Here is a 71,195-nt window from a genome sequence, read left to right on the forward strand (position 1 = left end):
TCAGCAGTCCCAGCCTGCAGGACTCTTAGAGGTTGCTAAGATATCCTTGCAGTAACATGGTTCTATCTTCTTGCCCTCTCCAAGTCCAGATGTTATTCTACTGGTTGATCCTCTTCACAGTGTGGTATGGTGGGTAATACCATTTGGTGGTGGGAGCTCTAATCGCAGTCAGATGTTGCTTTGGAGAGGGGGCTTAGGCAAGATCTCTCCCTCTAGGCTATGTTTCTGATGCATCTTCAATGTTGGGCTAGCCCTACCTGAACCCTTAAGCTTCTGAAGGATTGTGCCGCAGCAGGGCAATTTCCAGTGGGCAAGTTCCATGCTGAAGTAGTATACCAGTGGATCAAGAGCACTGTTGATGCTGGCAAGGGCCATGGTAGCCCGTTGGGCTGAACAGGTGAACTGCAGAAGCCCTGGAGAAGACAGGACACCAATCCGGCCAAGTGTGTGTAGCGTGTAGATGACATGGAATGGTAGAAAGCAGAGTGTGAGCAGGACCGTCACCATCAGGAGGGTGCGGAGAGAGTGCCTCCGCAGTGAAGAAGCCTGAGCTGAGCCCTGGCTCAGATGAATGAGGCGCTGGGCAATCACTACGGAACAGATGACTATGGTGAGGAAAGGCACAAAGAAGCCCAGTGCAGAAGAGGCTAGAACCATGCCCCCCAGGCGTCCACTCCATACATGAGCTGGGAAATTCTCCATGCAGGCAGTATTCCCATTTGGGAACTGACTGGTCACAGAGCTCTTGGTGAAGAGTGTCAGTAGTCCAATCCCAATCAGCACCCAGATAGCCAAGGACAGAAACACACGGCTGAGGGGCCACCTCAGGCTCAGGTAGTGGACAGGGTGAATGACAGCGAGGTAACGCTCCAGGCAGATGCAGGCCAGGAAAAGGGTGCAGCTGAACATGTTGGCCAGGAAGAGTGCGTTGGTGGCTTTACACAGATTCTCGCCAAAAGGCCAGTCATTGTTCCTCACATGATACACAGCCTGTAATGGCAGCGAGAGCGCAAACAGCAGGTCAATGACAATGAGGTTGTAGATGAAGGTCATGACAGGTGGGGCCCGGGCCCGGTTGGCCCAGCAGCTCCACAAGGCCACACCATTGGAGGCCAAGCTCAGCATGCAAACCACACTGTAGGTAATTGGAAGAAGCAGGTGCTGGAACTCTGCTTCAGCCACACACTGTAAAGGTGCTGAATAGCTATCGTGGGGACTTGGGGTCTTCGTTGAAGGAGGGGTCTCCCATGAAGTATGGGTGCCATTTTGCCACATCTGCCAAGCAAAAACAAGAACTTAATAGGGACTTTTCTTTAACCTTTCAGGAAACACCAAGTATAGAAATACTCTAGAAGAAAGTGGATGTGGTTGATTTATTTCATTTAAAAATATGTATCTTGCCTTATCTCCTTGGACTCAAAGTGACTAACAAAGTTAGAACGAGTTGCCAATGCATCAGATACAACAGAGCAATCCATGAGCAAGATAAAACAATTCAGCCAGATCTGCAAAACAATTCCCCCCCATCACCACCAAATGCCCTTTGAACTGCCTTCCTGAATGCAGACAGTGAAGGTTCCCTCCTCAGCCATCCTGGTAGGCCACTCCGATGGACCAGTCCTGCTACAGAAAATGCCCACAATCTGACTGTCGCCAAATGGCCTATCCAGAGAGATTGTCCTGAGAGAAAAAGAGAAGGCTATCTGAACAGTACGTCTGACACATAAATGTGTAACAGGAGGTACAGTTCAGTAGGTATGTGGGTCCTAGGCTGTGAAGGGCTTTAAAGGTATAGCCGGCTCTTTGAATTGGGCCTAGAAGCAAATAGGTAACCAACACAACTGATATAGCACTGTAGTGCTAGTTCAAGTGTCTGATGACAGAGCTCTTGTTCCACATTTTGTACCAACTGAGATGTCCCCAAAGGCAGCCCATGTACAGAGCAGTAGTCCAGCCTGGAGGTTATGGCACTGTGGATCAATGTGGCTAGGTCAGCAGAGTTTAAACAAGGGGCACATAATTTCTCTTGTGTGAGCCACTTACTAACAAGACTCCTAGAAAACTGCCCATCCCAAAGGATCCAAAATGATATAGATAAGTTTTATTGAGGGAGTCCTGCTGACAGAGGAAAATGAAAAAGTATCAGTCCATTTCGCCATGGTGTCCAATGTCAAATTATACCAAAAAGGAGACACCTCTATGCTAACAAGCCAATGCCAAATAGAAACTCAACATAGACATGTGGTGATTAGCTTTTTATGGTATATGAAGGGGATTCTTAGAGTGTGGAACTGCAAATTGCAAGCTGCTTCTTTGAACTGTTTCCTTATTCTGTAAGCTGAGGGTTAGGACCTCAGCCGTCAAAGCTTCGGCGTTGTGTGGAGCTGCGGCTTCCCCTTCCATGTATTTGTTGGTCTTTATAACCTGTGGATTCTTGTATTTAGTGTTGATTAAACACAGTTGTTATGTATGTTGGATACATTGTAACTAGACAAGTAGTACATTAGATCTGTAAATCACATTATATCACATTTTTGGTAATTTGAGTACTTGGATTTTGTCAGCTCGTCTATGTTGAGTTTCTATTTGACAGGAAGACAGCAAGTTCTGGAATTACACAAAGCTCCTTTTCAAGTTAAACCCATTAAAACAGATTATCTGATCCATTTTGGCTCCCGTCCATCCTTTTAAGGTTACCTTCCTTTCCCTCAAGCTAGTAAAAGGCCAGCAGTGCAGTCCTCCGCATGGGTTATACCCTTCTAAGCCCATAACGCTGCCGAGCATTGCCCTGTGAGTAAACTCAGAAGAACGGGATCCCCTTTCTGGTAGGGCTTTGCAGTGTTCAGCATCCTTTGCCTTTGCTGACAGGTGCCTTTGCTTCCATGCTGCCCAGCAGCCTCAGCATTTGTCTGCAGGGCAACTACCAGAAACCCCAAATGTTGCTGACCCCAGAAATCAGTTGCAACATACCTTGTACGTCTCAGTCATCCAGAGAAGCTCCTTAGCAGGTACTGTGGGAGTGTGGAAGCACACAGTGGTGGGTATGAATTACTCAGCAGAGGCGAAATAGATTCCCCTATCAGACTGTTTCAGTTTCCTGTTTTGTCTCAGTCTTCTGCCGTTTAGAACAGAATCATGTTTTTTTTATGATTGGCATTCTCTTGAGGAATGAACTGTGAGGTTAGAGAAGTTAACAGTTCTCCTGATTATTGTTCCCATAAACCTGAATTCTTTCACAGGTATCAAGAAGGGGGCATGGATCAATGGTAGAGCATCTGCTTTGCAAGCAGAAGGTTCCTGGCATCTCCAGTTAAAAGGATCAGGTAGTAGTTGATGTGAAGGACCTCAGCCTGAGACTGGAGATCTGCTGCCAATATCCAGCTAGTACCTGGAGGTCGGCAACCATATGTAAAACAGATGCTGCACCACTAGGGTTGCTAACTCTGGCTTGGGAAATTCCTGGAGGTTTGGGGATGGGGCTTGGGGGAGGTGGGGTTTGTGGAAAGGAGGGCATTCAGTGAGGATGTGATGCCATAGAGGCCACCTTCTGAAGCGGCCATTTTCTCCAGGGGAACTGATCTTTGGAGATAAATTGTAATTCTGGGAGAACTCCAGGCCCCACCTGGAGGCTGGCAACCCTCCTTTTTTGTGTTGGTCCAGCCAAAAGCAAAAGCCATTCTAATACCTTTTGTGATCTAAAATAATATAAAACACCATGCAAGCTTTTGAGTTCTACATGACTTCTTCATATGGCTAAATGTTAAAAAAAATGTGTGTGTTGGGGGGAGATATCTTAAAAGGGCCCATCTCTGCATCCTGTGTAGAATGCCAAGAAGTTTGAAAGGATACTACCAGCTAACATCCATCACCTAGCCATTTAAACCTACCTGGCATTGTATACAGGATGCAGACAGAGGACCTTACGATCAGGGCATGAAATGTTTTCTTCCCCTCCCCATCCCCTTTTTAATATCCAGCCTCATGAAGAATTCCAAAGAACTCAAAAGCTTACATACTGTTGTATGCTGTTTTGATTTGTATCACACAGCCCACTGGAATGTATAGTCACAGCCATGCAATTAACCTTGTTTTAATTGCAAAAGCTAGAGGTGGGAGCAAGATATTGCAACTACCATGTGCTTTTATTGAGCTTAGCCTGGCCTTCCCTGTTTCCCTTTCCCTGTTGGAATGACAGTTATATGACCCAGCTTGGCCATATTTTCTATTATTATCACAACCACCCTCACCACTTATCATCTTCTTCCCCCTTGCCAGCACCTCTGGGAAACAGTCATTTCTCTAAAAAGAACCCCTTGTCTAAAACAGGAACACTTCCTGCTCTTGGCCTTCTAGGAAGTGTTTGATAGGACAACAAATAATGCTGAGCTCATTGTAGTAGACAACTAACTGCTCTAATATATGGGAACTAAGCATGGAGCCGGCAACAGGGGTTGGAAGCAGTTTAAGTTAATTGAAGCTTTTTCTTTCTTTTTTTCCTTGCTTTCCTACAGCGCCCCCTGCTGTTCAGCTGTGCCAGAGCATAAAACAAACACTTTATTATTTTGGTTTCATTGCAGTCCTTGGCAAGTTTCATGCTGAAATTCTTTTTTTTATATATATATAAATTTTATTGGATTTTATACTAAAAATTTTCCATTGCATTATACAACATCTTTGACAATATAAAATTTCAATTCTAACCTAAAGTTGTTATAGTTCCATAACATATAATAAAGAAAAAAAAGGAAAAAAAAGAAATGGAAAATTTTGACTTCCCCTTCACCTCTATCTTCCTCTTAATAAAAAGTTCATCTCGTCGTAGTTAATCTAATCTTAATAAACTATCAATATCCTGTATAAAAAAACCATAATCTGTTAGTAAATATAATTATGCTTATTCATTATAAAAAAAACCAAAAATAATCCTCTGGATCAGATTAGAAAATATTCTTCCATTCTTCCCAATTTTAACTCATATTCACAATAATGCATCCACGCCTCCCATTCCCCCAGAAACCGAACGTCATTTTCTTCATTTAGAATAGCTGTGAGTTTTGCCATTTCTGCCACTTCAAACATTTTAACAATCCAGTCTTTTTTCTCAAGAATTTCTAGCCCTTTATTCCCAAAATGATGTCTTAATCTTAATTCCACTACATCATTAATAGCCATGCCACCCGTCCACACTATCAAAGCCTTTGGATCCAGCAATCATGTTTAAATCAATCCTTTAACCATGGTCTAATACTTCCTTCTGTAACTGAAATAGGCCAGTCAGGTATGGGAACAGGATTTCTTTGTTCTCTCTCATTTCCTCAGACAGGATACGTATCCAAAAATAACTCTTTCTGGGCTTCATCTCCATCGTGGCTTCAATCTGTATTCCTTGACCTGCTCTCTTCTTCCTTGTATCCACACGTCGTTCCATGACTTTTTTAAATGAAAAGTCTATTTCTTGTATGTCTGATCTCTTTATCGCCGGCTGGTTGCTTTCTTGAACTTCTGTCTTCTTCTTTGTATCCTTGTATTCTTCCATGACTTTTTGGGCAGAAGAGTCCATTGCTTGTATGTCTGTATTTGTGGTCATCGTTTGAATTTTCAAGACTTTTATGTCTTCTATAACCAGATCCAACTTCTGATTGCCTACCTGTGATGATTGGTCAAGAGTCGTCATCATTGAAATCAGTTGAGCCATCTGTGTTGAGATCTGTTTTAATTGTTTAATTGTCGCCTCAGAATGTTTAGCAAGCATGTCCTGTATTTTTTTTCCATGTTTGAATTCTGTAAAATTCCCTTTGATTTCATAGGAGCAGGGCTATGTATTAAGCCAAAAGAGGCTGGTAAAATACATGTGCACAGACAGGGCCTTTAAAGTTCTAATTAAAAGATAATAATTCAAACATCAGCCTTATAATTTTTTCGGGTTGAAAAGAGTCAAAATTGGCTCTAGAATTGCGTTTTAAAGTTTTGAAATACCAGTGAGTTTTTTTCGGTCGCTCTAGGTCGGGCTGATCAGGAAGTATACAGGAAGTTGCTAGTGCCGTGGACCTTCTACCGCCTCTTCTCGATGGTTGTTCCTTCAGGAATGATTTCCAAGTAACTCGAGTGCGACGCGTAATCAGTCCTACAACTACTTCCTGTTATTTTAGTTCCGATGATAGATAGGTTGTTATAGAGGGTCTTCCGTTCCAGGCGCTCCCTTACTGCAAACGTGGCAGGATATTCTTCGCCGGAAAATCAGGAAGAAAAATCACCCTCCCCTTCCCTTGGACCCATTGGTGATAGTTCTTGTCAATCAAAAGGTATCCTTCCGACTCTTTATTATGGTTTAGGCTGATCGGATTGATAAGGCTCCTGTCGCTAATCCCGATGGCTAACTCAGATCAAACTTTTTCAGTTCGGATTAAGGAGGAATGGGGGTCCCAGAAATATTCTTATCAGCCCCCCGTCTGTTCAAGTTTCCAGTAAGTAGACGAAGAGTTCTTTTGTACTCACTTGGGTGTCAAGAGGTGAGGTTCTTTTCTTTATGTAGTCCTTATGTTGGTATTAAGGTGGTGGAGGGTGGAGCTTGATGCCTAAGTTGCGTTTTGGCGATGTCCTTCCCTAGTGCCCTCGCAGGACCGGCGTCCAGGACTCCGAGGGGCTTAAAAAGCCCCCTCAGAGTACCTAGGAGGTCAAACCGCGTTTGCGGGCTGCAGGGAATTCCTGCTTTCCAACCCACTTGCAAGGGTCGGATTGGGGTATCTATGTACCCCAGAAATAACGCAAACTTGGATTTCTCCCAGGACAGCCTGGGGAAATGGAGTGCTCTCCCCAGCAGCACCACCGGAAGTCAGTTTCATGCTGAAATTCTTGACACTATTTCAGACCAGCTCATTCATTTTAAGACAAAGAAATCTCGACAGGAGGTCCCTTTTCTTGAATTTTTACATGAAAAGTGGTATATCTCAATAAAAGAGAAAAAGTGGTATATAAATAAAATCATGATGGTGATAATGTCACTAACTAAAATTCTATCCCAGACTACCCATAGTTCACAGCAGGGTTCATTTTACCATGCAGAAAGGCTTTGTGTAGCTGCTTTTATGTGATAAGAGAAGTTTAGAAGTCAACACTGGCTATTGCAAGCAAAATGCTACATGCACATCATGAACAGTGATGGAGTGGCGCAGTCTTCTGAAGCAGAACCTCTGGGCCATGCACAGGAGAGCAAACTAGTTGTGAGCCTGTATATGATTATGGTTGCGGATGCAAATGTATAGCTACTCGGCACAGAACACCCTCAGCAAAATAATTTCCCATGTATGGCCTGCTAACAGCAGCCATACGTACACGTGCCGTCAAGTCTAGGTTTGCCAACCTCCAAGTGATGGTTAGAGATCTCCTAGAATTTCAACTGATCTCCAGGCAACAGAGACTAGTTCACATGGAGAAAATGGCTGCTTTGGAGGGTGGACTCTATGGCATTGTATCTTGCTGAGGTCCCTCCCCTCCCCAGGCTCCACCCCACAAATCTCCAGATGTTTTCCAACTCAGAGCTGGCAACCCTAGTCAAGTGGCAACTGACTTAAGGCAACCCCCGCAAGTGACTTTCAAGGCAGGTAAGAAGCAGAGGTAGTTTGCCTTCCTCTGCAAAGTCTCCCATCCAAATACTAGAACTTGGATAGCTTCCAAGATCTGACAAGATTGGACTATACTGTGCCACTTTCCCTCCAACATCAGCCATGCCCCTTATTTTTTATATCTGAAGAACTCTGCTGCTAATAAGTCTATCTTGCTACTTGGACACAGAAGTGAAGCTCAGTCCTTCATTTCACTAGTAACACTTTTGCTGATAGTTTGTAATAAAAGAAAGCCCTGCTGCTTGCTCAGATCAGAGGAAAGGATGTCCAATAGCAGATCTGCACATTAGGCTCGAACAAGAGCTCCAACTGAAAGGGAACACCACATGCCATTTGACACTAAATCCAATTCCTTAATTTTCTCTGCTTTTAAACATCCTTTGTGGGGAAAGCTGTTAAGTGTACCCCTGTTCACATGTTAACAATAAACATGCGTACATCCTACCTGTATGTGCGTACATCTGTTTGTAGTAAGAAAGACCCAATGTATTTTCACTTTATTAATTAAACTAGGGACCATTACTTGGATAAGTGTGTGGTTTAATCTTCAGCTATATATGTGTTGACTGTAACATGAGAATTACCCAGTGTACATACGAAGAACCATCACGTGTACCTGGATTGTATGAGAGTTCAATGTAACTTAAGAAACAGGCCTTGTGAGATGGTGGTGAATCACTGCTCTATTCTGGAGCTCATAACAGTAATCTCTTACCCTCCTGAAACCTCCACGCAGGGTTCAAAGGGGAGAGGTACAAAAGTAGTGAGCCTGTTTATGCAGGTTGCCCTCAGGGTTGATCCACAGCTACTATTTTAAACAAGGTGGCACTGCTGGGCACACTTAGGAATAGATCCCTTTGAAATCAGCAAGGCTCTAGGTTAACATGCTTGCAATCAGATGTTCCGGTACCTGTGTATAAGCCCCATAGCTCTTGCAGCCTTCCACTCCCCATTGCTTGCAAGTAAGTCTCCTGGTGCCGAGATGGCATCAGAAAGGATTATTGCCGGTGTTCTGTGAACAGGAATATTTGGAGGCGGGCACTATTTTAGTTCTCGTTGTCCCAGGATGTGGGCAGAGCACTTGGAGATGTCTGGGCCACCATCAGTATTCCTAACCCTTGCCTCTCACAGCTCATATCCAGCCAAGGGAGACTGGTTGTACTTATTAGGAGAGAATACTTCCCTGTAATACATGATCTGAACCCCTAGAAGACCCATTATGAAAGGCCCTTGCTTGACTCATTAATGATCTGGGAAGCTATAAGCCATTCTTCAATATACTATTCAATATACAAGATCAATATACTATTTGGGGGCAAGGTGGCTGAGCAGCTCAAGGTACTTCTAGATGAAGCTGCTCATCAAGATCCAGCTCAACCTGTGTTCTGGCCTTTGGGGGGATGGAAACAATTTTGGCTGCCTTGGCATTAGTCTTGCACCGAGAGAAACGCTGGGGGAACCTAACTATGCTAACTCTTCTGAGCCTTTCAGCAGCTTTCAGTACCATCAACCAGGTTATTCTCCAGAAGCATGTGTGGACAGGAAATAAAAGGCACTTCCTGCCTCACAGAAGGTACCTACCAGTGGTGCTACAAGATTCATCCACATGCAAACGACCTTCTAGATCACATAACATTTATAAGAAACCATGGGATATTATCTAGAGCTCTGGGGCGAGATGTCTTCAATATGCTGTTCATACCCAGCTTTGTTTTTCCTTCTCCTCATATCTAGGTATGGTAATCAATTCCATGGACAGGTGCCTGGATTAGGACTAACAAACATGTGGCCCAATCAAATGCATCCCACTGAGTTAAACTGGATTTACTTCTAATTAACTATGCATAGGACTTCAGCCTTAAATTCAACCTGGATTAGACAGTGAAGTTGGTGGTCAGAGATCTAGTTGACCTTGGAATAGATCTATCCATTTCGAATGGAATCACAGTTCCCCTTACACAGTTTATGGATGTTTCTGGACCTAGAATTACTTCTGGATACCCCAGTGCAATCCCATCTCCTTACTTGAATACCCACTCTATGATATCAGTAGTGATTAACTTGCTTGTTGTGCATGTATATGTTAAAATAAGAATGGATGAAACCAAGAGCCGATGTACTATAGTGGCTAGACAGAGTACCAGACTAGGACCCTGGGAGACCAGGGCTTGAATCTGCACTTATACCTTGGAAGCTGGTTAGGTGACCTTGGACCCCTTATTAGGGTTGCCAACCTCCAAGTGGTGCTATTACAACTGATCTCCCAGCAACATAGATCAGTTCACCTGGAGCAAACGGTCGCTTTGGAAGGTGGAGTCTATGACATTATACACCATTGAAGTCCCTTCCCTCTCTAAACCCCTCCCTCCTCAGGCTCCACCCCCAAAATCTCCAGATATTTCCCAAGCCAGAACTGGCAATCTACCCCTCACTCTCAGCCTGACCTACCTCACAGAGCTGTTGTTGTGAGAAAATTTACAAGAGGAGAATGTTCTAAGGTGCTTTGAATCCCAATTGGGGAGAAAAATGGCTATAAATAAATAAATGCAAACAGCCCATAGACTTACACATAACTCCAAGATCATCAGGGTCCCAGAACTCTTTATGCTACTGGATCATCTCTGATGCCTTCTGGCATGGGTTGCAATTTCCTGGCTGATTGAACCAAGGGATTTTTGAAGGATGAACACTCTTCCAACTAACAGACCAATCCTGAGGGCTCCCATGGGGAGGAATGAACCACCAGCCTCTGGAAGAGCAGTAATCCCTAGTTTGACCCCGGTTATTGGGGTTAAGAACAACCCTTCACATGCCACTCCCCCTCTTCCCATGCCCGGCCCCATGCTGCACCCAGGGCACAAAGTGGGGGTCTCCATTTGCGAAGAGTGCTTCCTTTGTACACGCACCCCAATCAATGTCTCCCCTGTTTGGCTTCCACACAGCCTGGCCGCAGCCACCTGGTCAAGGTCTTTGGGGGCAGGGGGAGCCATGAGCCATGGCATAGACCCCTGCAGCTGTATTCTAGTGTGCAGGCGTATGTCACCCTGAGCCTTGCAAGCCAGATGAACAGAGGGGATGTGGCCATTGGGACCATAGGAGGCGGAGAGAGGGTATTTTCAAGGCTCCCTCCAGAGTGTCGAGTTCTGCCTTTTAACAACCCTCAGAGACACAGACACAGTTGTGGCCAATGAGGACACTTTATGGGAGGGCCATAGGGGCAACGGAGCGGACAGAACCAAACTCCACCTCAGCAGCAGCATCTCCGGGGAAATGGGTGCCACTCTCCCAGCGCCGCATTCAAATGGGGTGGAGAACCAAGAGGGGCATTCAGCTGTGTACGATTGACACCTTCCAAGGGCAGGCTTGTTCTCATTGTGGCACAGGTGGTTGGTGGCGGAGCTCTCCCTGTTGGATCTCTACCTGCAGAACAGAAAAACATAGACACGTGCGTCCGCAACAAGGGGGCAAGCATTCCTTTGTGGGCTCTGACAGGTCCTTCCAAAGAGCCCACTCAGCAGCCCTTGAGGCAGGACTCTTCCGCAAGCACTCTCCCCTCCCCCCCGCAAAAGGCTTGCGCCATCCAAAACACCCTCACTTGTATGGTGCTCATGTCTACACTGCATATGAGGGATCCTCCTTGGCATCTGTAGTTACCCACTCCATTCAGCATGGTGGGGCTCCACTTCCCCCTTGCACCCTGTCCAAGGAAGAGCCCAACACCTGCCTGAGCTGCCAGTCAGTGCAGAGCCAACAGCTTGGGGCCCCTCCCCTGGCACTTGTTCTGGCCCAGTCCCCATGCAACACAACCCATTGTGTGCAGGGGTGATGGTGGTGTTGGTGGAGCTCTGGGGCTCCTGCCAGCCCCACTGGGTGCCAGGTTTGGGTGCAGGAGGTGGCGTTGCCAGGGCAGCTCCTGGCCACGAGGGAAGGCAAGGGGGGAAGGAGGTTTGGAGGGAAGTCCCCTGCTTACCTGTAAGTGCAGTCATCCCTTTGGGTCCTGGCTGTGAGGCAGGAAGAGATGGGGTACATGTAAGGGTTCTGAAATGGAAGAGGTCAGCCACAGAGTGCGTGGACTTTGTTCTTCCTGTTGGGTGTTCGTGCAAAGTGCTCATCTAGTAGTGCTAAGTGCCCTCTCTGTGCTTTCCCCGGCACCAAGGTGCCTCGCTGCTCGCTCTAAGTCCACATGGCATGGCCTTTAATATACATATATTTAGTAACATATACTAAAGAAGCCCATTGTAAAATAGACTTTTATTTTCTCATACAATATTAAAAAATTTTCTCTTTCCATTACATCCCATTCTCTCCCATTAAAGGTAAAGGTAGTCTCCTGTGCAAGCACCAGGTCATTACTGACCCATGTGGTGATGTCACATCACAACATTTACTAGGCAGACTATTTTTATGGGGTGATTTGCCATACCGAACAATCAATTATTCTTTTTTTTTTTTAAATTTTTTATTGATTTTTTCAATACAAAAAAAAAGAAAAAAGAAAAAAAAAAGAAAAGAGAGAAAAAAAAAGAAACAAACATACAATCAAACAAAATACATATATATAAATCTAAATGGGTATTCACATAACATATTGAATACATTTCATTTTTTAATACACTCATCAAAGAAATACCCTATTCCCCCCACCCACCAAAAGTGACCCATCACCATGACTTCCGTAGAAGTATCCGGTAGCTTTGTTTATTAATTATCTAAATTCTAATATTGCTTAAAAAATAATTTTCTATAACTCACTAAATAACAGAGTAAAATCCATTTTTGCCAACTTATCCCAATATGAGGTGGCCTTAGACCATGTTAACTTAAATTCTTTCAAATCATTTCCGTGCAAAATTTCCGTTAATCTGGCCATCCTCATATATAACCACAATTTCTCTCTCCATTCTATAATTGAGGGTTTACTTGTTTGTTTCCAAACTCTAGCTATCACAATCCTTGCAGCAGCAAAACTATATTGACAAATAATCCTATCCCGATTATGAATATCATTTGTGGGTATTCCCAATAGACAAAATAGTGGTTTTCTTTTCACTTTACTATTAAACAAATTATTTGTTTCTTTCACTATTTTTTTCCAAAAATTTTTAATTTTTTTACAAGTCCACCAGACATGCATATAAGATCCTCTTTCTTTTCCACATTTCCAACAAATACCTTTATCTTGATTATTCATTTTAGATATCATAATTGGCGTTATATGCCATCTATAGAACATTTTATAGAGATTTTCTCTAATTTCATTAGTTATTGTGAATTTAAACTCTCTTTTCCATAAATTTTCCCATTTATCCAAATCTATATTGAATCCTAAATCCTGCATCCATTTAATCATGACTGGTTTAATTCTTTCTTGTTCTAAATTAATTGTCATCAATAATTTATACATCCTACCAATCAATCCTTTATTTCCTTTATCTAATATTTTTTCTAACTCGGATTTATTTTTACTAAATCCAAGTTGACTATCTTTATTGAAAATATCTTGTAATTTATAATATAAAAACCAGTCTTTTATATTTAATTCTTCCCTACTTTTTAAGACCCATTTACTCTCCTTCCATTCAATAATACCCCTATACATCTCTATATCTAAATTTAACTGTGTTCCCCTCTTCATATAAGCTTCTATTGGGTTAATCCACCCCGGAGTTGTTTTTTCTAAAATCTTCTTATATTTTATCCATATTTGGAATAACCCAGCTCTAATAATATGGATTTTAAAATCCCTATTTATTTTTTCCTTTTCATACCACAAATATGCATGCCAACCATATCGAAGGTTATACCCTTCTAACTCTAATAATCGATAATTTTCTAATTTAATCCAAGTTCTTAACCAGAGAAAACAAGAAGCCTCATAATATTGTTGCAAATCAGGCAAACCTAGTCCTCCTGTTTCTCTTAATTGAATCAAATTTTTATATGCTATTCTATGTTTTCCTTTTCCCCACAGAAATTTTTGGATATCCTTCTTCCAAATTTTAAAAACTTTGAACCCCTTAATAATCGGTAAATTTTGAAATAAGAAAAGCATCCTGGGTAATATCATCATTTTAATTACCGATATTCTACCCCACAATGATAAATGTATTTTTTCCCAATTTGTCAGATCGATATTTATTTGTTGCCATGTTTTTTCGTAATTATTTTTAAATAGGTTAAAATTATTAGAAGTTAACCATATTCCCAAATATTTTATTTTATGTTCTATACCAAACCCTGTTGCTCTCACTAGTTCTTGCTGCTGCAAGGGTGTGAGATTTTTAACCAATATTTTAGTTTTATTTTTATTTATTTTAAAGCCTGCAAGTTTTCCGTAAACCTCAATCATTTTGCTCCATTCGACTATCTGAGTAATAGGATCAGTTAAAAAACACACTAAATCATCTGCATATGCCTTAACTTTATAATGATTTCTCCCTATTTTATAACCTACAATCTCTACATTCATTCTAATTTTTCTCATCAATACCTCTAATATTATAATAAACAACAATGGTGAAAGAGGGCACCCTTGTCTGGTGCCCTTTTGTATTTCGAATTGTGATGATAATTCTCCATTAATTACTAGCTTAGCAGTTTGACAAGTGTAAATATTTCTAATAACCTTTTGAAAATTATCACCAAAACCCATATATTCTAACACTTTCCTCATAAAATTCCAATTTACATTGTCAAACGCTTTTTCTGCATCTAAGAATATCATTGCAAAAGGTGTATTATCAAATTCTGCATATTCTAATAAATCTAACACAACTCTTACATTTTGGTTAATTAACCTCCCCGGAAGGAATCCTGCTTGGTCTTCATGTATAATAGCATTAAGAATTTTCTTCAGTCTGGTCGCTAAAATCATTACAAACATTTTATAATCATTATTTAATAATGATATTGGCCTGTAATTTTTAACTTCTAGTAAATCAGCATTTGGTTTAGGTATTAAAACTATATTTGCTTTCTTCCAGGTATTTGGAATGGGTCCTCCCTGTATACAGTTATTCATCACTCTCAATAAATTTGGTGAAAGTTGATCCATAAAAGTTTTGTAATAAAGATTTGTAAAACCATCTTCTCCTGGTGCTTTATTTAATTTACTTTTCTTTATTACTGAATTTAACTCCTCTAATGTTATTTCAGCATCTAACAATTCTTTATGTTCCTGTGAAATTTTATCCCATACAAATTGTGTTAGGTATTTTTCTATCTCTTTTTCTGAAACTATTCCCTGTGTGTAAAGATTGGAATAATAATCTATAAAAGTTTCTGTAATTTTTTGTTTATCTAATAAAATTTTTCCATCCTTCCTTATTTTCAATATTGGCTTTCTCCTCTCTTTATATTTAAGTTGCCATGCTAACATTTGGCCTGGTTTATTTGAATGTTCAAAAAATCTTTGCCTATTATATAGTATTTTTCTTTCTATATCAGTAGTTAATAAAATCTCATATTGTTGTTGCAAAGTTTTTATTTTATCAACCTGTTCTTGTTTTAATAATTTAGTTTGTGCTTTTCTTAATTGTATTTCTGCCTGTTTAATTTCCTCCAATATTTTTTTCTTTTTTGACTCTCTTTCTCTATACCACCTCGAGTTTTGTTGTATAAAAAAACCTCTTATCACTGCTTTTCCCGCATCCCAAACAACATCTTCAGATGTGCCTTTATTTATATTATCTTGAAAATAATGTTGTATTTCTGATTTTATTTTATCTGTAATTTTCTTATTTTTTAATAAATATTCATTAATATGCCAAGATTTATTTTTCTTAATTCCCACATTCATTTGGAACAACACTGCGTTATGATCTGAAAGAACCTTCGGTAAAATTTCAAGATCATCTAATTTACATATAATATCTTTAGACAGCCATATCATATCTATTCTAGAGTGAGAATTATGTCTTGAAGAGTAAAAGGTATATCCCTTTTTGTTACCTTTTTTCATTCTCCACGCATCAAACATTTCCCATTGTTCTGTTAGATGATCAAAGATACCAGGTATTTTACCTTCAGATTTCCCCCGTTTTTTTTTTGCTGATCTATCTAAACGAGGATCTGTTACTCCATTAAAATCACCCATCCATACCATATTTTCCGTGGCATATTCAGCCAATATTGGTATTAAATCCATATAAAATAATTTTTGGTTGTCATTAGGTGCATATATACCAACTAATACTATTTTTTGGTAACCACATAGAACCTCTACCATCAAGATCCTTCCTTCCCTGTCTTTATACAACATCCTTGGTTCAAATATTGAAGGAATATACATAGCTATTCCATTGACCTTTTTCTTATCATTACATGAGGTAAACAGTTTACCTAATTTGTTTTGTTCTAACCTTAAAACCTCCTTTGTTAAAATATGTGTCTCCTGTAGACAAAAAATGTTAGCTTTTGATTTCTGTAGATGATAAAATATTTTTCTCCTCTTATTTGGAGAATTTAAACCGTTAACATTCCATGATAATATTTTCATTTTTTAATTAGTAACTCAGTTTCCCCCAAATATAATACCCCTCCTCCTCTCCTCCCCCAATGATGACCCCATCTCCTTCTCATAAATCCTCCGACCCAATTCAGTCTGTATCCTCTTCTTCCGTCAATGATTTTCCTCCTGATGCTTCTGCAGCCTTCTCATTCTCTGTAAGATTCTTTTCAACCAGTTCTTTAATTGGTTGTTGTGGTGGTTTACTTAATTCTCCTTCATATCTCCGAAAGAACTGATCAACTTTAGCCATGTCTGTAAGTTTGAACCTCTTTGATTTGAATATAAATGAGACACCTTGAGGGTATTCCCATCTATGTTGTATTCCGTTGTATCTCAGCCTTGCCACCAACTCTGCAAAATCCTTTCTTTTTCTCAGTAGTCTCCCTGGGATCTCCTTCATTAGTCTCACTGGTTGACCATCTATTGTTAGAGGATTATTGTAGTGTTTGTTTAGTATCAGGTCCCGGTGAGATCTAGAAAAAAGCTGTACCAAACAATCCCTTGGGACTTTGTTTCTGGCTGCATAAGCAGAATTGACTCTATAAGCTGTAATTATCATCCCTTCCACTATTGCTTCTTCTTCTTGCAAAAAGTCAGTCAAGAGCACTTTCAGATATTCTTTCAGATCAGAGCCTTCAGTCCGTTCTTTAAAACCGCGTATACGAATCCAGCTCTCCTTTATCCTCATTTCTAACATCGCCACATTATCTTCTTGCCGTTCTTCACGTTCCTGGCGAGCCTCCATTGTTAGTTCCATGGTGTCAACCTTTTTTCTGGTTTCTTTATTTTCTTTTGATTGCTTCTGTTGTTTTGCCTCCAGCTTATCTTGCTTCACAGTTAAAGCTGAAATAGAGTCCTGCAATGTTGAAATAGCTGCAGTGTTCTGATTAAGGCCTTGCTTCACATAATCCATATCCTGCTTCATTGACACAACTTCAGATTTTACTTCTGTCACTTCTTTTTTAACTTCAACTAATTCTGTTTTTACTGATGTCACTTCCTGAAGTGTTTTTGTTAACAGCTCTTGCAAGGAATTCAACGTGGCATCAGCTTTCTTAGTCATTTTTGCCAAGGAGGTTGATCCAGTAATTGGAGAAGAGTCTGGAGAGATAGCTGGACTAGTAACAGATGGCCTTCTTTTTGGTTGTATAGATAGTTGAGTCTGAAGGGTCTTGGGGTCTTTAAAAAGTACTTTAGGATGCTTTTCTGAGTCCTTTTTATTTTTTTCTTCTTTATCTCCCATTGAAATGCTCAAAAAAGCAACATTTGTAATCCAAAAGAGAGGGGGGGGGGAGAAATAACAGTCTCACAACATCAGTTCAAAGAATCTCAGTAATGGAGCATATCACTGATAAAATCAATCCTGAAGAGCAGTTGGCTCCTATAAGATGTTACCCATCAGTGTTTCATTGCCAGCTCAGTGTTCACAAGTCTGCTGGGTGTCTCTTGAAGCTGTCAGAGTCAGCAAAGCAAAAATTCAACTGCGCCACAGTCTGGCAAAAAGCCAAGTTTCTTTTTGTATTTGTTAGAGAGTATAGAAAGAGAAACCAGCTTGCTTCCCTTTAACCGTTGTACTACCAGACACCCCCGTGACTCTCTAGTTATACATCAAAAAGAGAAAAAAAAAACCTGTTTATTTCTTCCGTGCCTTTAAACCGCCGTCCCGATCAGCCTGAGAACAATGGCGCCGGCTTCTCCGCTGGCTCGCCCGAACGCCCCCCGCCGCTTCCAAGGCAGGGAGCGCATCAAGGGCAAGCCGCGAGCCGGCCGCTTACTCGGCTTCCCCTCTACTTCAAGGGGAGCCGCGGCGATCGTTCGGAGAGGGGGGATTTCCCTCCCCCCTTTGCCGCTTTGATCGGGGCGCGAGGATCGCGCTGCCGCGGTAGTCGGCGGCGGAAGCGGAAGTCAACAATCAATTATTCCATGTACAAACTTCAAACTCTATTCAGTGTGTCCTTCCATACCCTCCCCCTCCCAAATTTCTAGTACATCAGGGGGGAAACTTGGTTAGAACTTTTCTCCTGATAGTTTTCTACATAGAAGGGTTTTTTTTAGTATGAAGGAGGATTCAGTCATGTTGTGTGCCATGACCGGCAGCCAAAAATGGTACCTATTTGTATAAAATTTTGTCTCCCACACTTTGGCAAGAAATGGCTTACAATATAAAATAACAATAACACAACACTCACTTACAATGACATCATCATAAGCAACCTATATTTAAAAATTGTCCCCAGGTATAATTCTAAAGAAGAAGATTTGTTTATTATTTACATCATTTATAGATCACCTTTCTCTCTGGGGCTCAAGGTGGATTACACAGAATAAGTCAATACAATGAACAGGATGAGACATCCAATTAACAGTGCAATAAGATTTGACTTGTAGAAATCTGAAACCAGCCAGAAATCTGAAACAGAAGCAAAGTGAAGCATAAGTATTATCATAATGCATTAAACGATGCAAAAATTGCATAGCAGGAACCTACTTACAGCAACAGATAGTACAAACTATACAAAGTAGTACAGTCCACATTCCTTTACCCCAAGCTTCTTTCTGAGCTGCCGCTGTCGGGGGGGGGGGGGGGAGACCCGAATTGGGGGGCGGGGAGAAAGGAGCCGCTGCTGCTCCTCCTTTATTTATCCCTGTCCCCATGCGTTCAATTTTTTGAACACGAGATTCAAAGGCGTGGGATAGGACAGTGACAAACAAATGCGAAGGCAGCCATGCATTAATGGCCTTTGTTACAGTACAGCTCTATTTCAGGTGTTAAAAGCCCTATTGAATAATTCTGTTTTGCGTAGTTTGGGAAATGGCAAGGTGGGGGGGGGAGCCTTCCTGACCTCATCAGGCAGGCCATTGCATAAGGCAGGGCTACATCAGAGAATGCATAGGTAGGGGAATTGATTATTTTGCCCATTTGCAGGGTGGCACACTCAGAAGGCCTGGGAAACTAGACAGTTTAACTACAAAACTAGACAGTTTAACTACAAAAACTGCACAGAAATCTAAAATGAAGCCCTCTGTTGCTCGAGGTCTGCTGAAATACAGCCCAGACACAGTTTACAACCGCAGAAATAGACCAGAGTGGAACTTGGAAAGGATGAGTGAGCAAAGGCACTCTCATCCGTGGTGGAGATGCGAAAGATGACCCTATGAAACAGGATGAAGCGGCTGATGCGCCAAATATCGCTCCTTTCCAAGAGCAGCAGGACGATCTACTCTGTTAAGATGCTATAATACAGGCTAGTTTGGAGAGGAAGAAACGGTTTTAGAACGCTTCCCCTGAAAGTTTGTCAAATTCAGGCGTCATTTTTAATTTGTCCTCCTGAATGACACTTTTAAATCCGCGTAACCCTGCCCTGAAGAACAACCTCCACGCCCTTTCTCCGGCCCCGCCGTCCCACACAACCCCTAAAAACGCTCGCTAGACCAGTCACGCGCGCGAATCTTATTCCACGCCCTCCAAAACCGCCAATCGCTTCTCCGATCATCCCCAACTAACAACTTCTTGTCCAATCGCCTTCTAGTGCAAAGGCGGGGCGCGGAGGGGGGCGGGGGCGTCGCCGCTCGGAGCTAACCAATCCTTTATCACCGGTGACGCGATTGGTCGGCGCTCTCTCGGCGATCCGCCCCTCTCCCCCAGAGGCGAGTCCCGGCCAATCAGCAGCCGCGAGCGGTTTTCCGTATTCACTACGGGCCCGTTCCCGCTCCCCCCGCTTTCCCTTGCGACGGCCAATGAGAAAAGAAGGGCCAGAAGGAGGCGGGGGGGGGTTCGGCGGGCCAATGGGCGGCCGGTAGGGCGGTGCGCGCGCGGGGATTGGCGGAGGCGCCCAGGCGGCGGGGGTGCCTGGGGGGTGCCGGAGCTGGCCAGGCGGAGGTGGGCTGGAGGGAGCGCGGGGGAAGCAGCTGCGAGCGGCGGAGCGGCGGCCCGGGCGGGCCCATGGAGCTCGAGAATATCGTGGCCAACACGGTGCTTCTCAAGGCGCGCGAGGGTGAGGGCATGCCCCCCCCCGGGTTGCTGCGGCGGAGGAACCAGGCCGGGCGTGCGAGAGCAAGGGAGGGAGCCAGCCAAGCGCTGGCCGGCCCAGCAGCGCATCCCTTTGCATTGCATTGCATTGCATTGCAAGGCGCTGCGAGGAGGGAGGGAGGGAGGAGAAGCAGCCGGAGCGGTGCCTAGCGCGGGGTGGGCTGCGGGCTCTGGATCGCAGCAGGGGAGTGTGGCCTGGCGGGTGAGAGGCACAGGTCTCGCCCTCCTGGAGCTCCAGTTGCCAGAACAGGAGTGGGAGACAGGGGGCCGTTCGGATCTGGGCCACGAGCTGCCCTGGCTGGTTTCCTGGGGTGACAACGGGAAAGGGCCTGAGTCACTGATGGAGCTGTCCATCAAGAGGTGGAAGCCAGCCTGGGAACATCTGACAGACATCACCAAACAGTGGCTTCTGGCTGAACGGTGTTTGTGGGAGTGCCGTGACTATTTCTTGAAAATGCCTTTTAGCCGCTCTTGGCCTCTACTGTGGATTTAGGGATCTGCGGAAGGTGGTATTGTTGCAAAACAAACAGAATCTTTAAACCGGACGTAGGGGTGTGATCTCACCTCTCCAGAACAAAACCGCAATAAGATTGTGATTGTTTTCCTCTTCAAAGGATTTTGCGTACTGGTGACATGAGAGGGGTTGTGGTTCAATGCTAGAGCATCTGCTTTGCATGCAAGAAGTCTCAGTCCCTGGCATTTTCATTGTAAGGATCACAAGTAGCAGGTGTTTATCTAGAGGCTAGTCAGGGCACTGAAGCGAGATTGACCAGCAGACTGATACCTTCGTGTGAGATCATACTGTGTACATCAGACCATGTAACTACTGTAGGTGGAACATCAGAGGTGAATTACGTTTTATGGATTGTCCCATAAGATCAATATTTGCTTGCTGTTCTATGGCCTTGGCCTGCTCCCAAAACCAATCTAAAGGGTTTATGGAACTGGCTTTTTCACACAAGGCCTCTGTGCATGGTTTTGTATTTGGTTGATGCATTAAAGCTCGGTGCTGAAAGGTTTTGCAGCCCTTTTTCCATCCCTCTTCATCTGACAGGGCTCTGGATTGGGTGGTGTGTGAAAGAGCATGGTCTGGCATTGAGACATTATCATTTTTGCACATGCATCAGTTCCTCCATTTCAGTGGGATCACTGGTGAAGTGAAATGAGCCTCTTTTGGGGGGGGTCTGCAGAGAGAAGAAAATGAATGAAGGGCAAAACAATGCTTATAATTGCTGAATGTTATTGTTTTGGGTGCCATCCTAGAGATGGGAAACAGCATAGCTACTGTCTGTTTCGTCTGGTCTTTCTTTAAGTGCTTAAGAAGAGCTCAGAAAGTTGACAGCCTTCTGTCTGACACTGTCACAAAAAGCCTTTATTGCAAACCTACCTATCTCGTAAGTGCACTGTGTGACCTTTGAAATTTATTGGGAAGAATTTCAGTCCTCCGCAGTGGGTTTTTGTTAGGGCTGCACACATCTTTTTTTTTTAAATCAAACTATTTGCTAAGAAAAACCAAATTTTAAATACGCAACATGGATCAAATAAATATGTGAAGATTTGCTTGTTTGGCTTGACTTATTGTCCTTTCAAGAGTCATGAAAAAGGCAAGGGGATATAGAATGCTGAAGCTCTCCCTCCCCCAATCTCTTGACTCCTAGAAGTCCTGTCCCCTTTGGCTCCATCCAGGTATTTCACCAGCAGTTCTTGTTTGTCATTGAAAACTAGGATGCTCAGCCTGCTGGATTCTACATCTAGTACCAAACTGCATGCAGCAAGACAGCTGTGTGCACTCTGCCTTGGCTTTAGATTTACTTCTGCTAGGGTAATGACTTTGCATTAAAGGATGTGTGCAAAGTATTATTTCCTTTCTGAGACTATTGCTGGTTGGAAAGAAGATGCCCTTTGGATGTCCTAGCATAACCGTATAAGAGTATATGTTGCTTGTCACTCTTGTTAACTTAGCCGTACAGGCCATCCTCCTAAAAGTCTTTTCCTTTTTTTCTCCAGTCTAAATGCATGGCTTAATGTGGAATGAAAACAGCTTTCCAAACTTAAGTTTGTTTTTTAATTTAGAAACTGTATGTAGAGGAAATGGCCTAAGAGTGGAAGTGATAATTTAGTGCTAACCAAAGGAGAGTTTTTAAGGGCATTGCACACTCTGACTCTGGTAAGATACTTGTGTTTCTTTTAGCCAGAGGAACGGGTAGTTCTTGATCATTCAGTAGCTTTCTGGGTAGACAAAAGCTGTATCAGTTAAGTCAGGATTTCCTCTAATTTTTCTTGCTCAACACCTTGGATGGAATTGCCACAACTACATACTCAAAAACTTAATTCACAAGGGTGAGCGTTCTTATTTAAGACAAAGCTTAAATAATCTTGACCAAAGAATAACTTTGCACTGTGAGTGAATTAACTGATGAAAGGGCGGGGGAGAATTGAGTATTTATGATGGGCCCCATAGTGTTTGATATTTCCAACAATCAAGTTGGAATGGAACGGACTCTTAACCATGGGACATCAGGTTTTTTGATGGGAGATGGAATTCATCATTGATAAACAAGGCTGTTACAAAGAAGTAAGGGCATCTGTTAAATTATCTTAAATGGTGGCCTAGGAGTTCCCTGTATAAATTATAAACCTTTTTAAGGAAGAGCAGGCAACCAGTGCTTTAGGTCAGAGAAGTTTTCTGGCAGTAATTCAGAATTCCTCTTATTCATAACTGTCCAGATGGAACTGAGCGCAATTTAAATATTGTCCATTAAATATTCTTCAATAGTATTGCCAACATGCTTAGGGACCACCAGACATATATTGCACTTGAGCTCAAACAACCTGGAAATACTGGCTTTAACTTTTTTAAGTTTCTGCTGCTTCTGAAAATGTGACAGCCATGAACCTTCAAGGCTCAAACAGTAATTCTGTATAGATCTTACAGTTTCAGATATAATTGTTTCAAAGCTTGTATCATAATCTATGATCCTAACTCTTAATTTTGAAAATGCAGTCAAGCACACTGATCAAATCTTAGCTGATGAGAAATCTTCTAACCCCCCCCCCCAACTGCCAGAAATTGTTTTCTAGATATAAATATTTTTGGATAGCAGCAATGAAATCTCAGTGTAGTAAGAGAATTCAATGTCACTTGAGTCAAAGTGAGCATGTTACATTAATGTACCGTTTACAGGTCATTTTGCTGTGTTGTGTATGGATGCATAACTATTACTTTGACAGCCCGAAAATTACCAAAATAGCATTATACTGGGATAACTTGAGTGACGATAGACATCCTGGTCACTTAACTCCAAAGACTTGTATCCCTTTTGTTGGATCACAGTGGTTAGTGCCAGACTTGCTAAAAGTAAAAAAATGTGGGGATCCAATCTCTAATGTTCTGACCTTGTGAAAACTCCATTGACATTGGCTGCCAGTCTATTTCTGGGTTCAATTCAAAGTGCTGGTAGTAACCTTCTATAGACCTCCATGGTCTGGAACTCACATACCTAAAGGACTCTCTCTCCCTGTATGTCCCCATGTACCAACAATGGTTTACAGTTTGTCACCTTCTGGGTGTTTCCTAAAGGTAGACCACCTGGCATTACCTAGGGTCTTTGGGTGCACCCAATTTATGGAATGATCCCACTGATTAAGTGAGGCAGTGGTGCTATCTTTAGAAACTTTCAGGAGGCTCTGTAAAGCTATTTTATTCACCAGAACTTTTAATGGAGTGTAAGTTGCAGCCATTTTATGGGGTTGGGGGGAACTGGGGCTTTAATGTTATTTGGGTGTTTTTAATTATGAATTGTGAGCTGTGTTGACTCATGGGGAAAGGCAGGGTATAAATAATAGAGGAAGTCTTTATGTCCAGTTGCCACTGAAATCTGCTCCTTCCATGCATCTTTTATGCACAGTATTGCAGTTGGGTTTAAGTATCTGCACAAACTAGGTGGATCCTTTGAGCCGAGGAAGCATATCTGAATAGGAACAAATATGCATGCATTACGCGCAAGTACTAGAAGGCTGTATTTTGCATTGAAATAGGCGTGCACACTTGTTACACAAATTTTACCTGTCGTTACCATGCAATTTCTTATATGAGCTTTTTATCTAGGTATGAAATATCCTACACCTGAAGCAGCTCTAAATGCTGAGTAAGCTGCCCATCCCTTCTCTACACAGGGTTGTTTGTTTGTATGATTCCAGGTAAAAGAAATAACATTTCATGAGACAGGCTCTTCCTTCTCCGGGTCTTTTTAGCCCAGGCCTATCCTGCAGCTGAAGGGTATTCTGTCATTAAAGCCACCATACTTTATTAATCAGACTGAGCCAGTATGAGGCTGTGTCTGCCAAACACATTTTTTCTCGTCTTGGATTACAGCAGCAGAACTATAAGGGGATGAGGATATGGCTCTCTTAAAATTATGCAGGTCACAATAACGGGAAACTGAATGCAGGGCTGTTTGTCCTGTGCCCTTAGAAGTCTATACCAAGGCAACCAAAATCCGTGTGAACAAGTTCTGTAATTTCTTCCAATTAAGCAATTTATGCATGTTTGTTACTTTATAAAATTCTGCTTCTGCTAGTTGAAGAAGATGTTGGGTCCTGAGAAACTCGCCTGTTTGAATAGTTTCAATAGTTTGAAGCCCTTCAGGCTTAAAATACCTGGTGAAATCTCAGATGGCATCCTTCACAGCCAAGGGTTAATGAAACTTCAAGCTACATGTATAGAAGGATGTGGTCAGCTTTGACTTGGTGCAGGGAAAGGTAAAGGAGGGCATGTTATCTCCTTAAGTGCTTCTGCTTAGTGGCCACGTTCAGCAGAGATAAGGTATTTTAGTGTGGTGGCTGAGCTGTCTTTCTTCTTCTTCCCCCTTAGTTGGATTTCTTTTAGGGTGAGGTGAAACTGAATCATTGGCTCTGGCCTTAATGAGTGGCCAGTTTGGGAGGCTACATCACTGAAACCTCTTTAAATTGTGGGCTTGTCTTCTTTTCATCAATTGCTTCCTCCCTTTGTAAAGCTGCAGTTTTAGGGTAATGAGCAAGTATTGTGCAGCTGGCTGCTCAGTGCCTTGATTCACTTCCTTCCTATGTTTTTACAGTCAGTCGTATGGCACAAGTATTGGCCGGTTTTGGGCAGTGCTGTTTAAGGGAAAAATAGGCAAGAGCTTATATATTATGCTAATATATTCTCTCTGCCCCTTGCCCATTCACCCACCCTCACTCAAGGTGCCAATGTAAAACCAGTAACACTTGTCATGATCATGCTTTGCCTTCAGTCTTAAGTCATTCACCTAGCCTCAGTTCCCTGTTTTAGCCAAATAATAGCTTCTCTGAAGCTTGAACCCCTTATTTTCTTGGGGTACTGCCCATCTCCCATTGTAAAGACTAGGGAATTCTTATTATTATGGAACTGCATTGTAACCCAGGTGTGCAGAGAACTGGTTTTGTTTGCCAAAACCTTTAAAACATTGGACTAATTGCCATACTATTATTGTTGGCCCACAAAAGACCATCCTAAACTGGAGGTTCTTCATACTGATCAGTACCTAGTAGGCTGGATAAATCATGTCCTTTTGTGTGCTGTGCATCTGGTTATTTCCTCCTGCTCCCCTCCTGATTTGCATATAAAGGGCTTCTGGTGGCCACAGGAAATAAGCCTGGCAGGGTATATTTTAACCACATTGACTGTTTGCTAAGGTTCTTTCGTTAAAAAGATGTGTTGGATCTTTTTCTTAATGTGTGTTAAGTACCATCAAGTCACTTCAGACTCATGGCGACCCTGTGAATCAGTGTTCTCCAAAATGTCCTATCCTTAACAGCCTGGCTCTGATCTTGCAAACTGAGGGCCATGGCTTTCTTTATACAGTGACCAAAGTACAACAGCTTCAGTTTAGTCATTTTTGCTTCTAGGGTCAGTTCAGGCTTGATTTTATTTATAACCTACTGATTAATTTTTTTGGCAGTTCACGGTATCCATAACACTCTCCAACACCACATTTCAAAGGAATCTACTTTCTTCCTATCAGTTTTCTTCATTGTCCAGCTTTCACACCCATACATAGTAATAGGGAATACAATGGCATGAATTAACCTAATCTTGGTGGCCAGTGACACATCCTTACACTTCAGAATCTTTTCTAGCTCCTTCATGGCTGCCCTTCCCAGTCTCAATCTCTCTTGTGCACACACACACCCGCACAGCGCCTCGGGGATCTCTCTCATGCACACGGGGCTCTCTCACACACACACCCGAACTCACTGGCGCGATTGGGGCAAGCCTTCCTGGGTTCCCACACACTCACGTGCGAGTGTGGCCCTTCAGCGGCAATGGCGGCGGCTTCCGCGGGAGAGTCCGCGGGCCGCAGCAAATGGCTCCGCGGGCCTTAAACAGCCCGCGGGCTGGAGGTTCCCCACCCCCGATCTAAATCTAATCCAGCTTTCCTAATGATATGTTCTGCATACAGATTGAAGAGATGGGAAGATAAAATACATCCTTGTCTAACACCTTTGCCAATTGGAAACCATTCTGTTTCTCCATATTCTGTCCTAACCGTGGCCTCTTGTCCAGAGTACAGGTTGCACATCAAAACAATCAGATGTGGCGCACCCATTTCCTTTAAAACCAGCCGTAGCTTTTTGTGATCCACACAGTCAAAAGCTTTGCTGTAATCTATGAAACACAAGCTGATTTTTTTCTGAAATTCTCTTGTATGCTCCAGTAACCAACGTAAGTTTGCAATATGATCTCTAGTGCCTCTTCCTTTTCTGAATTCATCAGGTATTTCTCATTCCATATATGGTAACAGTCTTTGTTGTAAGATTTTGAGCATCACTTTACTTGCGTGAGAACTCAATGCGATGGTCTGATAGTTACTGCAATCTTTGACATCTCCTTTCTTGGGGGTTGGGATGTAAATTGATTGTTTCCAGTCTGTAGGCCATTGTTTTGTTTTCCATATCTGTTGGCATATTCTTGTCAAGATTTTGATTAACTCCATTTCTGGCTTGGGATAGCTCTATTGATATCCCATCTGCAACTGGTGATTTGTTTCTCCCATTTGCTCTCAGTGCAGCTTTCATTTCACTTTCTAAAGCTGTAGGTTCTTCAAAAGATTCTTCTTGGAAAGAATCTGTCATCCTTTCATCTCTTCTGTATAGTTTTTCAGTGTATTGTTCCTACCTTTTCTTTATTTTGTCCTGTTCAGCTAATGTATTTCCATGTTGATCATTCAGCATGCCTAACCGTGCTTTAAATTTCCATTTGATTTCTTGGATCTTGTGGATCAGATCTCTTGTTCTTCCCTTTTTTTGTTGTTCTCTTCTATGTCTTTATTCTGGTTATTATAATAGTTCTCTTTGACTCTATGTGCGAGTCACTGGAACGCTGCACTTAGACTTTTGATTCTGTTTCTATCACTTTTTTACTTTTGCTTCTTATCTATCTTTAGCAATTTTAAGAGTTTCCTCAGTCATCCATCGAGCTTTTCATTTATTTTGGCTACAGCAGTAGTCTTTGCACATTCTTTCTTGATAATATCGCTAGTTTCCACCCATAGTTCTTCTGGTTTACATTCACTTGAACTTAGTAATGCAAATCTGCTCTTTGCATGGTCTTTAAACTCTTCAGGAATGTTGCTTAGGTTGTATTTTGGCGCTATGAATTTTCTGGTGTTTTTCTTCAGCTTTATCTTGATTTTTGATATTAACAATTCATGATCTGTACTGCAGTCGGCTCCTGGTCTTGTTTTACCAGAGAGAATAGAGCTTCTTCTGCTTCCAATTATGTAATATATTTGATTTCTATACTGGTCATTTGGTGATGTCCATGTATACAATTGTCTATTTGGTTGCCTGAAATATGTGTTCACAATGAACAAATTATTGTCTTCACAGAATTCTATGAGTTGTTCTCCTGCTTCATTCCATGCTTCTAGCCCAAATCTGCCAACAACATTTGATTCTGCTTTGTTTCCTACTTTTGCACCTATGATTATCAGCACATCTTGTTTAGGCGTGTGATCAATTTCTTCCTGAACACTTGCATAAAAACTTTCAGTTTCTTCCTCATCAGCATCTGTAGTTGGGGCATAAACTTGAATGATGCTTATGTCGATAGGCTTTCCCTGAAGCCTGATTGATATTATTCGGTCAGACTTTGCATTATAGCTCCTGTCTGCCTTTGCTACATCTTGCCTCACTATTAATCCAACTCTGTTTCTTCTGTTTTTGTCATTCCCGAGAAAAACACTTTGTAATTTCTGATTGAAAATGTCCTAATCCAGTCCACTTTAATTCACTTACTGCCAGGATTGAAATGTTTAAATGTTCCATTTCTTGTATTACAATTTCAAGCTTACCTCGATTCATTCTTCTCACGTTCCATGTTCCTATTATATGCATCAAACAGCTTTGGATTTTCCTTTTGCATCCATTCATGCCAACTCTGAATGTTCTTTCGGCTTTAGTCCAGTTGCGTCCTTAAGAACAGTGCTACTCATGATTGTCCTCCACTGTTCCCCAGTAGTTGATTGAGTGCCATCCGACCTGGGGGTCTCATCTTCCGGCACTATATCTTTTTCATTTTGGATTGTCTCATCATAGGGTTTACAAGGTAAGGGTTGGTCAGAAGTGGTTTACCATTGCCTTCTTCTGCGCAGTACTAACCCGGGTTAGCTGTAGTGGCACTGCTGTTGTCTACAAAAGATCCTCTGCCAGTGTCACCTTCCACTAGTGCTGCTGCCCAGCAGCTAATCTTCAAGGATTCCTCTGCTCCCATCACCACTGGAACTGCCGGTTCTGTTCTGCGGATGTAGCCATCGATCCCTGAGGTGGTTTGACTCATCTTCGTCTGGTGTCTCAGCTGTGACCATTCTGTCTTGAGTGACTCTGCTAGGAGTTCAGTCTCTTGACGGAGTCTAGACCCCGTACTGTATTGCTCCCAGCTTCACTGACACACACAACCCCCCTCACCACGTTAAGGTGTGCATCCAAAAGGGGTTTTTCTTAATAGACAGATCAATTTGTCTCCAGTCCATGAGCGAGTGTGTGACTAGAAAGCCTGATTGTTAGCTTTGGATATGGGAAACCCGTTCAAATCCCTTCTCAGTCATGAAACTCAATAGGTGGTCTGAGATGTGCTTCTATCTCAGACAAGTCTCTTTGCTGAGAGTATAAAATGAGATAACACTAACTGCCCTAATCCCTGTAGTAAGGACATTTAATTTTTTTTTAAGGATATGAATAGGCAGGTGGAGTTCAGAAGGCTTTATTTGGGGCAGTAAAATGCCCCATATTTGTGATTTGGGTGGGAAGGAAGTGGCTGCTGTGAAGGTTCATTTTGGTGTCTTCCAACATCATTTGAGGAGTAGGTGGTGCATGTAGCTCTAGCAGCATGCTTAATCTTTTCTTTCCATTAATAAAAGTGCCCGAGGGCAGGCCAGAAGGACTGGGCAATTAACCCTAATACCTCTTATTAGCATTGTGGAATCGGTAATGCCACTTAGCTCCTACTTTCTGAATGCTAATTAACTCTTGTTCCATTCCTTGGAGAGGAGAAGTAGAGCAAAATCTCTTATTTAGTGCCTCAAAGTCAAGTGACTAACTTACGGCTACTCTATGAATCAGTTTCAGGACTGAGTAGGTGCTTAGAGACGGCAGCCTACCCAGGATACATTTATTCTTTCAGAGGAGGTTCCCTTTCTTAGCATACAAAGACTTGGCATTGAACCACTAGACAGCAATGTGCGCTGTAATGGTGATATGCAAGAGAATCTTGGAGATTGTGTTTCAGTGCATTGTGTATTCAGCCTAGTGAAGGTTAGTTACAGGGACAAACTCCATGACCTGAAACGAGTCTTTGCCGATCTGATATTCACAGTTTCCTTGTCTGTGATTGGAATCTCTTCTGAGATTTCTGTGTAGGTAGCGCCAGGGAAGAGCTTGATGAAGATAAAGTCTTTTTGAGATATGAATTCTGGTGAGCTCCTGTTCTTGGTTTGTTCACTGTATATATATATATCCTGTATCTCATTCAGGTGGAGGAGGGAACCGAAAAGGCAAAAGCAAGAAATGGCGCCAAATGCTGCAGTTTCCACACATCAGCCAATGTGAAGATCTTCGGCATACATTGGGTGAGGATCACATCTGTGATGTTGAATGCTGCCTTCTTCCCCACCTTGAACACATGAAGCTCCCTTGTATAGAATTGGACCCTTGGTCCATCAAGGTCAGTATTGTCTACTTGGACTGGCAGCGGCTCTCCAGGATCTTAAGTAGAGGTCTTTCACATTGCCTGCTACTAAATCCTTTTAACTGAAATGCTGGTGAATGAACTTGGGACCTTCTTCTTGCAAAGCAGATGCTCTGCCACTGAGCCACAGCCCCCCCCCCCCGCTATTCCAGATATAACCCTGGTGGGGTGGGGTGGAAATGAAGAGACCTTAGTTTCTTGACACGAGGTCTTGTTCGTTCTCCTTTTGTCAGCATGTGAGTTGTAGTTCTTGAGTACCTACAGCCTGGAAGTAAAGTATGTTTTACCTCGTGCTGTCTTGCTTGACTGTGCCTTTTGCTGGCAGCCTTCAGAGGGGCCATAACTCAGTATGTGGTTTGCATATAGAGGGCCCTGGGTTCAACCTTGAATAGCAGGGCGAGAAAGGCTTCTGCCTGAGATGGCAGTCAGAGGGTACAGTATTGGGCTAGATCAGTGGTTCTCAACCTTTTTCGAGTCGCGACCCCCTTTTACAATTGCCAAGTAACCTGCGACCCTCGTCACATTTGCATAAATTTGCATAAATGACATTTTCAATAGGATAAAGAAAACACATTTGGGTTTTTTTTGGCAGTCCAGGGTATCCATATATATAATTACTTTAAATTTTAAAGTTTAAAACAAACAAACAAACGGTACTACCACCTGTTGCGCAGCGGCTGTGACTATGTGGCGCAGCAACCTTTCCTGGCATGGAGGAAAGAGTGCATCTAAGCATGCACTGCATTCCTTGTCCTCCCCTCTCTCCCCAAAAACTCTTCCAAGCAGGCCGGGGCTCTCGCGAGGAAACCCCCTCTCTTGTGACTGGGACTCCTTGTGCACAGAACTGCAGTTATCCCTCAAAGCGGAGTTCCGTTTAATCACCTCACGAGAGCGAAGGGCCAGGAAAGAGCCGAGGGCCGCTTATCCCGCTCGGACTTTTCGTGCCTTTTTCTCCCCTCCGCCAGTCACCGCTCCTTCTGTGCCTCACCGAACCTGTGCGCTCGAGGGGGAAATCCCGAACTGCGCATGCACCTCGACTCTCTCCCCCTTGGCTTTGCCAGAGCGGAACTGATGACTCAGGGCAGAAAAGCAAAGCCACACTACAGACATGCACACTTGGATTCCAGGCTGAAGCTCCCGCCCCACCCGAGCGCGGCTAAAAGTAAAAACAACGTGGCTGTAGCGGCCTCAAGGGGGACCACCCTCTTCTCCTCCGAGACCTGAACTGGCCGAGCCAGGGGAGCTTTGCCTCCCACACATCCTGCCGCATCATCCGCCCAGCGCAGCTGCGACCGCGCCCAGGGCTGGCCCGCCCGCCTCTCAACTGGGCAGCGGGGCTACAGCTGGTGTGTGGTGGCCCGCCGCCGCATCTCTGCAGCCCGGCTCCTTCTGGCTGTTGGTCGGCCAGTTCCTCACCTCTCTGCTTGGGGTCTTCCCTGCCCTCGCAGACGAATCAGGGTTACAGGGCGTCTGGGTTAGTCCTGGACAGCCCGGGATGGGGGCTGTCCCAGGACAATGGTGGCGACCCCCCAGAAAACACTTCGCGACCCCCTTGGGGGTCCCGACCCCCAGGTTGAGAACCACTGGGCTAGATGGACCAATCTATCAGTGCATTTTTTAATCCTGCCCTTCTGCCCAGGAACTGAGGAGTCATACATGATCATCTCGTTTCCATTTTTATCCTCACAGCAACCCTGCAAAGTAGGCTAGCTTTGGAGAATATGAGTGGCTCAGACAAGGAACTTTGTGGCAGAATTAGGGTTTTTAATCCTGGTCTCCCAGATCTTAGTTTAACGCTCTTTACTAGTACACCAAACTGGCAGCTTCATGTGTTCAGTGATGCTCCCCATTGCAGAGCTTCCATAATCTTTGAAGTACATGGTGTGCTGTTTGATTCTCTGTACTCACTTGTGGGCATCAGTACTTTGCCTCCAGCTGCTCTGAGATCTAAGCAAGGTCCTCTCATCTTTCTACTAGCTTTTAGAGAATAATCAACAGCATTTCCCCCCTGATACCAAAGCCTTTTGAAGTGCATCAGTATTGGGGAAAAACATTGCTTGCACTTTCTCCTACAAGATTTGACCAGTTTACTTTTCCCCACAACTATTAAGTGAATCATATTTCATCTTCTGTTTATAGTTTAAAAAAGAAGCTCGGGATGAGATAAGGGGACAGCTGAACAACAAGGCAAAATACTCTCTTTTTTTTAGCCTGAGCATGATTCCTAGATTCCAGCACTCACTGCTGATTGGGGGGCTGAGATATTTTTTGCAGAGCCCCAGCCCAAGGATATAGCCCAAGATGAAAGATGTCAAGTCTCTCACTAAGATGTCCTTTTATGGCCAACCTGATTCTTTTGACAGTACAAGGAATTTTTTTTGGGGGGGGGGGGAGCGGTGAGCATATACAGCCTTAGGCACAGCAAAGGTGCTCAGGGCAGCTTCTTACTGACTAAATAGCTCCAGATGTCTTGTTACTGGTAATACATGATTAGCCATGCCATTGGAAAGGAAATTCTGTCCTGCTTTAGTGTGTGTGGCAAAGTATGAGCTTCCTCACAGATGGCAAAGGTGATTCTTCTAGCCTGGATCATGCACATTGAAGCTGCTGATTTTAATTTTTAAAAGGAAGTATCTTGCCTTGAATTCCACCCTCCCTAGAGTGAGCCAGAGTGAGCTGTCCTTTCAGATGCTCAGATTTATTCAGATGATGATTTTCCAGTTCTATGGCTGCACCTGAAAAGAGCTGTGCAAGCTGGCGGTGGGGGCAAATTATCCTTTTTGACTCTGCAGGAGGGAAGCTGAGATATGTGGCATCCGTCTTCTAAAATTACTAACAGCACTGAAATTGTCGGTTCCAACTAGCCCAGTTAACTAGGCTGTGGTATGAAAAGGTTGCTGAGCTGAGTGAGAGAAGTTCATCGCATAAAATCTGATGATTTGCTGTACCACCTAATTAGTCATGCTGACTTCTGCATTATTATATGGAAGACAGACGTTCTGAATACTGATTTTCAGATCCCAGTCCAGGCTCTTTATGTGACCTTTCAGGAAACAGCTCAATGTTCTGTTCAGCTTCTCCTCTGCTCCTTTGTGTTTTTTCTTTTTCTTTTCTCCTCCCATGCTGATCCCAACTGTGGACTAAGCCAAGGTTTCATTGTGCTGCCCACAGTAATGCCCAGGCTTTTTCCTTGAGTGGTTTCACTTAATTATTCCTTCCAATGTGCATTATCTTATGTCTGATGGAAGATGAAATTCATTGCTGGTGTTCTGCCAGTGTACCATTGCAGGGCATTGAAACTTTCTGCATGGCTCACTCATCTAACTTGTGTTTAGATCCGGCTTAGTTTGCATGTCACTTCCTTCCTCCATTGCTGCTACTGGAGTAGACCTCATGATTTCTGTCTCTCATAAGGTGGCTCTTTCCATTTGAGAGAAGGAGGGCACTCTGATGTTTGGGTATTCCCTCCCATAAACCCCGGAGGCAGGAAATAGGTTGAGCTTTCTGTCTCCGAGAGAAGAAGAGTTGATTTTTATATGCCGACTTTCTCTGCCACTTAAGGGAGACTCAAACCGGCTTACAATCACCTTCCCTTCCCTTCCCCTCCCCAGAACAGACACCCTGTGAGGTAGGGGGTGCTGAGAGAGCTCTTAATAGAACTGTGACTAGCCCAAGGTCACCCAGCTGGCTTTGTGTGTAGGAGTGGGGAAACAAATCCAGTTCACCAGAGTAGCCTCCACCACTCATGTGGAGGAGTGAGGAATCAAACTCAAGGGAGGGAGAGAGCCGGCCTTTCTTTAGTTCTCTTCCTGTGTCCCCTGCAAGAACACAGATTAGGCGCTGCTCTGTAGCAGGACGTCGCTGGAGCTCTTAGGCTGGGACATTCTATTTATGTGCCTTGTTTCCCCCCTCCATTTGTCCACATCTTCATCACTTCAACCTTTCTCTTAAAAAAAAAAGGATCCTCCTGTGTCTCTCCCCTCATCTCTCCCAGTGCTCGCCTGCTACAGTAATGTTGACAGCTGGTTCAGTGGCATCTTTGAAGGGTGAACTGAGCACAGTGGTCCCTGGGGTAGCACAGCAGGAGGGCCCTGCTTAGCCACGGGCTGAGAAGCCCTCCGGCAGCAGAGCTCCAGGGAAGAGCCACAAGCCACATTGGTTGAGGCTGTGAAGGAGAGGCCTTAGGGTGTCGTCTCCTGCAATACACTACTGCTATAAGTTTCCCCAATGAGTGCTAATTCAGAAATACTCTTTAGTGTGTACAGTGATGCATGTGCAAGGTATGATCTGAAGGCACACGAGGCAGCCGTCTTGCTGAAGCTAAGCCTGCCTGAATCAGGACAGACTCTGGCTAGAAGACCAGGGAATTGCCTCCTGTATTCTGTTTTTGAGTTTCACAATAAAAGAAAGGTGGGGTACAAATGTAACAAATACTCGATTAAACTGTGAAACAGACTGACGTTCTGAAAGAAGTGTACATCTGATAAGGAGCCCCTGCTGTGTGCATCTGTCTTCCAGAATGTGTGAACTGACCCTACAAGTACTCCTTGTCAGAGCTGCAATCTGCCATGGCAAGCAAAGAGTAAACTTTCCTCCCCCCTGTGTTTGGGAAGGAGAAGGTCTAACTAACATGAGAGTTATCTACCTACTGCAGGGCCTTCATCTTATAGAATAGCTTAGCTCAGTGGTTCCCTGGGGGGTGGGATTACCTAGGGGGGCACTAAGAGGCAAGAGGGCAGCAGGGAGGGGCACTAGAGGTGGGCCCCTTCAACTGTGTTGTTCACTAATTTACAATAGATCAAGCTATGGCACCATGCTGGCCAATTTGGTGGAAACTATCAGAATTTTTTTCAGACTTTGAAGAGCTGGTACCACTGGATCAAGTTCATCAGTTTTGTTGAATAAATTTCAACCAAAAAGTTTTGATTTGATTTTGAATAGATGTGCAATTAATTGTTACTGTTTTGAAATTTTATTGTTATTATCTTCTTTAGCGAGTCATGCTTTTTATAGGATAGGGGGCGCTGGGGTTGAGTTTGTGGATCCAAGGGGGTGGTGGCCTGAAAAGTTTGGGAACCACTGGCTTAGCTAGACCTCCCAAGCTGCTGTGCAGTAGTGCCGTTGATCTAGTGGAATCCTCTAGTTTGGCCGGCTCCGAACCCTTCAGCTTCCCTCATTCAATACACTCATTTCCTGACAGAGAAGGAAACGGTACCACTTGCATGTAGCCCCTTTCCCCTCCCCTCTGCTCCAACCTTTCTAGGCTGGTGTTGTTTTCTCTGAGCACATTCGCAAGTCAGGAAACCACAGCTTCCTTAGAGAAACTGCCGCACAGAGAAGAGTACTTGCAACATGCTCCATTAGAGGGTTGGGGCAGAAGAGTAGCTTCCTGGGAAACGATGACTAACAGTTCTTGCAAGGTGGGTGGGACTTCATGACACTGCCCTGAGTTTGTTGGGGTTAAATGAAAATAATAAAAGTGTTCCTACCCTATTTTATTGCAAAAACTTGAAACATTACATTTAAACTGGGCACACAGTCGTCCACCCATTTGTGTGACTGCTTTTACTAGAACGGGATTGCTCCTTCCTCTGCCTGTAGCTTACCACCTTATAACTTTTTCTCAAGCTTTTAATCATACATACCTCTTTCCATCATAATAAAAGTCATAAATCCTGGTGAAATGACAGTCATGTTGAAAGGGTCAACCCTTGTCTTTCCATCTTCTGGTGGGTCTTTGCTAATAAAACTGGCTGATGTCACTATTGTTGACTGCTGTTTAAAAGGGTACAGCACTGGTACAAAATGTTCTGCATCGTAAAATGAGAATCAAAATGGATATCTGGCCATATTAAAGAGCAATGTCTGACATGAGCAGTTTCAGCCCTAATCTTTCTCTCTGTTTGTTAAGGCCTGGGAAGATATATATACTACTATATATCAAAAGTGATATATAGTGGTATATAGGGGGAGACTGGAAGAAGGATATTCAGCTTTTTCTTTCATTCTGTTACAATGAGCTGTTACAAAGTTTTGTGTTTTTGCATTAGTCACTTGATGTAGGTATGCCTCCTGACTGGAAGGAGGATTGATTTGGGGGCTTGGGAAGGGACGGTAGCTGGACTAGAGAATCTCTGTTCCAAGATAACTGGAAACCTAATTTGTGACCATTGTGGTTTTTCCCACATCAACGATTCCTAAACTCAGTTCTGGGGTGGGGGACGCTTGTGGGTTGTGAAAAATGCTAGCGTGTCAAAATAAATAAATGAATGAATTAGACTTCTGTGAACCTGAAGTTTCCACCCACCAATGAGGCTGCCTACTGTTTCCCTGGTTGGTATCATTGCTGCACCCTTACTTTCTCCTAATTAGACTCCACTAGAGGCAAGTAATTTAGCCTTACCTCTATGCTTGATGTGACTGGATATTTCAGTCCTCTGAGGAGGCTGCCTTGCAGTGTCCCTGCAGAAGCCACTTCTCTAGCTTGCCTTCTTTCACTCAGAAAGCATACCAATATCAATGGCTCTTGCACAAACAAACACCTTGTAACATGAATATAAACATAGGCGTAGAGAAGAGCAGGAGTCCAGTGGCACCTTAAAGACTAACAAAATTTTCTGGTTGGTATAAGCTGTGGCTCATGAAAGCTCTTAGCCTGCCAGAACATTTTGTTAGTCTTTAAGATGCTACTGGACTCCTGCTCTTCTCTACTGCTGTTGACAGACGAACACGGCTGCCCATCATGATCTATAAACATAGGAGTGTAAGACCTCCTGCATCAGACCAAAGCTCCCTCTAGAGTAGCATGCTGTTTTGTGCACTGGACGTCAGATGCCCTGGGAAACCCACCATCAGAGTAATAGCCAAGCAGCTGGCATTCGGTAGCATGCTGCCTTTAGCTATCATGATTAAACAGCTCTTGATAGACCTTGCCTCCAGGATTTTGTCTAATCCCTTTTTAAAAGCCATCTAAGCGAATAGTTATTTCCCCCATCTTGTGGCAGCATGCATTGTGTAAAGGAAGTACTTCTTTTCATCTTTTCTAAAGTTACTGCCCATCACTTTTGTTGGGTAACACTGAGTTCCTGTATTGTGGGAGATGGGGCGGGGGGGAAGCTCCACTATCCACTTTCCCTAGTCCAAGCATAATCTTATAAAATCCTGTTACATCTACCCCCCCCACCACTGCCCAGTCACTTTTTCAAAATTAGAAAGTTCCAAATGCTTGAATCTTGCTTTGTGGGGAGGTACCAACCAATAATTTTACAAATTACAGGGCAGAATGAACTGGATTTCACAATGAAAGAAAAATGAGATAAAGACAGTATGATTGTGATACTAGCAGTTTTATTCTCAACCCCCTTCCTTATCTTTTGCATGGAATTTGCCTTTCTCGCCCACTCTGAGCTGATGTTTTTGTTGAGCCATCCAACAAAACCGTGGTGTCATCTCCAGTTCAGACTACTGTTAGTGTACATGTGATGCTAGGATTCTTTGCCCCAGTGTACATCATTTCCACTTACACACTGCAGACAAACTTGAGAAGAAAGTCTTAAGAAGAAAGCTTTTATTTCCTGCTTCTAGTGATGGCAGAAGCAGGAAGGAGCTTGTGAGAGCCAACGAGGTGTAGTGGTTAAGAGTGGTAGTTTGAAGTAGTGGACTCTAATCTGGAGAACCAGGTTGGTTTTCCCACTCCTCCACATGAAGCCAGCTGGGTGACCTTGGGCTATTCACAGCTCTCTTAGAGCTCTCTCAGCCCTACCTACCTCACAGGGTGTCTGATGTGGGGAGGGGAAGGGAAGGTGATTTTAAGCCGGTTTGATTCTTCCTTAAGTGGTAGAGAAAGTTGGCATATAAAAAACAACTCTTCTTCTTCTTCTCCCCCCCTCCCCAGCTTAATAAGGAAACAAGAATTTTTTTTCAAGTTTATACATTACAGGTGGTGGTTGGTGGTTGGAAAAACAACCTAACAAATTATTCGAATAAAAGGATTTCTCATACCTTATTTGTAGCTGGACTAAGCAGCCTTTCTAGTTGGGTTTCAGTGTTTTTGTGCCTTATTAAAGAATTAAAAGAAGAGAATCCCCCCAAAGTGAATATGATGAAAAGAAGTGAACTTCAAGTTAGCACCAAACACGTCTTTGGAGTGTGGTTGTTTTTTCAGCTGGAGAAAAGAGAGGGAGAGAGGGGAACAGTGAGTTGTGTGGTATGTTGGTCGCTCTCAAAGCTTGAGAGACAATGGCTATCTCCATCCTGCTATGAGATTCTTAGGAATCAATAGGAGCTATCAGTTTCCTTGCTTGGATGCTGCATTCTGTGGTGTGGTTTGTAGCCACTCTTTTCTAAACTTTCCAGTGAGCAGTGGGAGTCTTGTGCAATTTGACATCTCCTCTGCTCTGTTACGAGGTGGAAAGGTCTGCTAGTCCAGAGACATTCTTAAAATCTTGCAGATAAAGGTGGTCTATGACTTGAAACTGTGATGAGATTCAACATGGAAATGAGGGGGGGGAGGCTAATTTTCCAACCCCCAGGGTCCTCTTCCTTGATTTTTGATTTCCAGAGATGATGCTTATCTTATCTGTAAAACTGATGGACACTGTAGAAATAACTGGATGGGTTTTCTGGAAGATGGTTTAAATGTCCACCTTCGCTCTCCTCTCTTGAATCTTCTGTGGTATGGATATTGGCCAGTGTCTAATGCTTTTTTCTCTTTCCAGAGCGGGACTACCACAGCTTGTGTGAGAAGCAGCCCATCGGGCGCTTGCTCTTCCGGCAGTTTTGTGAAACCCGGGTGGAGCTGATGCGCTGTGTCAAGTTCCTGGATGCTTTGGTGAGCACATCTGTGTGGGACCCAGTCCCCTCTGGTGGTTGCGCGTGGGTACTGACTGCCTGCAAAGCAGAGTGTATAGAAGTGGCTTACTTTCCTCTTGTTGCTTCTGTCTTAGTCATATTCTGCCTTGCATGTTGAGTGCTTGTGGTGGATACTGAATTTCTCACAAGGAATATTTGGGCAGATGGTGGATGTCCTGTAACTTTCCTCATCTGTCTCAATGCATTTCATCATCTGTCCATGCCTCCTTTGTTTTGCTCTTCTTCAGGGAACTCGTGGCCAGCGTACATGGTCCTTTCCCCTCCCTTTGTCCTCACAGCAGCCCTGTAAGGTAGGTTAGGCTGTGAGAACATGGCTGGCCTTGGAGTTTCATGGCTGAGGATTTGACCCTGGGTCTCCCGGGTCCTAGTGTTTCACTCTTAACTGCTACACCACTCAGGAATCTGATGGCTGATCTGGATCTCTTCTGCATTTTAGTACAGGCTGCTATAGCAAACAGCTGATGCTCTCTGTCCTTTCCTCCTTTCTCTGTAGGCAGAGTATGAAGTGACGCCTGATGAAAAACGGAAGGAGTGTGGGCAGATCCTAATCGAGACATACCTGACCCCTAAGGTGAGAACCCTCTCAGTTTGCAGCAGCAAAGAAAAGGAGCTGAGTGGATATAGCTTCTGGCCACTGCACTGATGAGCTGAGTGGTCAGTGGCTGTAGCGAGAGCTGAACTTGCCCTAATGAAAGTTGTGTCAAGCGCAGAGCCCTAGGCCTGGACGCTACCATCGTGGAGCAGATGTTTGTGCCAGCTGCTAATTCATATGGAAGCGTAATTTTGTGGTTTTTTTCCCGTGTTTGACCCTGATCTTCTGTTCTCAGAGTGCGGATCACGTGCCTGAAGTTCCCTTGCAGTTAGTAACTCTGTGCTCAGAGCGACTGGAGCAGGAGCCGTGTAAAGAGCTCTTTAAGGAATGTACCAAGTGAGTGGGGAAGATTGGGAGGAACTTGGGATAGAGTATCTGCGCTTCCCCAGGAGAGTGGTCACTGGGTTGGATCCTGCAAGGGACCCTGCTACTGATGGAAAAGGGGGGGGTATTTTTGCCAGTTCTCCTGCTGCAGCAGACCAGACCAGCATGCTGCTCCAGGGCTGGGGGGGGGGTCCCCTATCCCACAGGAGAAGCATTTGGGGAGGGGGCATTTTCTACAGTGTATGTGTGTGGGGTGACTTTGCTCTGTCTTGGATTTTTCACATGGTCTCAGTTTTTGCTTCATAGTCTTATCTGAATATCAGTTCCTCCGTTATCTTTTAAAAAATCAATTACAGTTTATTGAGACACTATGTGTTAATGTCTTTCCATATCCTGAAATGGCTGTTCAGAGTATCAGAGAGAGAGAGAGAGTTGTGCTCATGCCTGTGGCTGTACTTGAAGGCTGAAACAGTATTAAAAGGAAACTTCTTAAAAACAGCCATTGCTTGGAGGGCTTTCCCTGCGTTCTTGATCTTGTTGTCATGACCCAACATAATTTGGGACTCTGGTCCCAGGCCTTGCAGCTGTGCAAAAAGCTCTGGTGCTGTGTCATAAGCACTGCTGTCCTAGGAACAAAGAGCCTCTGGCCTGCACCTTCTTTTCTGCCAACCTCTGCAAAGGGAAGGGCCTGTCTTGTTCCTTTCTGTTGCTCCCCAGATTGGATATCCTGTCCCTGTACTCATCATGATATCTGGGGTCCTTGGCGCAGTCCTGGCCTCATGAGCCAAGAGCCCTTCAAAGCCTTTGAAAACTGTCAAGCTTTTGAAGTGTAATGAGCACTCAGCACTATCTGTCCTCTATATGTCCCTGCACAGTAAAGCCTCACTATTTCTGAGAGGCTCTGTTTCCTTCCTCAGGCTCATCCACGACTACCTGAGTGTGGCTCCTTTTGCTGACTACCTTGACAGCATCTACTTCAATCGTTTCCTGCAATGGAAATATCTGGAAAGGTAATCCCCACCTTGCTGTGCTTTCAGTGGTATGTGCTGGGTATGTTTATTTGACCTAGTGCCCTTATGCATGATGTCCTAGTAAAGAGTACGTTTCATGCTTCTTATTCTGTTCACTGTTTGTCAAGCGAGGAGAAAGATGCTGCTGGCTGGTGGTCATGAAGTGAGAAATGAGTCATGTTCAGCATGTTTTGTCTTTTGCTGTGGTCAGCCTTGAAACTGCAAGCTACCTATTCGTATGCAGCAGTCTGATTAATTGTAATAGTGATTTTTTTTTGCACAATTTATAGAATAAAGAATTCATGAGAAACAGGGAGAACTCTTTTACCCTTTCAGTTTGATTACTTCTAGTTCAGTATAGTTTCCTCTGTTTTGTTCTCAGGTGGCACGTGACCAAGAACACTTTCCGCCAGTATCGTGTTCTAGGAAAGGGAGGCTTTGGAGAGGTATGTAGCCTCAACACAGGAGGTGACTTCCCTGCTTGCTTTCAAGAAGCAATAGCATGGCATATGTTGGGAAGGGGGTTGTGTGCAGTTAGTTTTAGGTGGGTAGCCATGTTAGGCTGTAGTAGTAGAACAACGTTCAAGTCCAGCAGCACCTTCAAGACCAACAGCATTTTCTAGGGGACAAGCTTTTGAGAGTCAAAGCTTGAACACAGGAACGCATGAAGCTGCCTTATACTGAATTAGACCCTTGGTCCATCAAAGTCAGTATTGTTTACTCAGACCGGCAGTGGCTCTCCAGGGTCTCAGGCGGAGGTCTTTCACATCACCTGCCTGCATAGTCCCTTTAACTGGAGATGCCGGGGATTGAACCCGAGACCTTCTGCATGCCAGGCAGATGCTCTACCACTGAGTCACGGCCCCTCCCTTGGAAAATGTTGATGGTATTGAAGGTGCGGCTGGACTGGAATTTTAGCCCTGTGTGCAGGTGCTGCACATTAGCTGGCGCCAATACACAGAGGTACCCATCTGAACTTCAGCATTTTACTGTGTGTCGTGCTAAGCATCTTGAAGAGCAATCCTGAGCAAGGCTATTCAGAATCTTATTCAAATCTGTTCAATGAGGATTACTCCTAGTCAAGTGTTCCTAGGATGAACACTTGGGCTCTTCTGCTGCTTTGATTATTTCATAACATAAAGACCACTCTCCACACAGAGGGATTCTAGGGCTGCATAATCATAAGAGTACAATCTTAAAACTATTCATTTTGGTTTAACTGCTTCTGAGCCCTGAAGGGTGGGTTGCATTTTTCCCCCACAGCAACAAGAGGGATGAACCAATTTTTCACAGTATATCACAATAAAACCAGTTAATCTCTAAGGTACCAATGCATTTAACCTTGAAGTTTTTACAGTGAGAATAATGATTTCAGAGTCTAACAAACTTATAAAATCCTATAATTTAGGATTTCACAGAGCTTATAAAATCCTATAACTTGTCAGTTATGTTTGCTAAGGATTTTTCTTTTCTCGAGGTATGTGCTTGCCAAGTACGAGCCACTGGAAAGATGTATGCCTGTAAGAAGCTCGAGAAGAAGAGAATAAAAAAGAGGAAGGGGGAAGCCATGGCTTTGAACGAGAAGCAGATACTGGAGAAAGTGAACAGTAGGTTTGTAGTAAGTACATAAGAACTGCTTTACTTTTGTGCTCTGGGTGAGTCAGGGCTTGATCTTGCCCTTGACTCTCACCCACCCCAGTGAAACTCTGAGTTTCATACTGCAGAAGGCTGCAGTGCTAGAAATTTCCTCAGCCAGGCAGCTGTTGGGTATCTTTCCTGTCAACTATGAGCCGATGGTGCTGTTTTCATGGGCTAGTATCCAGATGCCTGAGGCCCCGCTGATAACACAGGGTCTTGGATACCATCTCCAAGGGTATTCAGTTACCATCTCCTGCTTATGACCAGTAACCTGGGGGATGTCTGGATGATGGTTGGTGCACTGCTGAGCACTCTTCCAGTTCTCTCCCACCACCACAAGGTCTTCTAAAGTCTTCATTTTCAGAGGTGCTGAATTTTCTTTTCTGTGGTTTTCTCTCACAGCCACTGAAATATTTGAGAACCAGATTTTCATGACATTGGCCCCTTCCCTCTCAGTTGCCATTCCTCTTTTCCAGCTGGGCAGCAATAAAGAGGATTTCTGCCGCTGGCCGTGTCCACTTGGCGCTGGGCTTTCAGTATATGTGCCTGGGTAGTTTGAAACCATAGAAACAGAGCTGTGAAGGTTTCTGGCTGAATGACAGAGCCACTGTGGGGTAGTGATTGGAATATCAGCCTAGAATTTGGGAAGTTCAGGTTCAAATTCTCACTGTGCCATGGAGGTTTGTACGGTAATCTTAGGCCAGTCACTCTCTCAGCCTAACCTACCTCACAGGGTTGTTATGAAGGCAAAATGTTGTAATCTGCTTTGGGTCCCTGTTGGGGAGAAAAGAATGGTATAAATATCTAAATAAAAGGTTCCACCCCTTGATAGATGACTGGATTTGCTTTTCCATTGATTGGAAGCTGAGAAAAGAGTGTTTTTACTCGTGGCTTAAGAGTAACCTGGGAGCAGCTCCACTTTTATTCATGTTTTAAGCCATGCTTTTTAAACTCTTAACTTGAGGATTTAGAAAGATCTCTGTAAACCAAACTTCCCCTTAAAGAATAAAGTGTAATCCTTGATTTCTTAAATGAGGTTGGTTGGTTAAGGGGAGTGGCAATTTGCCTGCAAGGCGGATCAGCTCTTTGCATTTAGTATATGCAGAAATTTCATTGACATGGGTAGGCTTTGCATTATTCGGCTTTGTTGTCATCATAAAGGAGTTTTTTTTGTGGGTGTGTGTGTGGCTTTCAGTTCAGCTAATAGGACCCCTGTGTATTTCATTTTTAATTGAGCTGAACTTTGCTAGGTCAAGGGGAGTTCTTTATAATGGGGGAATTTCTGCCCATGACTTTCTGGCACACACAACCCTTCTGCTGCAGACCCACTGCAGCCTTTCAGGGGGCGTTTGGGCAGCAGCAGGTGACAATCGCACTCTGCCAGGGTAAGGCTGTGAAGATGCTTCATAGTATCCAGCCTATTTACTGTACCTGAGTGGCGTCTTGCTTGAAGCCCTCTTTGAATTTGAGTTCACTTTCTGGCTGCTGTGCTATGTGAGGTTATTTTGCTTCTTTTCTAGCAGCTGACTAACCTACCTTGTATTGTAGGTGAGTTTGGCCTATGCGTATGAAACTAAAGATGCTCTGTGCTTAGTCTTGACTCTCATGAATGGAGGGGACCTGAAGTTCCATATCTACCACATGGGAGAAGCGGGCTTTGAGGAGCCACGAGCTGTTTTCTATGCTGCTGAAATCTGCTGTGGTTTGGAAGACCTTCACCGTGAGAGGATAGTATACAGGTGATGACAACAGAGGTTTCATAGAATCATAGAGTTGGAAGGGTCCACCAGGGTCATCTAGTCCAACCCCCTGCACAATGCAGGAAATTCCAAACTACCTCCCCAAAGTGGCGATCATCATGGACATATAAGAAAGGACCCCAAGAGCCAAGTACTAGCTCATTTCTTCCTGCCCTCCCTCTCAAGATCTTCCTGAATTCACAGAATCAACATTGCTGTCAGAGTCTGCTGGCTAGTCTGTGCTTAAAAACCTCCAAAGGAGGAGAGCCCACCATCTCCTGAGGAATCCTGTTTCACGGAGAAACTGCTCTAACGGTCAGGAAGTTCATCTCTTCCAGTGAAGCCGAGAGCTTTGAGAGAATGGCAGTTTTCTGGGTACCCTGTATTCTAGTTGTAGAGGGTTTGGGGGGGGGGGCGGTTCCTCATATGCTAGGAGAAATCCAGTGAGGCTCTGTATCTTATGAAACTTATTTTTCTTTCTAGGGACTTAAAGCCTGAGAACATCTTGCTGGATGATCATGGTGAGTAAATATCCTCGTACATGGGCGTGTAGGTGCCTCTCCAGTTTTTGTAACAGGATTTATTCTGGGTTTGGGGGGAATCTGCAAACCAGACACTTCCATGACTCACTTTCCTTTGATAAGGTCACATCCGTATTTCTGACCTGGGGCTCGCTGTTTATGTTCCGGAGGGCCAGACAATAAAAGGTCGTGTGGGAACAGTTGGCTACATGGGTGAGTATCCGAGACATGCTCTGGTGAGTTGACTGGGATGAACATAGAGGCCAGGAAGCATGTCTTGCAAGAATGGGGGGAAGCAATCTCTTTCCAAAATGTGCAGTTCTGACCAGAGGTCAACAGCGAATTTAGTGAGAAGTAAGCCATTAAGGTTCAGCATACATGTAGGATATTAGTCCTTTAAGAAGTGTTTGAACTGGGGCCAGACTTGGACCTGTGGACACTGCTACCATTTTAAAGCCAAATGCCCTAATGACATTTTAAATCACCTCTTCCAACTTTCGAATGATGGTGACATCCATGGGTCCAACCTGTGGACACCTTCGCGTCTTGTTTGGCCATCAGAAAGACAGATCAAACTTGCATCATTATACAGTCCACCTTAATTGCTTCTACTGTGATGATATCTATTTTTTTCCTAATCCTTCCCCTGGCCCCAGTACTATTTGCTTTCTTGGATGAATGAGGTGAACTAATTGCTCTTGATTGCCTTGGCTATATGGAACAACAAATTCCTGCAAATTTGTAGCAGTGCAGTGCTGTCCTGAGCATGTTTTCTTGTAAAAAAGGCTTGAGGATGTAGGGATGTTCAATGGGCCTTACTCCCAAATAAGCAAGTTTGATACTGCAGTCTTAGTGTGTTTCCTGCTAGGCATGATTGCTAGGAGAGTTTGGGGTGAGCATTTTTCTGTTGCCCAGAGAGAAAGCAAGGGAAAGCTGCATTTTGGATTACAGAGCAGCCATTTCTGTCCTGACTCGAGCTTGTGCGGGAATATGGCACCCTGTTCCTAGCAACTTAAGAGCAAAAACAAAATGCGTTGAAGTTTTCACCCAAATGGATTACAGACATGGTATCCAGTGAATAAGAACTATACCAACTCCATCCATGTTCTGCAGTCAGCAAACATGACTGCGATTTGAATAAAACATTAAGATTATGCAAGTTAGCCTGCATTCATTTAATGTATGTATTGTAGTAAATATTCTACAGATACGGCCTCCTGCACTGTTCCAGTGGAGAGGAAGGATGAGATTTACTGTACATCACTTGCAATGGGTATCAGGGCAGAATGTCTGACGTCCTAGATGGTTGAACTGACTTTTCTTTGTGACCAGTCTCAGATGCCCAGCTGTGGGGCAGAACTCCTGGGCATGGGGTTAAATGCACATGTGAATACACATCCTACTGCTATGGTGATGAAATTCATGTAGGGGATCGTGCTTGTTCCTAAACGCGTAGTTTTGGCGCCGGGATGCTGAGTTTGACGGCACGTCCCAGTTTCTGTGTATTTGAAGTGCCAGCGTGGCCTTCCTCATACAGTTCTTACTGCTTTTTCAGCTCCTGAGGTAGTAAAGAATGAGCGGTACACGTTCAGCCCTGATTGGTGGGCTCTGGGCTGCCTGCTCTATGAGATGATCGAGGGGCAGTCTCCCTTCCAGCAGCGCAAGAAGAAGATCAAGCGCGAAGAGGTGGAACGCCTTGTGAAGGACGTACAAGAGGAGTACTCAGAAAAGTTCTCGCCTGCTTCTCGCTCCCTTTGTTCCATGGTATGAACCTTGTTTCTTGGGCCCTGGGCAAGCTACCCTCCTTTGATTCCACTGCCCAGGGATGCTGGGCCTCTTCAGGGCGGGTGCCTTCTGAAAGCATTGTCTTGCTTCTTGGGAAAGATATCAAGAGGAGGATGCTGAAGTTGATTTTTATGTACAAAGCGCAGCCTGGAAATTGAATCACCTTTGCAGTTCTGCACCAGTTCCAATGTAAAAACAATGTAATTTGAAACAGTGTGATTTGAACCTTAAAACTTCAGCTAATCACACGTGACACATCCTATTTTCCCACCCACCACAATTCAACCTGGCTTCTGGAAGATCTGCCCAGGCTGTAGTAGTGACCCAGTGTTTCTGGGTCACTTGTGTCATGCTGTTACATTGACTCATGCCATCTCGATTTACCAGATTAAGGCAGTTGAGGAAAAACACATGAATAGCTAATGCAGATGGTCTAATTTAAGGCATCTCAGTCTCTGGATAGTTAACCAGTACTTACACAGCAATAGTGAAATAACCTTTTATCTGCATTTTAAACAAAGATGGAGTAGTGGGAGTATTTGTATGCGTAAATGTGTCCCAGCCCCAAGCCTAAGACTTGCTTCATGCACAACCATCAAACCTTGAAGTGTGAGGCCTTAAGAACGTAAGAAAAGCCATCCTGGATCAGACCAAGGCCCATCAAGTCCAGCAGTCTGTTCATCCTCCCTGAACATGTCCACTCCCCTCTTAAAGCCTTTCAAGTTGGCAGCCATCACCACATCCTGGGGCAGGGAGTTCCACAGTGTTCTGAGGTGGTTACTCCTGGTTTCCCTAGAAGCTGGGCTGCTGCCTTTTGTAGCTGAGGCTCCTTGACAACGCAGCGGCCTTCCTTTCAACCACACTGTTCTGTGTTCCAGCTCCTCTGCAAAGACCCACTGGAGCGGCTGGGGTGTGGAGGTGCCGGTGCCCAGGAGGTGAAAGAGCACCCTCTCTTTAAGCCTTTGAATTTCAAGCGGTTGGAAGCAGGGATGCTAGACCCACCATTCAAGCCTGATGTGAGTTCCAGAACGCCTGCCTTGTTTCCCGAGAGCGCCATGCTCTCGTGTCACTTGCTCACTGCGAGCAGGAGAATAAGCTCTTGAATCGGGTCTTTCCCTCCCCCCCGTTCTTCCTAGCCTCAAGCAATTTATTGTAAGGATGTGTTGGACATTGAGCAGTTCTCCACTGTCAAGGGTGTTGAGCTGGAGCCTACAGACCATGACTTCTACCACAAGTTTGCAACGGGGAGTGTCTCCATCCCCTGGCAGAATGAGGTAGGCAGGCTGATGCTTCTGCAAGGTCAGGCGTTCTGGGCAGAGGGTGGGTGCGGAGTTGTTCCATGGCTGGTTGAGGCATTCTAACAGCACTAGTCGGGAGCTGGTGTCATGGAGTGGTATCAAATTCTGCATATTTCCCCCCCCCCCCTCTCTAGATGATAGAGACTGAGTGTTTGAAGGAGCTGAATGTTTTTGGTCCAGATGGTGCTGTTCCTCCTGACCTGGACTGGAAGGGGCAGCAACCTCCCCCGCCCAAAAAGGGCCTGCTGCAACGTCTCTTTAGCCGACAGGTAATTTCTTGAGGGGTGGGAAGCAGGCATGTCTTGAGTTGTGGAGCTCAGCTTGCAAAGCACACCACTGTTGTTTTGGGATAGTCTTCTTCATCTTTTATGCTTTTCTATAGCCAAACACCTCAGCCCATATCCTCTTTTACATTGCTGGGTCTCAGCTAGTTCAGGTGATTGACATAAGCTATATGTAGATACTTGTTCCTAGATGAGAGCATTTAAGGTAGCTTCCTCCCTGGATGATACAATACTTGTCTTGGATTGGCACACAAAGCACCATGCTTGTATGTTTAAACACTCAAAATTGAACATAAGTAGCTGCTTATACTGAACCAGGCAATTAGTCTTTCAAGGTCAGTATTGTCTACTCTGGCTAGTATTGACTCTCCAGGTTCTTGGGGTGAGGTCTTTCAAGTCACCTACTACCTGACCCTATAACTGGAGGTGCCGAGGATTGAACCTGCAACCTTTTGCATGTAAAGCAGATGTTCTACTACTGCTCTGTATGCAGCAGGCAGCCTAGCACAAGAGCCAGCGTCGTGCAGTGGTTAAGAGTGGTGGTTTGGAGCGGTGGACTCTGATCTGGAGGACCAGGTTCGATTCTCCACTCCTCCACCTGAGTGCCGGATGCTAATCTGGTGAACTGGATTTGTTTCCCCACTCCTGCACACAAAGCCAGCTGGTGACCTTGGGCCAGTCACAGTTCTGTTAGAGCTCTCTCAGCCCCACCCACCTCACAGGGTGTCTGTTGTGGGGAGGGGAAGGGAAGGTGATTGTAAGCCGTTTTGAGTCTCCCTTAAATGGTAGAGAAAGTTGGCATATAAAAAACCAACTCTTCTTCTTCTAGCATAAGCAATCATTAAGTTCCATTTGATGGGCAGTTTTGGTTCTACCAGCCCTTGGGGGGGAAAAACTTGTCGTTCTCTGCCCCCTTCCCCCTCACCACCTATCCACAGACTTCATGTTATGACCTGCTCAAACTGACTAGAATGTTTCTCAGTTGCCAAGCATATCACTGCAGTTTTGGCCCATCTATACCAGCTGCCAATCTGTTTGTGGACACAAATCAAGGTGCTGGTGTTGACCTTTAAAGCCCTATGTGGTTTGGAACCAACATACCTGGAGGACTACCTGCTCCCTTACGAACCCACCCAGTCAAAACGGTCCGCTTCAGAGGCCATGCGTCAGGTTACCCCACCTCCTGAGATTAGGTGGGTGGCAGCCTGACTAAACCTTCATGGTTGTGGCACGAAAACTCTGGAAGTCCATTCCCAGAGAGATTAATCTGCCCCCCTTCTGTTGCCATCATCTGCCAGCGGGTGAAGAACTTGTTTGTTTCGTGTGGAATCCTTCCGTGATTCCTCCTCCTTTCCTAGTGTATTAATTGTTGTGTTTTTGTATATATTTTAGCTCTAGTTTTAATTATGTGCTTTTGTTGGTTTAAATGGTTTTTAAAGATTTTTTTTAAATGTATGTTTTCTTTGGTAGCTGCCTTGATGGCCCTTATGAGGGCAGAAAGTCAGGGTACAAGTTTTGTTAAACAAAATAAATAAATAAAGCTTTAAGCTAGGACTGGGGGTTAGACTAGGGTAACTTGGGGGAGGTCCCTGCCATGTCCCTTTCCTTGGGTCTTGATGATTTAGAATCATAGCCCTGTTCACAGCATATGTGCTTGTAGCTTCTTCTTTTTTTTGGAGAAACAGGTCTTCTGCACCCAGTGCAAAAGACCTGCCCTTCCACCAGCATTCCATGAGTGAAAGCCCATTTGTACTGACAGCTCCCCCTCTGTGAGCTCATCGCTTTCCCGTGTCCCTCACCCCGCTTGTTCCCGTTCGGGTGCCTCTACTCGACAAGAGGGGTTTGGTGAAAGCTGGAAAAGGGCTCAGGAGAGAGCATGGCTGTCTCTGGCCGGGCCTCACAGCATGTTTTCTCTTTCTAGAGGTGAGCAACCCCTTCTCTCATGGCTGCTCTGCTCAGGAAAATGACTACCTGGTGCCCTAAGCTCCCCCGCGGACATGAAGAGACACGGGGATGTGGATGCTACCTCTTCAGTGCCTCCCTTTCTCTCCCGCTTCCTTCCCCCTCCAGATTACATGTGCATTAATAGCCCCTCGAGCCACTAACCCTGCTTCCTGTAAAGCACCATGAACTGAGTGGAGTGCCTTGTCCTTTTGCATGGAGGTGACATGCGTGTCTCTCCCATCCTCTTCTCCAGGATCTGAAGCTGCCCATGCTTCCTTTGTGGTCCTCCTGCTCGTAGGAGACGTTTGAGTTTTATCTCTTCACTCTGTACCCAAAGGCTTTAAATGTGCTCCTCGCTCCCTACCACTGGGCCATACTCTTTCTGCTGTTACTGCAGTTGTGCCGTTGTAACGAATGAAGAAAATCTTGCAGCTTCTTCCAGCTGCTGCATACCTGACTTAAGTAAGAGCTCACCTTTATGTACTGAAAATCCATTTGTGAACTATTGGTCCCATTCTGACTATGGCAAGTAGTAAAGGTAAAGTAGTAAAGGATCCCAGCAAGATCCTTTCACAGGTCTTGTGGGTTGGCTACCAGAGGGCGTTAGTCTTGGGAGCCATTCTCCCAGCAGACTTGTTTTGTTTTGTTGTAGGGCCACAAATATATCCCTTCTAAGCAATGGTGTCTGTCTTTGAGGGACAGAATAAAATCCTTCGTCTGTCTGCCTGTTTGGAAAAATAACTATTCACTCTGTGCTTGCTGTGTGCTTTTCCTTTCCCCCCCTTGCTTCCCCTGCCGCCTCCCTTATTTCTCCAGGATTGTTGTGGGAACTGCAGTGAAAGTGAAGAGGAACCCACTCGCCTATAGATGCAGCCAATGCATCCTCTCTAAGAGCCTGGCCAGGCAGCAAGCTGACTCTGCGCAGGAGATGGTACTGGTTTGGCTGATGGACCAGCACATGCTAGCTGAACAGATAGCAGGGTCATCATTTCAGGGTGGCGGCAGACGCTTGCTCTGCAGAGGAAGCACTCCAGGACTGGGAGAGCAGGCCCCTCTGCAGAGGTCCTTGGTGTCCTGCCCGAGGACCACCCTGCCGTAGCACCTCTTCCACAGCAGAGAGACGATGGCAGGAGCCAGTGAAACATTCCAGGGCTGGCCCTGGCCTCAGGCCTCCCGCCTGCTCGTCTGTTGGGAGTTTGTTTTATATATTTATATTGATATATCTATGAATGTATGTATATAAACATATACATTTTTAATTGTCGGGGAGGGGGTCCTTCTGCATTTCTTTCCTCCTCTGCTCCCCACCCCTCACCCCTGTGGTCATTGTACACCAGTCACGTCTGGGAAACATGAATGTAGCTCTGGTTCCCATGTAAGTTAACTATCTCATGCTGGTAGAGATGGACGGTGGGAGACGCCAGGGTAGGGCAGCTGCATCACAAGGGCAGTCACTACTCGCATATCTAGTTCACGGGGAATGATTTAGGCCACCCTGCACATGCATGCCCCACCCAACTTGCTGTGTTACCGTAATGCACTGTGAGAGCAGCGGAAACATCTAAGACTCCCTTTAAGTATGTAGACTTGTTTAGGCAACACTCATTTGAGGGTTGTTTTTTTCCCCCTGGGATGGCAAGCTAAGGGCCCCACCTCTAGATTATCACCTAATGGGAATCCTAAAGTGCTAGAATAGCATATTGGTTCCTAGCTTTAATGGCTTGTGTGGGGATTCCATTAGGTGTGGTTATGAATGGGCAGGATGAACTCAGGGGGTTGTATTTATTTCTGCCTTCTGTCAGGAGCTTCCATAGGAATTAAGTCTGCCTTTTTCTTCTTAGTCCCCTCAAGAAATGAAAGTGATTCTACTGTATGGTCTAGTGGTGTTCTCCAAAAGGATGGCTCTAAAGGGATCCTGCCACCTGTGCCAGTGTGGGAGCATGCACATGTTTCAAGTCTTGAACCTTCTGAGCTCTTTGCCAAAGTCCTGGTCCTATTTTCCCATGGAAATCTTTCATTGTTCTTCATGGCTGAGAGCCCAGGGCCCATGCAGAGCTGCACTTGTATGTTCACAAAGCTCAGCCGACTGGTCCTATTCCAGTACTGCTCACTGCCAATAATGAAGGTTCCAGCCTTATCATTTCCTACTGATGACCTGTGTTGTTAACTACTTCAAGCTCCCAGTCACTTCTCATCTTCAGGGTAATATATGTGCCTGTGCAGATGCACCACCTTACTGCAGGGCAGTCATTCTAATTTCCCAGTTAACCTGTGGTCTATTAATTGAAACAATTGTGAATTTTGTTTTCCTGTAAGTTCTACCTAGATAATGTTGTGGTGCAGAGATTAATGCAGTCCGTCTTACCACCATCTGCTGACCAGTTTCCTCCTGGTGCTCCCCTTCAGAGTGGGGTTATCAGCCTGTCTTGCCACTAAATTAGAGAGAACAGGTTCTTTTCAGTGCTTTCTGTGTGTCTGAGAGAGCCCCGGTTACTTGGATGTTGCCTTATGTCTTTGACTGCTCTTAACAGCCTATTGTTCAGCTTCTACATTATACTTCAGCGTACCTTTCAGTGTCCTTTTTCTGTGGCACTTCTAACCACACAAATGCTCTTTAGATTCCCTCCCCTTTTTTGTTTCAGTATCTCTTCTATTCACCTCTTCCTTCTTTAAAAGCTTTATATATTTCTGACCATTGTAAAATTTGAGGGCTTTGCTGAGAACGTGTATGGATTATATTTCTATCAAAGAGTTGATTCATGGTCTATGATTAATTTTTAAGTAGAACTTCAGAAAAAATGTTGAAATACTTTGAAAATGGCAAAATGTAAAGATACCGGTAACTCTGCCAACAGTAAGATGCATGGGCTGATTTTAATGTTATGAATAGAGATGAAGAAACATCTGTACCCCTTTCACAATTGGTGATGGCATGTACTTTGTCATTCAAACTATAGTCCTTTTTATTTTTATTTTTTAAAAATGAGTTATCCCTAAAACTTGTTTAAATTTACATATCACAAAATGCTGATGAAAGAAAAGTTTTCTTTTAAGCCTAAAGCCATTTGATATAATAAAACCCACAATTTCTTGCTAGAAGGACATGTTCTCTTTAATATGTTCTTTTTCATCAAGTTTGGGAGTATAAAATATTTCCTACTATAGTGAAGCCCTGACCTGGATAGCCTTAGGCTAGCCTGATCTCGTCAGATCTCAGAAACTAAGCAGGGTCCCTGGCAAGTATTTGGATGGGAGACCTCCAAGGAATACCAGGGCTGTGATGCAGAGGCAGGTGATGGCAAACCACCTCTGAACATCTCTTGCCTTGAAAAACCCACCTGGGGTTGTCTTAAGTCAGATGTGACTTGACGGGAAAAGAAAACATTATAGTGAAACAGCATTTTTAAAGCTATTTTTTTTAATGTTCAAACTCCATTAGTGCTCATGGAAGATTAAGACGTAAAACATTCATACTTTGTAGTAGCAGGAAAAGGCACAGCAGTCATATTTCCCAATGACAAAATTTATATTTTAACTTTGAATACAAACTGGAAACAGAACTAGTCTTTTTTACAAAATCACATCTGGAACAAGAAGCCAGTTTGGACCCCTCTGGCCTGTGTGGCTTTGCAGCCCCATCAGCTAATCAGAACCAAACTGTTATCGATAATTTACCTGACCCAGGTTCAGTTCCTGGCATCTCCAATTAAAAGGACTAGGCAAGTAGGTGATGTGAAAGACCTCTGCCTGAGACCCTGCTGCCGGTCTGAATAAACAATATTGACTTTGGTGGACCAAGGTCTGATTCAGTGTAAGGCAGCTTCATGTGTTCATGTGTTAAAGAGCAGCTTTTCTTTACATTCTTTCTGCAAAGTCTTGATTGGAGAGATGTGCTCTTAAGATTAAGAGTAGCTGGGGTTTAAATGGTCTAGGAGCAAAAGCCAGGCCAGCACTGTAGGGGCCTCTGCTTAGCTCCGGCTGGCAGTGCTAACAATGGGGATCAGTGTTCACCCATCGCTGCATGATGCACCACCACCACTTGACAGTGGTCTAGGAGAAGGCAGCGGGTGAGTTGATGTCAATTGTTGTTGCTCCTGAAGGGTCTGAGCTACTTGACCCCTGCCGTGCTGGCAGAGCTGCTGGAACTTGGCTCTGCTCGCTCCCTGGCTGCCAGTGGCCTGCCCTTCAAGGCGGCAGACCACCAGGAACTTTCCTGGTAAGACAAATGGGTCGATCGTTCTTAAGAGAGGTTGTTAATGCAAAAACCACAGTGTGACTTGTCGCCCTCAGTCTTTTCTCCTTCTTTAAGGTCTAGTTCTGCTTTCCTGTCTGGTTTTTTCCCCCTTAGGCTGTACAGTATGTTCTCCCCTACTCTCATTTTACGTAATATTTGTCCTTCTGTCTTCATGGGCTTGGCTGATCTGCATTAGCATGTCTGTGGAGCTCTGTATTCTGTGTCCAGCTTCCGTTGCTCTGATGCCTCTGCAGCTGTCTTTGCTTAGCAGCGGTGGACTGATGTACGGTATGTAGAATTGATGACACCAGGAGATGGACAATACCAGATGGTACCCACTACATGATTTGGAAATTGGAGCAGACTACTACTACCTACTTACATTGCCTAGGCAAAACCGTTTCTGGAACTTTCTCTCCCTCCCTCTTCTTTACCAATTCCTTTCCTTCAAGTGGGACTATGGGAATAAAAGGACCTCTTTAAAAACTACTGTTGTTTTGTGCCCTGTGTATAAGTTCAACTCTACAGCTTCAAACTTGTTGTAGGAGTGCAGCTGGGTTTGGCATACTTTTCTTGCATTGCATGGAAGTCTGTAGTAGAGACCATGTGGTATACTGGTTAGAGTGTCAGACAAGGATTTGGGCAACCCAGGTTCAAATCTCCACTCTGCCACGGAAGCTGGATGGATCACACTCTCTCTCAGCCTAGCCTACCGAACAGGGTTGTGAGGATGAAAGGGAGAATGTTGTAGTAACCCACTTTGGGTCCCTATTTGGGAGAAAGGTGGTATATAAATGAAGTAAATAAGAAATAGGACTTAATTGGTGGGAAGAAATATCAGACTCCAAAATCCTGCCTTACGTATGGCTTCTCAGCACGTTGCCAGTGTATCACGTTCCTGCTATTGTGTTTTTATCTTAAAGACCGATTTGTGCATATTTTCTATTCATTGGGTGTAGGAAATCCATAGGAGCTCAACTGCCGGGCTTACTGCAACCTAGCTTTGAGAATACCTAGTCCTGGAACCTGTAAAGCACATTAAAACTGGGCTGGAAACTGTGTTACTACTTTATACCGTGCCATCACTTTTTCTTTTCTTTTACAAATTACATGGAAAGTAGCAGCCACCATTTGACCTTTGCCACCGTAGGCTGGTATGACCACACTGCCCCTAGTTCTGTTCTTTTTCTGCAGGTGTGGAAGGAGGGGGAATGTCATAGCTTATAGGGAGCTAAGCTCTCACTCCCTTTCTGCCACTAATGAGATGTGCTTTTTTAAAAAAGAAAGAAAACTCTACAAACTATGACGGGGTTAAAATAATTATGAAACTAGGCCAACGTGTCATGACATTGTGTACTGAGGAGCTAAGCCTTCACTGGCAAAGGAAAAATCAGGTAGAGGTGAGTGCGGGCAGTCCATTGTGTCAGAGATAGCCCTTCCAGGAATCAGTAAGAACATACCAGCCGTGGAAATGACAAATAGTCAAGTTTATCTGGAAACTGCTGCTTTGGCAGAATGAGTGACCTGGGTAGCTAGCAGTTATATGTTGCCTATTGCTCTTTGTCACTCCTCTTGGTACAAGAGTGAGCTGCTTTATGGCAATTCTAAATGTTGTATTGGCAAGTACTCTGAAGCTAGAATCAGATAATTCATACATGTGGATCAGGCATTAGTAGTAAGTAAAGGTCCCCTGTGCAAGCACCGGGTCATTACTGACCCATGGGGTGACATCATATCTCGATGTTTACTAGGCAGACTTTGTTTACAGGGTGGTGTGCCAGTGCCTTCCCCAGTCATCTTCCCTTGGGTACTCATTTTACCGACCTCAAAAGGATGGAAGGCTGAGTCAACCTTGAGCCGGCTACCTGAAACCAACTTCCGTCAGGATCGAACTCAGGTCGTGAGCAGAGCGTGGACTGCAGTACTGCAGCTTACCACTCTGCACCACGGGGTTCATGGATCAGGCATTAGTGAGGTCTAAATTCCTGCACCGATCCTGCCTTTCAACAAGTTAGCCTATGAAATACCTTCAGTTTAAGAGGCTGCAGCTGATGGGTTTTGTAAGATGTTCAATTCCAAACCTGTTGTTTTCTGACAACACCCACAAGGGGATAGGCACCGGGTCCCATTTTAAATCCTTCTGCCCAAGATAGTTTGTTCACCCACTCGCTCCAGCTGCAGCAACATAATTTCTAATATTCTGAAATGAGGCTTGATTAGTCTGTGCTCTTGATGAGCACAATTCTCAGCCTTCTGCAGTCTTCACATAATTTGACTAGATTACATTGTGCTCAGAGCCTGTGCTTTCACTGTGTTTTACATCCTGATCTTATTCAGCATTAGGGGCGCCTAAAGCCGTATTTCAGTATTTAAGTTTGGGTTGTAAACTGTATCTAGAGTCTGGGTTTGGTATGCTATAATGGATGCTTAGCCTCCTCCCTGCCCCAGCAAATAGTACAAATCCTTAGACCATCTTTCCTAAACAATATGCCCCCCCTTGACCTTTTAGCTGTAGAGAAGAGGGTTGATGGGTGTGCGAGTCTGCCACTCTATATAACAGTACGAATATAGTAACCTTCAGTTTATGCTAAACTAGCACTGTCAAGCGATAACGTGTAACTGCTGTCTCTTGGGCTGGCTACATTCTGCTAAAAATAAGAGTCAACATTCTGTGCCAACGAAACTTGCTTTTTGCACTTAAACAAATTACGTCAATCCTGAAGCTAATTAATTTGCATAATGTCATTGTACTATTTTGGTGACTACAGTGTTCAGTCTATTTTGGCAAAAGTGGGCTTGGCAGGGGAAGGTGAGGGAGGAGGGAGATGCTCAACCCAGCTGCCTGGCCAAGACTGATCTTTTCTCTCCCACGTGGCTCTTAAGGACCCCCAGCACCTAATAGGTGTGGTCTTGGAGGTGCCGGCTTGTCCTGGATGCAGAGATCAAATTCTTTGTTTCCCACGGCCATGCACGGTTAAAGGTGTTCCGACGCCCTTTAACAAAATGACCATTGGGGAAAGGGGGGGGGATGCCTGGGAAGAGTGAGACGTGATCTCGCTGCATTTTCTCCCGATGACGTTTCCAAGGCAATAAGAATAGACGAGCAAGCGCTGAGGAAGTCAAAGAAGGAGGTGCTCGCGGTAGGGGGCGCCTGGCCCTCGTCTGCTAGACTCTTAACTTAAAAGCATTGCTCTGCAGTGGTAGGTTAACTAGGAAATCGCCACTGAAGGCTGGGGGGGGGGCGTGTTTGATCTTGCAAGAGGGAGAGTAATAGGATGCGAAGCCCCCCTGACGGCTCAGCACCGCTTTAATTCTACACGGATATGGGAAATACCTCCGGTTTGCCGAAAGTGGTGGCAGGGGTTTGGCCTGGGATCTGCCGCTCTCTAGATGCACATTTCCCCCATCCGAATTCTCAAAATTCTGCATGGGGGGGGGGGGCTTCTTGTTGAGTTTTGAGAATTCGGATGGGGGGGGAAGTGCGTCTAAAGAGTGGCAAATCCAAGGCAAAACCTCCCATGAATAAATGGCCTAACTGAACCCGAAGTTGTTCTTGCAAACAACTTTCTCCAGGAGGGAGCGTTGCCGGAAGCTGGCCACGCTGCGGTTTTAAAGGAAGATTGAGTGACAGGATCGGTTGTCACCACAGCTCGACTGATTTCTGCTTGCCCCCCCCCCGCACTGGGAGGGGGGGAATAACGCGATTGAAAATACACAAAGCAGTTTTTGGGTAGAGCATCTAATTCATTTTTCACTGCACTGTTCGCGTGCCCACCAATTTCACTGTTCTACAACGGCTTCTTCTTTGAGCCGAACCATTTGCCCTGAGCTAGGATATCCTGCGCTTCGTGCCTGCCCCCAAAAGCTGCCTGTCCGATCTTGGAAATTTCCAAGGAGCGCTGCTTCCGTTGCTGAAATGCTGTTTTCCTTCCGGAAGGTCTTCCTAATCTTCAATGTAGGTCTAGTTTCCTGTGGTCTAAAACCATTGTGTCTTGTTTCTTGTTATCCGCCTAGGGCAGAATGGTCCCCCCCCCCTTTTGCGATAATGCCTTATCCATCATCAACAGGACCTCGTAAGTGGGGATCGGCGGCACCTGGAATATACCAAGGTGAACTGAGGTTGGTGGGGGGGGGGGGAGGAAAGAAAGTTGAGGAGGGTCGTGTCGATGCACCTCTGAATCCAACTTTTGGCAACTCTTGCTCTCTTCCCAGGGAGAGCTCCGCCTCTCCGCTCGGGAACAGCCTGGTGGCAGGCAGGCAGGCTGGCTGCTTGAGTTCTGGAACGACTTGCGCTGACTTCCCATTTGTACGCTGCGGTTGAAAAAGATGGGGAGGAAGGGGGGGATTTGCGACCGGATTGGCATTACTGCTACTTGGCTGGGTAAACAGCAACACCGTTTCCATCCTACTTTACAGATGAGGAAGGGTGTTTATACGGGGGGCGGGGGAGGGGGTAGCACGATGTTTTCCCTGACAAATGTTTCAAATTAAAACTCTTCCCAGCAAAAAAAGTCCACCCGCCATGTCTTTTTTTCCATTAACGACAGCCTGGAAGGTCCTACTTTGGGTTGCAAGATGCCACTTTTTAAAAGATCGATGCAAGAATCTGCCCCGCCTAAAAAAGGACAGCATGGAAGAGGCCTCCGTCTCCCTCCGGTTTGTAGAGTGCCAATCATTGCGGGGAAATGGCACATTGAACTACAGCCATGTGTCAGGAAGACCCGAAACCTCTTCTCCGTTGCAAAAGCACCTTCACGAAGGGGCGCTTTGCTGCCAAAAAGGGGGAACGGGTGGAGTAAACTATGCCTTCTTGTCCTCCTGACAGTTGTCCTTCTTCAGCTACTTGTTCTTCTTCCAGTCCCACGACCTGATGTTTACCTCACATTTGAAGCTTAAAAACAACAACACTTAAAGCACAAAAGTCTCCAGTGATATAGGTTAAAAGCATGAAAATTGATCTTTTGCTCCCCGAAAAAATGGCTTCCCTTCACCTCTGTGACTTGGTAAGGCCTCCGTGACCTGGTAAGGCTTATTCAAAGTGTGAAACGCTAAACCACACAACATGGCATTGTTTGGCCATGGTGAAAGTAGATCGGATGCCATGGGCGTATGGTCTGATGCCAAGTTTCAAGGGCTCAGGATAAAAACCTGCCCCTCAGTCTTTCCCAGTAAGCGCTCTGAAACATTTGAAGTCACCTTGCCCAAGAGTAAGCACAGGTCAATTCTCAAGCCGTGGAGGTTTTGGAGCCCCCTCCTTAGGGGAAGGGCCCATCTCTGCCTGAGGCCTTAGAGAGCTGCTGCCAGTCGGTCTAGACTCTAGACCAATATTGAGATGGATGGAGAGCCAGCATGGTGCAGTGGTTAAGAGCGGTGGTTTGGAGCGGTGGACTCTGATCTGGAGAACCTGGTTTGATTTCCCACTCCTCCACATGAGCGGCGGACGCTAATCTGGTAAACTGGATTTGTTTCCCCACTCCTACACATGAAGCCAGCTGGGTGACCTTGGGCTAGTCACACTCTCTCAGTCCCACCTACCTCACAGGGTGTCTGTTGTGGGAAAGGGAAGGTGATTGTAAGCTGGTTTGATTCTTCCTTAAGTGGTAGAGAAAGTCGGCATATAAAAACCAACTCTTCTTCTTCCTTAATGTGGTAATATCATAACCACATTTCACTACATGTCAATGTCACTAAGGGCAAACAAAGTAAATTTAAACACAGAGGGGATGATGGTTCCAGTCACACTATCTGAACCTCACCTACCTCACCGGGTGTCTGTTGTGGGGAGGGGAAGGGAAGGTGGTTGTAACCAGTTTGATTCTTCCTTAAGTGGTAGAGAAAGTCAGCATATAAAAAACAATCTTCTTCTTCTAAACCAGGCTCTGGCATTGGAGAAAGCATTGTGGCTCAGTGGTAAAGCATATGCTTTGAGGGCCCCAGATTCAATCTTGATCTCTCAACATGCATCTGACAAAGTGGACTCTGGTCCATAAAATATGTGCTGGAACAAAAAAAGTCTTAATATCTAAAGGTGCCAGAGAGCTTCTGTTTATTTTTGCTGCAGCAGACTAATATGGGTTGTTACCACACTTTGTATTCCCAGCAATGTATTAAGAGTTTGAAAATGTTGTAAAAAACATTTTTGGATACCACGGCTTACAAATGGTTGGAACACATCTTCACAGCTAAAGGGGCCCAACAAAGTGCGAACAGTATTTTTTATAACATTTTCAAACTCTTAATACATCGGTAGGAATACTAGTGCGGTAACAGCCATGGTTAAACTTCAGGAATTATTTCCAAATGCAACAGCTCAGAGTGCTTGGGAGAGCTACTGCCGGTCAGGTGAGATGGACCCGTCAGGAGACGTTAGGTCCACTTCATTCCTTTGGACTGTGCCCATTGATAGATTTCCTGCTACTTGTTCATTCTGCTAGCGGCTGCTCTCCTCTTACAACCTGAGACCTGAACTGGGAGCCTCCTGAGGACAGCAGCCACACAGCTCTTCTCTATACTTCTTGCTTTAAATGGGCCAATCCTGAGGCTATTGACTGTGTCCCAGTGACATTTTCTGCACTCACTTCCAGGAGACTGCTGAGTGCAGTTTGTTATCTTGGGAACAGTTGCTATAGAAACAGGCGGAGGTGGGAAGATTTTTTTTTCCCCAGCAGGAAAGGGGGCATTTTAGGCTAAAATCCCTTGGATAATCTCTACCGTGAAGCTTGGAGACTTGACGCCACAGTCCAGCCTTGGACCTTTGCTCTCCTGGTGATGCACGATGCATTCATGGCAGCAGTGGAAAGGCTGGGAAATAAGGAGAGCAAAAGGGAGATCTGCCTGTAGTGGTTGGGGCATATAGCATCTTTGGGACTCCGCCCTACTCATTGCTGTTCCCCAGAAATTCCCAAGAGAGCCGTCGTCTCATACCTGCCTTGCCTTCAATGCATAACTCATGATGAAATCCACTGCGGAAGTTGCCTTGTACTAATTCAGACCATTTGGCCCAGTATTGTCAAGTGTAATTGGCAAGAGCCCTCTAAAGGTCTCCATCATGGATCTTTTAGACCTAAGATCATTTCGGCTAGACGAAGAAGAAGAGTTGGTTTTATATGCCGACTTTCTCTACCACTTAAGGGAGAATCAAACCAGCTTACAATCACCTTTCCCTTCCCCTCCCCACAACAGACACCCTGTGAGGTAGGTGGGGCAGAGAGAGCTCTAACAGAGCTGTATCTTGCCCCAGGTCACCCAGCTGGCTTCATGTGTAGGAGTGGGGAAACAAATCCAGTTCACCAGAATAGGCTCTGCCGCTCATGTGGAGGAGTGAGGAATCAAACCCGGTTCTCCAGATCAAACTCCACCGCTCCAAACCACCGCTCTTAACCACTACATCACACTGGCTAGCATTTTCAGGAACTAAGCCAAGGACCTTGTGCATTCAAACATATATTTAACTGAACTCTACTATCCATGCCTAGTTGTTACAGAGTGTAACACTATCTGATTTTTACAGTTTTATCTAAGTCTTCCTTTAAGGAGCTTAGGGTAGCATACATTGTTCCCTCCCTTGCATGTTATCTTCACAACAACTTTGTGTGGTAGGTTAGGCTGAGAAAGAGTGTGACTGGCTCAAGGTCACTTCATCAGCTTCATAGGAGTGTTGTGATTTGAATCCAAGTCTCTCCAGTCCTAGTTTACCACAATAATCACTACAACATACAGGCCGTCCTAAGGACTTACTCTGCCAACGGCTACTCCTGCATTATGTCACTGTCCCTTGTGTTGCCATTCATTCAGGGTGCCCCATGCAGATATACTTTTCCTGTCTAAAAATATTCACTATGGAAAATAAAAGCATGTTTGAGTTTATCTGCCCATCAGTCCTGCACAGAGCTAATTCCCCCCCCCCCCAGCAAGATGCCTGACAACAGTAAATGTTCAAAGTCTAGGCAGGCAAAGGGGCTGAATGAAGCTGAAAAGGAAGGCACAGATTTCATTCAAGGGTTCAGTACAAATGTGCAACCTGCAGTCATATATTTGTGCATGTTTTAGCCTCCTTTCTCCCAACAGGGGACTCCAACTGAGATACTGTGTTAATCTAAAACAATAACACATACACCTTGTACAACAATAAAGATCAACTCCAGGAACCCAGCACACAAACCAATCCATTAAAGGGCTTATTCCTTATATGAAAGGTTGTCTAAACAGGTTGCCTTTGAAGAATTAACAAAGCAGGAAAGCCTGTAGTGTCTTGGTTAAACTGACAAACTAAGGTTGGGGTATGTATCTGAGAAGCCAATGTTAACCAACTGTGAAATGTTGCTTTAAGTAGGATCCCACTATGTGATTTTGGCATCGTTTAACATATAATTTTAAGGATTATGCTTTTGTTTCAGCTCTGTTGAGATCTCTGCTTGGTTCCAGATTCCTGCAATCCAAATCCAATTGCATTGTTTATTGAATGCCCCATCCTGTTGATAGTATTTGATTTATACTATGGAATCCGCCTTGAGTCTCAGAGACAAATTAAGACTATGAATAACACAAATACATATACAGTGCAGTCCTAAGTAAAGTTACACCCTTCTAAGTCCATCAAAGTAACTGGGCTTATAAAGGTGTAACTCTACTTAGGACAGCACTGTCTAACGTCACCCTCTAACTGGGAAATTGCCCTACAAATCTGAAGTTCTCACACTGTATTGGAGAGTGAATTGTGAAGACAAATATTGAAGTCAGAAACCAAATGTTAAAATTGGACATTTGGACAGATTTCAAAACGTTCCAAAGCATTATTTCTGTCTTACTCTGAGTCCACAGACTTCTGTTCTGTGTCTTGAACTGCTTCACCTAAAGCTACTTCAAAACCACACCTGCCCTGGCTCTATTTCAACTTTGCCTTTGCTCTCCACATATCCCTGCAGTAACCTGACGTTCTGCTTTCCCGGGATGAGCCGTGGGAGGCTCCTCAGCAGGGGTGAACGATGCTCTCAGCTGTTGCTAGGAAACAGCTCCTCACCCAGCACAGCACGTGGCGGATGGCTGCAGGTTTTTTTTTTTTTAATATTCCCTCCTTTCTCTCAGTTCTAGTCTTGGCCTGTGCTGCTGAGAGACTTCAGCAGCAAACCCAGTATTTTTTTTTTTTTAAACTTTTTACTTGGAGAAGGTTGGAGTCACAAGCTCCCAGTTCAGAAGTGCCAAGGCTCATTCCTTTTCTTTCAAAACAAATTGTAGATATTCTGCTCCTTGGAATCTACCCATCCAGTTACGCTCTTGTCTTGGATTACTGGCTGAAGTTCAGTTAGCACTGCCTGCCCTGATAGCTTTAGAACTCACCTGGCAGTGAACTACGAGTTAGAGGACAGTGGAAGCTAATCGTTTTGGCAAAGGTGCCCTATGAGAGCTCTAAGAATGTGCTACTCTAATGCACACTGCAGTGCAAGCATAGGTCCCTGTGTTGTGGCTTTAACCTCTACTGAGCTGGGGATCAGGTAGTCGTGCAGTGCAGAACTTGCTGGCAGGATCAGCGAGCCCAATTTGATACCATAAAAAGGCCCTGCACAGCTTCCTTGTTCAGGTATGCCATTAACCCTAACTATCCACGCCCCACACGCAGCTCGCCTGCCAAAGAACACAGAATACGAATGCTGCCGGGTTCCTGGGAGGTGAATGCCCCTGTTTCATGCAGCAGGCAGCAGAAGTTATTGTTGCTGGGAACAAATGGTAAAGAGCTGGAGGGGACAGATGCCCCCTTTTGTAGGATGTATTAGTAAAACCAGAAAAACACAATGGAAGGGCTGAGCACTGAGAAGTATTTTTGCTGAAGAATAGGCATCCAGAAGTCAGAATGCAGTGTTCCATGTGTGATGCTGAGTAAGCCCCAGTTCCTTCCCACACAAAGGAAGTGCTATTCTGGGTCACATTCAGCAGGGGGCAATGGCCATAGCACCACTAAGCTGACTCATGGCAAATAACCCTTTGCTGCAACCCTTGGTGCATCTTGACATTCCCAGGCAATTCATTCATGGGAAAGAGCATTCAATCTTTCATGGCAAAGGCGAGAGATAGCTACTCCCTATTAATACAGCCAACCCATGGCACATTACATTACATACCTCCGTCCCACAGGGCTGCTGCCGTTCAACTTTTCCCTCTTGGTTGCATTCTTCATCAAAGTGCTCGATTTCTTGGCTCTGAGGCAGACATCCTATTTCAAAACTCCCTGGTTCCAGAGCTCCAATCAACATCTCATTTTTAACATGTTGCTTTGGCTCTTCCTCTGGGTGGGGGGGGAGGGGCCTATCAGTATCTGCATTTTGTTTCGTTAGCAGTAGCAAATGAGAAATAATATGGACATGCCACATGACAGTAGTATGGGCCAATGCCTTGGAAAACACACTCATCAAGCATGGAGAGCTGAAGCAAGCTGGAATAACTTGCGCAGGTGTAGCTGACACCTGTGGCTGGTTCAGCCACAGTACAGAAGGCTCCCAAACTGAGGAGCCTGATGTCACAGCAAAGGAAGTCTCGAGACTGAACTGGCCCTGAGGTGGCCACCCATATGCCTGATGCTGGCTTCTTCTTTCTGGCCTTCATGCTAGAACTCAGAGCCCCCTTTTTTAAAGGAGACTATCAATGTGCATGTGTGTGTTATGCGCCATCAAGTTGCTTCCCACTTATGGCAACCCAATGATGTGTATGAAGGATGATTGATCATGAAGCGGTAACTTACCATCAATCACAACAACACACTGATGGCCTCCTTGGAAACAGGAACCCTGAGTTCATGTCACTATTTGGTAAGCCAGTTGTCAATATTGTCCTGTAAAGTGGCGACACTTTTAACACACTTGGTCAGAAATCTGGGAAAGCAGGAGAGTGCATAGGCGATGCCGCCAGGCAATGGGGCCAAGTGCCCCCACACATGTATCTTGCTTTTGGTTCCCTCACCATTGCTCCCCCCCCTCTATGCTTACTCGCAGGAAGGGCACCTTTCACATACTCCTTGTGCTTTTCTTCATTGTTGACAGTCAATATTACAAAGCATCCAGTTCTGTTTGTTGAAGACTGAACTAGGCTGGGGAAGAAAACTTTAGATCAGTAAGGTAGCTGGTGGTTTTCCTTGCAGGCCCTGGCAGACAGCTGTCCCTGTAACCTCCTTCCCCTTCCTTGTCAGAAGGATCTATAGCACCCGCTCCTCATAATTTGTTTTTACCTCCCACCTCCTCCCCCTTTGCAAGCCTTCAGATGCAAACAGGAGGCTTCCATCTCAGCCTACACACTTGCAACAACTACCCATCCAGCCGGTGAGTGTCTGGGAGGCTGGGATTCAGGAGGAAGGGGTGGAATAGCTGAGGCATTCAGGGGAACGGTGGGGGAATCCTTTTGTGAATGTATCGATTGGTTACACAGGCTTATTGGACTGTTCATTGTATTTATTGTATTTGGAGATGTTGGTTTTTATTTGGAATTTTCTTGTTAACTGCTTGAGCAATTTTGGAAAGGTGGAATAGAAATATTCAGATAAACAAATACAGATGGAAATTTTGGCCGCAAGAGCTTCTCATGGAATTTGCAGCAGAATGATGGCTCTGAGCGTGTTCTAGGTGCTAAATGCATCTTCAGTGGTAATAACAAATGACGGATGTGTAAATCTTAATCAAAAGATTTTATTTTGCAGCACATGGATTCTGTAGATTTAATAACGGATAAGTATTTTTCTTTTTCATATATGTATATTTCACTTGTGAGACACACAGTAGTACAATCCTAAGCAGTTCCCCCTTTGAAGTCCATTGGCTTAGACGGGTGCCACTCTGCTTAGGATTCCACTGTAAAGATGTTTTGGTGCCAAAACTTGAGCCAAACCTGAACTCAAAAACTTGTTCAGTGATCTACAACCTAAATTAGCTTGGTAGCCTTGCACCTGAGCAGAAACTGAACAAAACAAAAAGCAGCAGCTGGTTTAACATAAGTGGGTCAACCGTTGGGTACACCATCTCTTCTTTTCTCCCTCTCTCTGCAGGGTGGGACCCTTTTTCAGGTCTTTTTTTTCCACTTCCAGTCTGCCTTACTTCTGCCTTCTCCCTCAAAGGCCAAAACGACCTTGGAAAGGGCCCTGCTCCCTCCCCCAGCCTTTTACTGCCAGAAAGCAAGGCTTGAAGGCTGGCAATACTGTGCAGTTGCCTACCAACAGCCCGTGAGGGCTTTCGTTTCTGAAAGCTACAGGTGCTGCTTCTATTAATTGGGGTTTTTAATCCCCAAATGTATTTTTTTAAGATTTCAAATGTTTTTGCGACTCTGACCGGGGAGGGGGGGTTTAGATTTGTATAAAACATCTGTCTTATCTGTACAGTCTCCATCTTTAACTATCCACAGATTTGGCCATGTTGAGGATTAGATATATTGACAATCAGGGATTTGCAAGGAACTTATGGGAGTGGCCATCCCATCCCTCATGCCTTTGCTTCCTCCCCTCTCCCCCCACCCCTTCTCTCAGTTTCTTTCTCCCTCACCCACCCCTTCTCTTACTCTCTTTCTCTGTCTTTCTCCTTCTCCCCATGCCTGCTGTCACCCCTTCTCTCTCTTTCTCCCTTCCTATCACCCTCTCTTTATGGCTCCCCACCCCCACCCCCCGTCACTTACATGGATCCTGCCTGCTGGCACCACCACTGCTCCCCCCCTCTCATGTGGCTGCAGCAGGGGTGGGATATGGCAGGTACCATGGTGGGAGATGGGGGCAGCAACTCTTCCGGCAGCACGGCAGGCGGTTGTTCCTCCTCCCTGCCACACCACCAGCTCCTTCTCCCCTGCATGCAGTGTTGCTGCCTCAGAGCCTGGTGAGGAGCGGCAGTGGTGGGGGGCTCATCCTTCCTCCGCTGGCTGCTCCACCCACTGCACTGCTGTCTCAGCCTCAGAGGCTGCTGAAGAGAGGAAGAACTGGGGTAGCTTGTGGTGGTTCCTTCCCTCCCCCCAACCCACAGAGCTGCCACTTCACTGCCTCGGAGGCAGTGATCACTGATGCCGGCAGTGGTCCCTTCTCCCTCGCCTGCAGCACCACCACGCCAAGCTCCCCTGCCCTCAGTTACTGCCTCACCACCTCAGAGGCTGTTGAGGAGAAGTGGGCCTGGCGGTTCTGCACAAGCACAGAAAGGTTTGTTGGGGGGGTATTAAACCCCTCTGCATCCATTTTAGGGAAGTTTTTAGATTTTTTTGCAAACCTGGAGGGAGGTCCCCCAAGTTTGCAGGAAAATATTCCTTCCCTCTGCCAGGCTTCAGTTTGAGGATTCAGAAGGGGCCAGGCGAAGAATTAAATACCTTGATTTTGACTAAAAATATCACAAGACTTGGGAGCTTCAGCTATAGGCCAGAAGCCCCCTCAGCTCAGTGATGAGCTCACTGAACAGCTTTAGGAGACCACTGTCTCGCAGTCCTTTTGTCTGTTGTAAAGGCATAATGCTAGCCCATCTTACAAAGTTCCTGTAAAGCAGAGGTGTCAAACTCAATTGTTATGAGGGCCGGATATGACACAAATGTCACTTGGCCAGGCCCTGCCTCGCCAGCCCAGATTGGGAGTGGGAGAAGGGGTGGCTACCTCAGCTGGCTCGTGGGCTGGATAAGAGTTCTCAAGGGGCTGGACGTGGCCCTCGGGCCTAATGTTTGACACCCCTGCTGTAAAGTTTACTGAGGTTGTATACAATGCGTTTTCAGCTCTCACGAGGAAAAGCACTTACAGTTATTATTATCACCATTAGACATACATGAAAATGTGTGTTTGTGTGAAAGTGCCCCCAAGTCACAATCAACTTATGGTAACCCCATAGGGTTTTCAAGGCAAGAGACCATTCAGAGGTGGTTTGCCATTGCCTGCCTCTATGACCCTGATATTCCTCAGTGGTCTCCCATGCAAATACTAACCAGGGCCAAGCCTGCTCAGCTTCCAAGATCTGACAAGATTGGGCTAGCCTGAACCATCCAGGTCAGGGCATGCATAACAATAGAGAGGGTTAAATAGCTTACCCAATGACATTTCTAACTCTCATTGATTCATGCTTCACTTGAAGAATGAGGGTTGTTTTAATATAATTCTTGTTTAAGCTTGTGAATAGGGTGAAACCATTCTAAAATTCAGAATGAAGGCTGCTAACAGTTTTGCAGTTATCTGGACCGATTCTTTGTCTCAGTTTGCGGTCTCAGAACTTATGTTTAGGATGGGATCGCTGATATGAAATTCATGGGTCCTTGCTTTCAGAATATTGTGCGGAACCAAGGCCCTCTCTGAAACGCACTTTGCCCTTTCTCAGTCCCTGTCCATACTTGTGCTATTGGTTGCAGAGTGGCAAAATTTGCTTCCCCACTGAGGTGACTGAACAACCCAGAGGCGAGCTTCCTCACCCTGTAGTCACCTGGCCTGCCTGTGCTGTAGAATGTATGATAAAACAGTTGTGCAGATATATTCTAATGGGCTTACGAAGTGGCTTCCATCGGCATTCACTGTTTGTCTCTATTTCTTCCATTTTTTAAGAGCATGAACCTTTCAGACTCAGTCCTGATACCTTCACACACACCCCACAAACACGCAGAATGGTGAGGTGACAGGGTTATCTCTCCATTTCAATTCCCCTGACGGGGCTCCCCAGTTCCATTCCCCAAGGCTCTGCCAGGCAAGCACGACATTTTTCATTAACTACTAATGAATGGGAGCTTCATGTATTTCTCTCGGCTCTGTCACCATGACAGCAGCACGGAAAGGCCTGCAGGCTGCATTATTGCTGCCATTCCCCCCCCCTTTTCTCTGCAGTCAGGAATGGCAACTGTCAGCTCTGTGGAGAGCACATGGCTGAGGGGAGGCGACATGCGGATCTTGCCCCAGGCTCATCCACTCGTTCAGCGCTCCATCCCTTACCCAAAAGTTAAGGCCAGGCACTCGTGTCTGGAATTTACATGGTCTCTGGGGAGAAATGCTGAGGGCAGGCACGAGCATGAGCCTGGTGCTAGCACTCTTCCAGACTGGCATCAGCAACGAACAGAACGCACAGATGGCGGTGCATTGCTGGTCCCAGTCAGCTCGAAGTGAAGCTATTTATGTCTCTTCATCCTCCCTACACAATGGAGTGAAGCTGGTTAGAAGCTGCTCAGAATCCGCTCCAGGGTGGTGGTGGGGAGACCTACAGCCCTGGTCAGCGACTTGTTTTTTGGGAAGGCAATACTAAGGGAAGAATGAAAGCACGGGGCCAGCCTTCGTCCTTATTCCAGAGCAAAATCCCTTGAGTTTGCCTGTCGATCCTCCCACCCACATTCTATGCCTTTGGCAAGCAGGGGCTCAGCTGGTATTTCTGAAGTGTGTGTATGTGGGAGCATAAGTGGGAGGTGGGCAGATTTGGCCCTACAGCCGTCTACTGCTGGCCCCTACCTCACCTAGCGTTGCCAGCTCCAGGATGGGAAATACCTGGAGATTTTTGGGGCAGAGCCTAAGGAGGGTGGGGTTTGGGGAGGGAAGAGATTTCAATGGGGTATACTGCCATAGAATCCACCTTCCAAAGCGGCCATTTTCTCCAGGTAAATTGATCTCCAGCCAATGGAGATCAGTTGAAATAGCAGATCTCCAGCTAGTACCTGGAGCTTGGCAAGCCGAACCTCACCCCGAGTTTGCCCCCCCCCGTGCTCTCTGATAGCAATGCAAACTGGCCACCATCAAGGCAGAAAGCAAGGCCTTCAACTCAAAGGCACAGTTCTAGAACCCAGATCCTGAGTAGATGATATGTAGAATAGATCCCCACCACCGAGATTTTGGAGATTTAAACGATTCAGGCCCCAGACCAAGCCATTTTTGGGGGAGGGGGGTGTCCTTTTGCTCTGTTCTGTTCCGCGAGATAAGAGTCTAGGAATAGATCTCCTCTTGCGTGTGCCTGTGCGGGGGAAGGCTATGAATCAAGGCCTCAGCCCTAGGGACTATTCTTGGCTCGGAAAGCGAGATCACGGCTTTCTCTAAGAAGGAAAGGGGGGGGAGAGAGAGAGAGAGAGAGAGAGAGAGAGAGAGAGAGAGAGAGAGAGAGAAGACCTCCCGGGATCTATCGGAGTCTCCCCACCCCTTTTTCGCCCTGGCGCGCTGTCCCGGGCAGAAGCGGCACCCGTGACGTCGGGGGGGGGGGGAAGAGACCCGCCCGGATCGGGAAAGGGCGGCGAGGGAGCCGAGCAAATCCCGGCAGGAAACCCCGACCGCGGGAGCAGGAGAGGAGCCCCCGGGGCCGGGCAGCCGGGTGTGCGAGGCCAGCAGGAGCCTCCCTCCAGCCCGCCCGACCCTCTCCACTCCGGACGGTTCAGAGGCTCCGGGATTTCTCCCAGGAGAAGCCAGCCCCCCCCCCCGCCAGCCCCCTGAGCTGGGCAGGAAGAGGCTGGCAGCTGCCGCCGCAGGGAGGAGCCCGGGGGCGGGGCGGCAGCGAGCGAGCGAGGCAGGCAGGCAGGCAGGGGCTGGGGAGGGGAGGCGAGGCGAGGCGAGGAGACGCTCGAGCGCCGGCCGCGGAAGGGACAAAGGGAGGGTCCCCGCCG

General features: G+C 45.1%; 2 protein-coding genes across 3 annotated transcripts in view; one reads left to right on the plus strand and one right to left on the minus strand.

Moving 5' to 3' along the window:
* Positions 1-1,275, minus strand: part of LOC130475594 (lysophosphatidic acid receptor 6-like) — a 10,061-nt gene extending 8,786 nt beyond the window's left edge. The window contains exon 1 of the mRNA XM_056847415.1: positions 258-1,275. Coding sequence (XP_056703393.1) covers positions 258-1,275 — 1,018 coding nt within the window. The remainder of the gene's footprint in view (positions 1-257) is intronic.
* Positions 1,276-20,007: 18,732 nt separating this feature from the next.
* GRK6 (G protein-coupled receptor kinase 6) lies at positions 20,008-51,341 on the plus strand. Of its 2 annotated transcripts, XM_056850945.1 has the most exons (16): positions 20,008-20,126; positions 30,193-30,288; positions 39,125-39,237; positions 39,772-39,849; positions 40,106-40,206; positions 41,112-41,204; positions 41,587-41,650; positions 42,682-42,822; positions 44,391-44,581; positions 45,065-45,102; positions 45,226-45,315; positions 46,658-46,866; positions 47,766-47,903; positions 48,024-48,161; positions 48,320-48,454; positions 51,230-51,341. In XM_056850945.1, the coding sequence occupies exons 1-16, from the start codon at positions 20,075-20,077 to the stop codon at positions 51,278-51,280; spliced, it is 1,728 nt and encodes a 575-aa protein (XP_056706923.1). In that variant the 5' UTR covers positions 20,008-20,074; the 3' UTR covers positions 51,281-51,341. The 2 variants fall into 2 exon arrangements, with proteins under 2 accessions (XP_056706923.1, XP_056706930.1); XM_056850952.1 differs by lacking the exon at positions 48,320-48,454 and having other exon boundaries at positions 51,230-51,296.
* Positions 51,342-71,195: the final 19,854 nt, after the last annotated feature.

Source organism: Euleptes europaea, chromosome 1 (assembly GCF_029931775.1).
Source record: "Euleptes europaea isolate rEulEur1 chromosome 1, rEulEur1.hap1, whole genome shotgun sequence".
Lineage (NCBI taxonomy): Eukaryota > Metazoa > Chordata > Lepidosauria > Squamata > Sphaerodactylidae > Euleptes > Euleptes europaea.

Bases quoted from the DNA above. Each gene is read 5' to 3' on its own strand.
- GRK6 (XM_056850945.1), top strand. From the start codon at position 20,075: ATGGAGCTCGAGAATATCGTGGCCAACACGGTGCTTCTCAAGGCGCGC. The intron at 39,850-40,105 runs GTGAGAACCCTC...TTCTGTTCTCAG, and splicing joins AGACATACCTGACCCCTAAG to AGTGCGGATCACGTGCCTGA. The intron at 45,316-46,657 runs GTGAGTATCCGA...CTGCTTTTTCAG, and splicing joins GGGAACAGTTGGCTACATGG to CTCCTGAGGTAGTAAAGAAT.